Source organism: Bos javanicus, chromosome 10, assembly GCF_032452875.1.
Source record: "Bos javanicus breed banteng chromosome 10, ARS-OSU_banteng_1.0, whole genome shotgun sequence".
In the NCBI taxonomy this organism is placed as follows: domain Eukaryota; kingdom Metazoa; phylum Chordata; class Mammalia; order Artiodactyla; family Bovidae; genus Bos; species Bos javanicus.
Window position 1 is genome coordinate 61,966,389 of NC_083877.1, and position 72,089 is coordinate 62,038,477.

The 72,089-nt window shown below is 40.6% G+C and overlaps 1 long non-coding RNA gene across 5 annotated transcripts; it reads left to right on the top strand.

Annotated features, from left to right (window-relative positions):
- The first annotated feature begins 17,290 nt into the window (after positions 1 to 17,290).
- On the top strand, positions 17,291 to 55,285 carry LOC133254694 (uncharacterized). Of its 5 annotated transcripts, XR_009738742.1 has the most exons (5): positions 17,291 to 17,567; positions 25,696 to 25,842; positions 26,508 to 26,672; positions 26,806 to 26,932; positions 45,552 to 55,285. It is a non-coding gene; the product is annotated as an uncharacterized LOC133254694 (long non-coding RNA). The 5 variants fall into 5 exon arrangements; XR_009738744.1 differs by lacking the exon at positions 45,552 to 55,285 and having other exon boundaries at positions 17,307 to 17,567; positions 26,813 to 33,856; XR_009738743.1 differs by lacking the exon at positions 26,806 to 26,932 and having other exon boundaries at positions 17,308 to 17,567.
- The last annotated feature ends 16,804 nt before the right edge of the window (positions 55,286 to 72,089 follow it).

The window sequence follows — 72,089 nt, forward strand, 5'->3', positions numbered from 1 at the left end:
TATATGTATTTATATTTAAAGTGGGTTTCCTGTAGATAACATACAGTTGGGTCTTTCTTTTTTGATACACTGTACAAAAAAGATCTTCATGACCCAGATAATCATGATGGTATGATAACTCACCTAAAGTCAGACATCCTGGAATGCAAAGTCAAATGGGCCTTAGGAAGCATCACTATGAACAAAGGTGGTGGGGGTGATGAAATTCCAGTTGAGCTATTTCAAATCCTAAGAGATGATGCTGTGAAAGTGCTGCACTCAATATGCCAGCAAATTTGGAAAACTCAGCAGTGGCCACAGGACTGGAAAAGGTCAGTTTTCATTCCAATCCCAAAGAAAGGCAATGCCAAAGAATGCTCCAGCTACTGCACAATTGCACTCATCTCACATGCTAGTAAAGTAATGCTCAAAATTCTCCAAGCCAGGCTTCAGCAATACATGGACCGTGAACTTCCTAATGTTCAAGCTGGTTTTAGAAAAGGCAGAGGAACCAGAGATCAAATTGCCAACATCTGCTGGATCATGGAAAAAGCAAGAGAGTTCCAGAAAAACATCTATTTCTGCTTTATTGACTATGCCAAGGCCTTTGACTGTGTGGATCACAATAAACTGTGGAAAATTATGAAAGAGATGGGAATACCAGACCACCTTACCTGTCTCCTGAGAAACCTATATACAGGTCAGGAAGCAACAGTTAGAACTGCACATGGAACAACAGACTGGTTCCAAATAGGAGAAGGAGTTCATCAAGGCTGTATATTGTCACCCTGTTTATTTAACTTCTATGCAGAGTACATCATGAGAAATGCTGGGCTGGAGGAAGCACAAACTGGAATCAATATTGCCGGGAGAAATACCAATAACCTCAGATATGCAGATGACACCACCCTTATGGCAGAAAGTGAAGAGGCACTAAAAAGCCTCTTGTTGAAAGTGAAAGTGAAGAGTGAAAAAGTTGGCTTAAAGCTCAATATTCAGAAAACGAAGATCATGGCATCCAGTCCCATCACTTCATGGGAAATAGATGGGGAAATAGTGGAAACAGTAAGAGACTTTATTTTGGGGGGCTCCAAAATCACTGCAGATGGTGATTGTAGCCATGAAATTCAAAGACGCTTACTCCTTGGAAGGAAAGTTATGACTAACCTGGATAGCATATTAAAAAGCAGAGATATTACTATGTCAACAAAAGTCCGTCTAGTCAAGGCTATGGTTTTTCCAGTGGTCATGTATGGATGTGAGAGTTGGACTATAAAGAAAGCTGAGCAATGAAGAATTGATGCTTTTGAACTGTGGTTTTGGAGAAGACTCTTGAGAGTCCCTTGGATGGCAAGGAGATCCAACTAGTCCATCCTAAAGGAGATCAGTTCTGGGTTTTCATTTGAAGGACTGATATTGAAGCTGAAACTCCAATACTTTGGCCACCTGATGTGAAGAACTGACTCATTTGAAAAGACCCTGATGCTGGGAAAGATTGAGGGCAGGAGGAGAAGGGGATGACAGAGGAGGAGATGGTTGGATGGCATCACTGACTCAATGGACAAGAGTTTGGGTAAAACTCTGGGAGTTGGTGATGAACAGGGAAGCCTGACATGCTGTGGTCCATGGGGTCGCAAAGAGCTGGACACGACTGAGCAACTGAAGTGAACTGAACTCATGACAATATCTGTCTTTTAACTGGTGCATTTCAATGGCACCCCACTCCAGTACTCTTGCCTGGCAAATCCCATGGATGGAGGAGCTTGGTAGGCTGCAGTCCATGGGGTCGCTAGGAGTCGGACACGACTGAGCAACTTCACTTTCACTTTTCACTTTCATGCATTGGAGAAGGTAATGGCAACCCACTCCAGTATTCTTGCCTGGAGAATCCCAGGGACGGGGGAGCCTGGTGGGCTGCCGTCTCTGGGGTCTCACGGAGTTGGACTCGACTGAAGCGACTTGGCAGCAGACCATTAACATTCACGATGATTATTGATATAGTTGGATTATGGCTACCATATTTGTTAGTGTTTGCTACTTGTTGCCATTGTTCTTTATTGCTATTTTTTCCATTATTTTTCTGCCATTTGTGGCTTTAATTGTGGCTTGTTTTAATTTAATGTTATATGATTCCACTTTCTCTCTTAGTGTAGACTTTTTTTTAAGTAATTTTCCTAGAATTTGCAATATCCTTTTACAGCTAGTCCAAGTCCACTTTCAAATAATACTATACCTCTTCACATGTGGTATACTTTATAATAACCAAATAATCCTAATTCCTTCCATTTCTTGTATCACTGCTGTCATTCATTTCACCTGTGTATAAGCATACATAATGATGTACATATATATCAACTGCTGCTGCTGCTGCTAAGTCGCTTCAGTCGTGTCCGACTCTGTGTGACCTCATAGACGGCAGCCCACCAGGCTCCCCCGTCCCTGGGATTCTCCAGGCAAGAACACTGGAGTGGGTTGCCATTTCCTTCTCCAATGCATGAAAGTGAAAAGTGAAAGTCAAGCGGCTCAGTCGTGTCCGACTCTTAGCGACCCTATGGACTGTACCCCACCAGGCTCCTCCATCCATGGGATTTTCCAGGCAAGAGTACTGGAGTGGGGTGCCATTGCCTTCTCCGACATATCAACTACATTGTTGCTATTGTTATTTTAACCAACTCTTATGTATTATATTAATTAAGAATAAGAAAAATAAATGTTTCTATTTTACCTTCACTTATTCGTTCTTGGTACTTCTCCTTTCTTTATGTAGATCCAAGTTTCTGACTTATACAATATTTTCCCCTTCTCTATAAATGTTAAACTTCTTTTAACATTTCTTTCAAGACCAGTCTACTGACAGAATTTTCTTCAAGTTTTGTTTGTTTGAGAAATTCCTTATTTCTCCTTCACTTGTAAAGAATAATTTAATAGGGTACAAAATTCTGTGTTAGTGGGTTTTTTTCTCTAACACCTTAAATATTTTACTTCTCTATCTTCCTGCTTGCGTGTTTTCTGAGGAAAAGTCATTTTCCGTAGTTTGAAAATGATATGCTAATGTGTAATTTGGAGGGGGGTATTTTTTCTGCTTGGTGTTCTTTGAGCTTTCTGATGTCTGGTGGTTCGTGTCTGACATTATTGGTGGATATTCTTAGTCATTATTGTTTCAAATATTGTCCCTTTCTCTGTTTCTTCTTCTTGTGTTCCCATTAAATATGTAGTTTTCCCACAATCCTTGGGTGTTCTGTCATAATTTTTTTTTCAGTCCTTGTTCTCTTTGCTTTTCAGTTTTGGAGGTTTCTGTTGCTATACCCTCACAAGCAGCGATTCTTTCCTCAGCTGTTTCTTGTCTACTAACAAGCTCATCAAAGGCATTCTTCATTTGTGCTATACTGTTTTTGATCTCTCTAGCATTCCTTTTTGATTCTTTCTAAGATTTCCACCTCTCCACTTATATTGCTCATCTGTTTTTGCATGCTGTCTACTTTAGCCATTTACAGCCCTTAGCATATTAATCATACTTGTTTTAAATTCACAGTCTGACAATTCTAGTATCCATGCCATGTCTGGTTCTGATGTTTCCTCTGTCTCTTCAAATTGTGTATACGACTTTTTAGTATGCCTTGTAATTTCGTAGCCAGACATGATGAACCCATAAAAGAACCTGCCGTACACAGACCTTCAATATTGTGCTGGTCAGTGGGAGAATAGTGGAGAAAAGTTTTATTGTCTATGATTAGGTCTAATTCTTTGAGTGAGCCTTTGGACTATGAACTTCATAAGCACTACTCAGTTGCTCTTTTTAAATTCTCCTCCTTAGGTGGGACAGGATGGTTAGAGTGGACCACGGTTGATTATTTCACTTCACTCACATGGTAGACTAGCTGACTAGAGCTAGGTGCTTTCCTTCCCTCAGGTCAGTTAAGCTCCCAAAGCACCCCAGCAGGTTAGGCTCTAGTTAACAAGTGTCTCCTGAGGGCAGATCTCCCTAAGATCAGTGTGCTCTAGCGTATTTCAAAATCCTTCCTTTTCCTCTTGCCCTTCCTAAAACAGGAGGGAGTGTTTCTCCAATATTTATTGCAACAAACCGCTTGGGCTCCTGGACATAAAACCCACAAGAGACTGGGTCTCTTTGGAGCTTTGAATTCTCAGAGTTGTTCATGCTGGGTCTCCAGCCATCAGTCAATTACTGATACAGTTCAGGCTTTCCCACCCAGGCCTGGTTCCTGTGGCGGTTTCTGTTCCTGAGTCTCTGCTCTGGTAAACGTGGACTCCTAGTATTTGCCTGCCTGTCAGTCCAGTCTTGGGGATGATGGTTTGCTCTGTGTCCTCCTCTCTGTTACAGATTCAGGAAGAGTTGTTAAATTTTCAGGCTGTCTAGGCTGTTATTTATTGTTAGAATGGATTGGTGACTTCTAAACTCCTTACATGTGGAACTGGATACTAGAAATTCCTGGAGATATTTTTTTAGATGCTTTGCATCCTTTCAGCAAGTCATTGTAGGCCCTGATAAAGTACTGGCTCCAGTGTAAGATAATGACACCAGATATATGAGCATAGTGACCACATGGATATTCAGAGACATCTCAAATATACAGTATTCCTTCCTATTATTTTCAGACATGAACTTGTACTTGTAGACCCATATGATTTGAATTTTAATTTGGAAACAAGATCTTCATCAGGTTTTGTGACTTACAGGGTTATTTGTCCTGCCTTTGCAGAGTTACTGATCCAGAGAAATGAGATGATCACATGTGAAACAAAGGACAATATGAAACATTAAGTAATACCCTGAATTATTCCCCCAAAGGATTTGAGATGATGAATAAGGCCATTTTTTTATTGTTTATTCGTGAGTAATGTATTATGAGTGTTGACATGGCTTAGAAAAATGAACGATCAGGACAGAGTAGAGACCATGGAACTGGAGGCTGTGCTTGAGTGGAGGTGAGAAGAAGGCTGGTTTTGGCTTTCGGAATTGCTGGGACAATGGTAGTTGTCAATGAAGAAGCTGGAGGTTTGAAAAGAAGGGTTTCTTATCTCTTCCCAGAAGTGCTGGCACCTGGGAGCAGAGAGGCTTGGAGTCAGTAGGTTCCTACATGTGGTCTGTTACAAGTTCAAGGTGGCTCAAGCAATAAAGAATCCGCCTGCAATGCAGGAGACTTCCCTGAGTTGGGAAGATTCCCTGGAGAAGGGAGTGGCAACCCACCCCAGTATTCTTGCCTGGGAAATCCCATGGACAGAGGAGCCTGGCGAGCTACAGTCCATAAGGTCGCAAAGAGTCAGACATGACTGAGTGACTAACACTTCAAGGGTTCCTTGAATGGGCAATTCACTAAAGAAAGGAGGCCATCCAATTCCACCTCCATTTAGTCTCACAAAGGTCTCTTCCTACACTGTTAGCACCCTTTTGACTTTTAGCTCTTATTCTGGAGAATACATTCAAGGGCTCCATCCCGCTCAGTTGTCCTTCATCTCTTTTATAGGCTGGTTTTGTGAGGTGCCAGGGCAGTTTTGTTAGTCACTAACCTTTCTTTAGGGAGAAAGTCACTTTATGGGAGTGGAGTCACTCTCAAGTAATAATTGGCTACTTAGATGAGTGTGAAGAAAGGAGCAGTCAGTAACAAAATGGAATATCTGCAGTAATAGTAGACAAACACATTTTCTACCTCTTAGCAGGCTGTTTCCAAACAAAATAGGGAAATAGGTGGCATATGTTCTAGGAGGTCTCATCTCTGGGCTTTCCCCTGACTAAAGGACTTCCTTCCCCCTGCCACTTAAGTACCGCTTGCCTTTGTGTCTCTGGAACAGAAGAAGTATTTTTAGTAGAAAATTCATATGTATTGGTGAATTATTATCACAACTTCAAGAGTAAGTTTCTTAGGGTACCTTGTGTTTTAATAGAAATCAAAATCTTACAGAAGGAAGGGAAGTATGAGACTACCGTCTTCATTGTGTTGGCCTGGCCATGATTTCAGGCAAGGAAAGAGTCAAGGTCAGAAGTCCTAATTAGATTCGGTACCTGGCATAAGCACAGAGAGGAGGAGGGGGTTCCTCCTTTCAGTACATGGATTTCTTGGTCATGCTTACTTGGGCAGCCCTGCCAGTGAACATATATTTCTCCTTTTTAATCCCTTCCTCAGTAACTAGGCTCTTGGCAGAGGACACCGCTGCTCCCAGCATTTGGATAATAGAATAAACCTAATGGAAGCAGAATGGCCTCCCTCTGAGTATGAGTGTGGTCTGGAATCACGCTTGTGCCCGTTGTTCACTGCTGTTCATAGCCATGGGGAGAAGGCTTTGTCAAATGTCAGACTGATGGGAGACTTGAAGTGACACAAGAACCCCCAACCTATCTCTACTTGATCATCCTCTTTGAGGAACCCTAAAAATGACTCTGACTGCTTGCGTGTTCAGATAAACCAGTTTAAAAAAAATACTACATTGAGGGGAGGGTGACTCCTCTCCACATCTTGTCTGCATCAGAATGCCCTAGTTGTGATATGTATTTTTGTTTTGTGTATTTGTTCCCTGTCCTCACAGCTGTTAAGTCTTTCAGAGAAGGAGCAGAGTAGACTCTGTCTTATTCATAATGCCTAAACATCTTGTCTGTACATAAAAGGAGCATTAGTAACTGAAGGACAGATGGATGAATTGATAGAGCATCTTGTTTAATCAGGCTTCCCTGATAGCTCAGTTGGTAAAGAATTTGTCTGCAATGCAGGAGACCCTGGTTTGATCCCTGGGTTGGGAAGATCCCCTGGAGAAGGGAAAGGCTACCCACTTCCCTATTCTGGCTTGAAGAACTCCATGGACTGTAGAGTCCATGGGGTTGCAAAGAGTCGGACATGACTGAGAGACTTTCACTTTCCCTTGTTTTAGAGCCATTATATTTTCATGAAAGAGCAATATTTTTAAAATGCAATTCTTCTACAAAATAACACAATTTCTGAAAAAGTTATGGATGGAACTTTTGAAGTTTGTGAAAGAAAGTTCTGGGTAGGATTACGTAAGATTTGCTTGCCTTATGAAATACTGCGGATTTTCTTGTTTCTGAGAAAAGAATTACTCCCCACATTATCTTTAGACAGCCTACTGATATTAACATCTTTGACTCAAAGTGACGGTGCTGTCTCTGAGAACATTTCTGTGGGTTGGTTTCTTGGGTGGAACTAAGTGGTATTGACAATAATGTGGGATCCTGTTTTGAAAGATACACTGTGAGGGAGAAAGAACAGAGGGATGGAGAGGGCTCTCAAGTAGCCCACAAGTCATTCAAATGCCTCAACAGTCATGGACCACAATTCCTGTGGACCCCACTCTCCACTACACATACATAAGTACACAGATAGGCCTGGTCCCTCATCTCTACTTGCTACTTATTGGAGCATGACAGAAAAGAATGATGCAATGACAGAAAAGTGAAAAAAAAAAAAGAACAAAACAAAGATTATAATGTATGGAATTTGAGGTGCCAATGTAATGACCCCTTAAGGGACACTTACTGAATTAAGAAAGAGAATAGAGGGTCACAGCTAGCTGAGACTTGACCAGGAAAGGTGGGATGCAAGGCAACAGATGAAAAGGTGATGTAGGAGAGAGAGGAGTGGCAGAGGGGGCTGGACATGGGTGCAGCTGAGCACGAAGCAGAGCACACCTGGGAAACGTGGGCGTGAAGGGGGCCGTCCAGACAGCGGAGAGGCAGAACTGACGATGCTACTATGATAGACGGGGACCACTAAAAAGTGTAGAGGGGCATCCCTGTCCCCCAGTAATGAAAGTGCACGTCTCTTCAGCACAGAGCAACGCTATGAAGTGAGGACACTGAGTTGAGAATTCCAAGACAAAGACAAATCTCATGGAGCACGTCCTAAGTAGCCATTCTAACGGCAAAAAGACTATAGATAGCACAAAGCAAGGAATTACCCAAAGTACGTTTTTAAAATAATTTTACAAATTTTACCCCATAAATACATTTTTCCATTCCATTATAAACAAAAATCCCCATTATAATCTTTTTTGTTCTCCTTTTTTCCAATTTAGAATAGTAAATGTATCTTTAAGGGTTAGAAAAAACAGTAAGAATTTGGGCTTCGGGAATTATGGAGCTCTAAAAAATTGTTTCTATCTCTGCCACTTTTTAGTGGTATGACTTCGGGCAAATTAATGTCTATCTCTAAGCTCTAGTTTTCTTATCTATGAAATGGGAACAACAAAAGCCCCCCATGATTGTGAAGAATAAAGTGGAAATGTACTCAGTGCATCACAGAGGGTTTGATCTTCAGGAAGGACTCAAGCTCAATCAGTGGTAGCTTTCACTACCCACAATCAGTGCACTGCCAGGAGCAGGTTGATGCTGGGGAACGTACTTGTCAGAGACTGAGGAAGGAGGTTGAAAGACGATGTAGCTTCCTATTAACTTTGTCACTGATTGTTGGATAACTTTGGACCAAATGCTATTCTTTAATGAACTGGGGCGCAAAACATATTATGATTAATGACCGTCACAACTGGTGGCCAGATGTTTACATAATTCCCTCTGTTTTAGAGCAAACATATTAGATGAAAGGGGTTGAATGATAGAATTAGGCAAATAAGAACAGTATTTTGGGAATGTATTTTGATTAGGCTAATATTAAAAATTAGCATCCTTAAACCAGTAATCTAAATGAGTCAGTTTTTGGACACAGTGACTGGTGGAGGGAGTCCAGCATAGGAGTGCATGTTTCCAGCAAAACCTCCATCAATTAAATCTTCCCCTTAGAACAGAAAGTTAAATCTGTCCTTAATAGTCTCTAGGATAAAAGGGCAAATCGTTTCTTTTAATTGAGAAAGGATAAAATGTGTTTGTTCTACACATGCACTTATGTTCTATTTTAGCATCATAATAATTTTTGCAGCTGTCAGAATTTCACACAACCTAATAGGAAAATAAATCTGAGTCCAGATGGGCTCAATACTTTTCAGAGGAGTCCAGTAAAGAAAAACTCCACAGTGACTGACTGACCTCATTCAAGTCAGAACTCCTAAGCCCAAACCCTGGAGTGAATGGGAAAGGGGTTGATTAGTTAGAAAAAATTCATGGGATTTTTTTTTTTTTTTAAATCATCCTGAACTGAGGTGATTAAAAAAAAAATCAAACAGATAAAGGGTATTGCTGTAAAAGAGCAAAGTTTGCATAATTGAGTATCTTGATTATGTGGGGGAAGATGGGAAAAAAAACCTTGCCTCTTCTGGTCTCAAATGACTAAATCCTGAAAAGGCCAAGAGACAGAGTCACCAAAGTCAGAAGTGAAGCTGGAAGCTTGGCTAAGCTGCCCACAGATGGAGCGCATGGTCCCTGAAGGGTTTTTATTAGTTGCGAGGGTGAAAGATTCTATTAATTACATTTATTTTTAGAATTTATAGTTAAGTCAGGAAGCTGAATTCATTCATTTGACATATATATATATATATATATATATATTTCCATTTATCTTTTCCCTTTATTTTTTAATCGAAGGATCATTGATTCACAATGTTGCTTGTTTCAGGTGTACAGAAAAGTGACTCAGTTACATATATATATTTAAATCTATTCTTTTTCAGGTTCTTTTCCATTTTAGGTTATCACAAGATACTGAATATAGTTCCCCAGGCTGTACAGTAGGCCCTCATTGTTTATCTGTTTTGTATATAGCAGTGTGTATATGTTAATCCCAAACTTCTGATTTATCCCTACCCCATGCCCCATTTCTATTTTGTTTACACAAGCATATAAGTAATATTTGTTTCTCTTGGAGGGAGTTTAAGCAACATAGCTAAGAGATATACAAATGAGCATGAATTCAATCCTGATGGCAAGTATATATATAATATTTGTGGACACTTGTTGGCACTACATGTGCCCTCCATGAGCTGCTAACCCAGAGCCACAAAGGTGATCAGATAGAGAAGCTGTGGTAGAGTCATGGCTCCTCCAAACACGTCTACATCTTAATCCTCAGAAGCTACGTGGATACATTATGTTGCATGGCAAGGGGGAGGTTAAGATCTACATATGGAAGTTAGGTGGCTGATCAGGTGCCCTTAAAATAGGCATATTATCCTAGATTGTCTGTGTGGGCTCAATGTACTCACAGTGGTTCCTAAAAGATGGAATAGGTAGGCAGAAGAGCCAATGTCAGAGTGATGCCAAATGAGAAAGGCTCAACAGGCCACTGCTGGCTTTGAAGATAAAAGGGAGCTTGAACCCAAGAAAACAAGTGTCCTCTGGAACGGGGAAAAGGCAAAAAACCAGATTCTTCCATAGATCTTCTAGAAGGAATATAGCACTTTCGACACTGTGATTTCAGCCCAGTGAGATCCATGCTGGACTTCTGAACTCCAGAACCACAAAATAATAGATCTGTGTTATTTTGAGCCACTTAGCTTGTAGCAGTATGTTATGGAAGCCATGGGAAACTAATACAGACAGCAAGGCAGTGGGATAGGAAGGCACCCAGAGTCACAGCAATAGAGGAACAGAAAATATCCTAGGAAAAGTCAATGCTTCTTTTGAAAAGGAAAGTTCACTGGCAACTTCCATTTGAATTTCATAAGAAATTCTTTATTTGTAGTCATCAGTCCTAAGGTGGCAGATTCTAGAGCTGATAGCTTATATAACCTTTCCTTTTTAAAAGGAGGCTAGGGTCATTTTCTTGACCCTGATTTAAGGGGTAAGATTATGCATAGGAAACAATGTGAAGTGTAGAAGAACAAATGTTCCCCTATGTAACCCTGTCAGAATGTCTCCAAACTTGCTCACCTTTCTGCTCTTTCCAAACCAGTGCTTTCATACCTACAGGGTTCATGGGGGTTAGACTGGACGAAGAGTTGTGTTACAGACCACTGTTTCCATGATTGCTGTGCCCCGAAGAGTCCTCCCTACTTCCCCATTGTCCAGAATCACCCGCTGGGCAGATTCTCCACATCCAGACAGGAAATTCCCCATGCCGGTCTTCCGGGTGAAGTGCTGCCAATACTGACCGTGGGAATGCCATTTCTTCCCGGCCTTTTCAATATTCTTATTCCACTCCTGCTATCACTGCCAATCTGTAGAAAATTACAGGATAAATGTTGGTGAAAGACTGAATTTACAGAACTTGCTTTTTGTTGCTTGCTGTTGCAGGGGAGGCGGGAGGAGGGATTCTGCTTTTTGTATACAAAAAATTTGTGTGCATTTTATTGGAGGTTATTGGGTTAGAGTCATCCCAATCATTCACTATCCTGGCATTGCTATGCATGTGCTGTCGGGGCTTAGCATTCAACGATTTTCTTTGTTCAGATTTGGATTGCTGTCTCTGCTTGCAAATTATTTTTCGCAACAACGCCTCTCCTCCCCTCTCCTCCCCTCCCCTTCCTTCCCCTCCTCTTCTCTCTCTCTCTCTCTCTCATACACACACACACACACACACAGATGCACACGCACACATATGAGAGGAAACACATTATTCCATTGCCAAATTCAGGACCCATTAATACCTTTCTCAAGTTCAAGGCCTGGAAAGTTCAGGGATAAGTCATCTTCTCTGTGGTTCCTGATCATCACCCAGCCACTGTGTTCTGCTAAACAAAGCAAAGCAAATTTGCTAGAGGTGGAGCCCAGGTCTGTGTTTTAATAGAGCATGATTTCTCCAATTTAGTTCTATTGACACTTTGGACTGAGTAATTATTTGTTATGCAGGGGGCTGTCTTGAGCAGTATAGGATGTTTAGTAGCATCCCTAGCCTCTACCCTCTAGGTGCCAATAGCAACACCTCCACAAGTCATGGCAATAAAAAATGTCTTCACACATCCCCTAAGAGGCAAAAATCACTCCAGGGTGAGAACCATGTACAGTAGAGAGATCAGCACACCCAACTTCAAGCAACTTGTTAAGACAGCCTCATAAATAGTGAACAGGCTCAGCTGTTCACCCAGCTGTGTGGACCACCTGTGGCCAATTACTTTGACAAGATTATTGAGTTACAGGCTTGGGCGTGTGGCCTCAGCTCCGGGCAACTGTATGCGCTCTGTGGGTTGGTGCCAGTGGTGGCATTGGGTTACACACAGTCCCCATTCGCTCTGCTCTTCAGCTGCTGCAAGGCAGCTTAGTGACTTACTAACTGATGGTGATGCCAATTCAAACCAATCACATGATCCCTACGCAGTTGAATGTGTAAGGTACAAATAATCATAGTCACTTTTTTGTGCAAACTATTATTGTTGGTGGTGAAGTTATCGTTCATATTTACAAAAGAAAAAAGTTCCCAAACTTGGGGAATGACATAGATTTCATTAACGTTTCCCTTAGCAACTATAGATCTGCATTTTCCCTGACTGCTACGTGTCCCAACAGCACATTCAATAGAACACGTTCAAATCCAAGTTCGTCATCATTCACCTCCCACACAACATTTTTAAAATCTTTCCAATGTTTATCGTTCTTTCTGTTACCTCACCTTGCAACAGCACACACAGAAGATACCTAATTCACTTATCTTATCTTCCAACATGCAATTACCAAATTGCTTTTCCTAAATAAAGATTGGATTAAGAAATCTATTAAAAAACATAAAATGGCTTCATTAACTGTTAATTTCAAGTTTTGTAGCCCAACATTTAGGGTTGTCCGGCATTCATCTTCATAGCCTGTATTTTTTTCCTCTTTCTTTGTCTTTCCTTCCACTTATTTGTCCAATGTTATTGCCCAACCAAACGTTTCTCAAAATGTGGTCCATGGTCAACCTGAAAAATAATCAACAAATATAGTTTTTAAAATGCAGATTTCTAGGCCTAGTCTCAGAATTTCTAGGGATAGGAACTGATTACCTCAAAAAACTCAAATATCTTAAAACCCAGATAAGAATTTCTCTTTTTAAAATACTTAGTGCTTTGCTTCTGGTATGTATTCTAAATTGGAAAATAAGAAAGAGGAGGGGAGGGAGATGAGGATAGAGGGTGGGTATAATTTTTATGCCAGGGATTGTGTTAAACACTTTACACTGATTATTTCATTAAATATTTTCAATATTATTATTCAGTTTATAGGTGCAAAAACTGCAGCTTGGAAAGGTTTATTTACTTGCCCATTATTACACTTACTACGTAGGAGAGATTTTCACTCCGAAGTTCATGGAATCAATACTGACCTTGCTCAGACTTCATTCTGTTCTTTACACACGTGTCTTATGTCTTTTACTGAGTAAACTTTTGTGAATAAGGCCTTGAAAAAATGGCTCAGTGGAAAGAGCATGGACTTAGAGTCAAACCAGTTATCTGCCTGAATCCTGGCCTGGGTATTTTGGGGTTTCTTCTAGCTGGCCTTAAAGTACAGCCATCTGCCTCTTGTTCAGAACATGGCCAGACAATGAAGGAGGGGTGGACCTGCGAGGTGCACAGAGCAAGCCTCTGCTGTCTTTTAAGGAAGACACCTGGGAGCTTCTATATATATTCTCTGACCACACTTTCTTGTAGGAGTCACACATGTGAAAAAAATAGGCCAGATGGCCTGAGATGTTTTTTAGAGCTCTTCTCAAGACCTTGACAAGAAACCAAATAGGCTAGATCTTTCCAGTTCCAGTCAGGCTGCATCCATATGTGAGAGTTGAACCATTCCCAAATAATTCCCAACTAAAATTTTATTTTCACTAATCATCTGTTGTCTGTCTTGCTGGAGATGAAATGCAGGCAGGGCACCATTTCATTGTCACCAGATGGTGTCATCATGTAGATGGACAGTTCCTGCTCAGGGCCACTGGAAGGGGACAGGGGAAACATTTCTGCAACAGGTCCTTCAGTGGAGCAAAATCTGAAATTAATTCAAGCATTTGTTACTTATACCCATTTTGGTTCCAAAACAGATTTGAGTAAGCTTTCATTAAAAGACACAAGTACAATAGATCTGTTAGAACCAAGAGAAAGGAACAAGCGCCATACAGTGAAGGGTGATTGTATCTATTCATTACAAACATTTAAAATAATACCTACATTTATGGATGCATATCATGCATGTTTTAAGTGCCCTGTTAAGTACTTGTGTCATTTCATTTAATTCTCACAACTCTGTGATGATAGCTCCTATTATTATTTGCAGTTTATGGTAAGAAACTGAGTAAAAAAAGGTTTAGTGATCCACTCATAGTCATATACCAATATATACACACAGCATCCCTGAGTCAGGATTTGAACAGTCTAATCCAGGACATGGGTTAGGCAGAGAAGTCTATCAGGCAGGGTTTGAATCTCTGTTCTTCCACTTACTAGCCCATAACCTTGGCAAGTCACTTCACTTTGTTAAGCTTCAGTCTATTCATCTGTAAAATGGGGATAGTGATATTTGCCTGTTGGGTTAGTGGTGAAGACTTAGAGACAATGTGTAAAGATGTATAGTAATGTGACTGGTACAATAAGTGTGAGAGCCACTCAGGCTACCTTATGCTCTACCTGTGAACTTTTGTTATCTCATTTGCATAACACTCTAATAATGTTCCAGTAATCTTATAATAAAAAATTGAATAGTGCTTCCTTGGTGGCTCAGACAGTAAAGAATCCGCCTGCAATGCAGGAGACTCAGGTTCTGTCTCTGGGTCGGGAAGACCCCCTGGAGAAGGGAATGGCTACCCACTCTAATATTCTTGCCTGCAGAATTCCACGGACAGAGCTGCCTAATGGGTTACAGTCCATGGGGTCACAAAGAGTCGGATACGACAGAGTGACTAAAATTTTCACTTCACTTTTTTCAAGCAAATATTTAGGTTACTAGCTATGTAACATTTATGGATTTATCCTTCTTTTCAGATATCATTTGCGAAGGACTTCATGTTTCTCCCCATTTCATCCTGGCAACATAATACTAAGATTGTATCCTTGCAGGAAAGACAAAACTTTACAAACTAAGAGGAATATTCCAGGGGTTCAAACTGGACAAAAGAGAGGCACTGATAGGGTGTGAAATAATAACATGGAGCCGACTGAGTGACTGTCAATTTTCCTTACTGAGTATGCAAATCCTCAATAAAGCTCATCAAACACAAAAGTAGGATTTAGCTGGTATGGCCCATCGCCTCTTCACTGTGTGCTTTTGAAATGAGCTCTTCTTTTTGTTAAACAAATAAATGACAGACTCCCTGAGTGTCCTCAGGACCGTAAGAAAGAGTGACATTGTCATTCAGGGCTGCTGACACGGAGAAAGAATGGGGCACCAAAGCCAGCCAGCTAGTGATTGTGTGGTGGGCTGGTCTTGTTACAGAAATCCTTGAGCAGATGTCACCACTGGCTTGAAAACACTGGTATCTTATTGTGCTACAGAAAGACACAATGATGGGTAACATGTCCCTGCTTAATTATCTGAAAAGCCTTAAATCCAAGCATTTTGTTTACATATATGTATGTGCCTATACACATGTGTGTGTGTTTACATCAAATAGACAAAACTCAGTGGGCAAAATATACTCTACTCCTTCCAGGTTAAATTCTGTTTCTGTAAACCTCAGTTGTGAGCTGTCCACTCGGTGCTGTTCTGAGAGTTGCTGAACGGGCCAAGGGTCACGCAGGAGCAGATGGGCTTAGGATACAGAGCACCCTTCCCCTTACTTGTTGGGAACTAGATCTTAATTAGACCAGTACAGGCAGGCTCCACGCTCAAATGGCTAGTTAATCTAATAGAGTACTTTCTCTTAGGAAAAAAAAAAAAGTAAAAATAATTTGCAATGAAACCCTTAATTTGGTGCTTCCACCAAAGGGACATTGCAATATCACTGGGAACCTCCTTGAGCCTTGTGGGAACCTGCTCAGTTCAGAGTGTTAAATGGGTATTTCACCTCCCTTTTTTCATCTCCTGCTACTCTCATCTACTTTTTTGCCCTCTTTCATACTTCTCTTTCTTCATTTCATCTTTCCTTCTCTTTCTTCCTTCTCATCTTTATCCTTCCTTCCTGTCTATATTCCATTTTTCTTTCTCCTTTTCCTGACTTTTGAAAGATTCTCTTTTTTGTACCATGCATCCAGGGGAAGCAGTTAAGAAGTTGGGGAAGTAACCTAAGTGCTATGATCTGATTGCTTGTGTGCCGCCACGCCAAAATCCGTATGTTAAAAACCTAATGCCCAAAATGATGGTGTTAGGAGGTGGCACCTTTGGGGAGGTGACAAGATCACGAGAGTAGACCCCTCGTGAATGGGATTAGGGTTCTTACAAAAGAGACTCCAGAAAGTTAACCCATGCCTCTTCCCTGATGCGAAGATACAAAGAATAAGACGTCTGCAACCCTGAACAGGGCCCTCACCCAACTATGCTGGCACCCTGACCTTGAACTTCCGGCCTTCAAAACTATGAGAAATAAACTTACGTTGTTTGTAAGCTGTCCTGTTTGTAATATTTTTTAATAGTACCCTGAATAGACTAGGACATCAAGCCAATTTGAGATCCAGGCCATTCTAACAATTTACTGGGTTTGCATTAAAAAAAAAGTAGACTCTCTTCAAGTTAATTCCATTACTTAGGCACATCATGCCATATCCCTCAAGGTCAGCATTCTTCATGACAAAATAAAAACACAATTTGGTATGATTTTATTACGTCCGGTGACACACTTGAATGACTGGGAGAAAACCAAACATCTTTCTTTAAAAGCTTCCCATTTCCTAGAATTAATACAAATTTCTTACAGCTGGTGGGTGGGACCCCTTGGTTTTACAGTTGCTATAATTCAAAACATCTAAAGTTAAGTGTATTTGTTAGCAGAGGTAGACTTAACAGCGAGCCAAAGGCAGAAAAATCATGTCAAAAATTATGTTTGACTGAAGGCCCAGATGGAACTTGCTCCATTGTCACGTGATCTCAATTCACAAGAAAACAAAACTTATAGAAAGAACACGGTGTTTTCACTAGCTGCAATCACTCTGAAAATCTCCCCAAGTCTCCTGGATATCATCGGCCTCTGCTTCAGGCCTGACATGGCTCTGTTAGGCCGAGGTAGTCCCCTGGGACTGCCTACAGCTGAGTGAGTGATATTTCCCCCACCATGGCAGTTTACTAGAAAGGGCTGCTTAGCCACTGTCAGGGTGTGGAGAGTATTTTGGGAGAACGCAAAGGTTTTTTTCTCTTTTCTTTAAGGGTTGAATAGTCTTCTGAAATAGCATTGGCTACTCTGAAAGCTGCACCATTTCATCTGTCAGGGGAAAGTCTTCAAGAATAGGTGACTGCCTGCTGGCTTGAACTGAAAGCTGGACCTGGGCATTTGAAGGCTCCTCACCCTTCCCCCTGTTTTTGGAGTGTGTGCTTGTTTACCTTCCCAGCTCCTTGCTGCCAGAACTTCCCAAGGATACAACCTTGGGTTAATAATGTGGTGATGAGACTATCTGGACTGTGGACGTGACTGAACTCAGGCAAATCTTCCTAATAGATTTGTAAACTCCTGAGGAAGCTTGAGAAATAACATCATCTTAAAAATAATATTTTGACCCCAGACCATACCATGTTTCTGGCTACCCAAATTGACAAGCTTTACCCAAATTACCATACACAGTCACATACTGTTTGCAACTGACTCCATTTTTAGCAATGTCAAAGGGAAGAAGGAATTCTCAGGACGGTGAGTACATTTGATATGCCTAATACTGCTCTCAGAAGGTCAACTCCATGCATGTCCTTCCCACAGGCCAGCATTCCCCAGCACTCTTCATACAGCTCCCTCCCGCATGAAAACCCCCTAGGCTCTGCCAAGTTCCCCACCAGTGCCTCAGCCCTCTTCTCCTTCAGGTGTAGAAGGAAATCTAGATGGTCGGCATTTTGACTGGCTTTGGTCTCCGTGATGCCCGCTTCCATCCAAGATAAGGGCCTGCTAATTTGCCAGTCTCAGCAATGGAGCTCGAAAGGGGAAAGAGGGTGACAACTGTGGTTGCCATCTGTGTGTGTGAGTGTCTTTCAGACTTGTGTCAGAGTGTTTGTTCCCAGCCACAGGCTTTGTGGAATTACTTTTGCATAAAGCCACAAGATATGGAAATTCTAGGCTTGGGAAAGTTATGGAGCCTGAGCATCAGCTTATACTGGAAACCTTTTATATGCCAACTGGAAGTTTCACTTTTTTCTTTCATTGTTTGCAGTTTTACCATGAAATAATACACACAAAAGAATGTGAATACAAATATGATAATGAACATAACATATGTATATATACATTCTGTGTGTCTATATATGTATATACTACAGAGCAAAAAGAAAAATAAAACCCATGTACATAGCACATAGCTTAAGAAATAAAAGTTTTTTTAAAAGTTCTATATTAATATGTCCCTAGTTGAATTCTTCCTGCTTCTATCTACTGTTTATAATTCTCTTTCATTTTGGGCTTCGTTACATATGTAACTATCCCTAAACAAGCATTGTTACGTTTATGGTTTCAGAATTTGCATGAATAGGATATGTAATGTGGTTGTCTGCTACTGCTACTGCTAAGTCACTTCAGTCGTGTCCGACTCTGTGTGACCCCATAGACGGCAGCCCACCAGGCTCCCCCGTCCCTGGGATTCTCCAGGCAAGAACACTGGAGTGGGTTGCCATTTCCTTCTCCAATGCATGAAAATGAAAAGTGAAAGTGAAGTCGCTCAGTCGTGTCCGACCCTCAGCAACCCCATGGACTGAAGCCTTCCAGGCTCCTCCATCCATGGGATTTTCCAGGCAAGAGTACTGGAGTGGGGTGCCATTGCCTTCTCCGAATGTGGTTGTCTACAACTTGCTTTTTCCACTCAATCTGATTTTTGAGATTCATCCGTGTTAATCTATGTAGTGTATATTATGAATGTAGTTGAATGCAGTATGAATGAATGAATGAATGAATGTGGTTCAAGACACTGTAGGGGATTTTATGTTATGCCTACCTCCCAGTGTATTACCTATTTTGCTTCACTATGGGCATTGTGCTCTTTCTGGTTCATTTGCTAATGAGAGCAGTGCTTCTGGGAACATTCTCTTGCCTGACTCCTGGTGTACACATGCAAACTTTTCTCTAGGGCACAAAATATGCGCAAAAGAGCAGGACCATGGGGTAGGTTCACCATTAGTTTGCTCCCTAATGCCAAATTGCTTTGGTGTTTTACAAATGTACACCCCCACCAGCCAAATATGAAAGCTAGGGTGTCTTAGCTCCTCAGCAACATTCAGTGTTATCAGACTTTAGAAAATGTACCACTCTGATGTGTATGAAATAGTACATCCTTAGGATTTTAATTTATGCCTCTCTGAATACTAACAAGCCTGAGTACCTTTTCAAATGTTTATCTGCCATTCATACCTCCTATTTTGAATTCATGTCTTTTGGCTATTTTTCTTCTGTTTTTTTTCTTTTTAGTTTTGTTGATATATAATACTTTGTAAAAAACCTATACTCCAGATATTTCAATTTTACATGTGATAAATGCCCTTTTACTTTCTTTATGAAGCCCGTTGATGAACAGGAGTTCTAAATTTTAACTGTCAAAATTTACCAATATTTTATTATAGCTACATCTTTAATCTTGTTTAAGGAGTCATGTCTGACATCAAGATCATAAAGATATTCTATTTTGTCTCCTAAATAGACTATCTTCAAGTTTTGTTTTCACACTATACATGTAACTGGTTTATATACATGGAATAGGAATGAATCCATTTTCTTTCTTCACATGTATAACCAAGTACCTCGCCATGTTACTATTTATTGCATAGTCTATATACTAGCCCCCTATCATGTATCAGGTTTCCATGAATGTGGGTTCTATATTATATTCATGGGTCTGTCTGCTACACATTACAAGATCATATTCTTAACTGTGAAAGCTTTGCAGTAAGTCTTGATTTTTGCAGTCTCCTTGTCTTGTTATTCTTCCTGAAGAGTACAGTAACCATTCTAACCTTTTGTTCTTCTACATAAATTTTAGAATCAACTTGTCAGGTTTCACTTAGAATCGTATAGGAATTTATGTTAGGATTTTATTGAGTTTATAAATCAATTTGGAGAGAATTGATGTATTTACAATATTCAGTGTTTAGATCCTTGAACATTCTTCCTTCATTCTTCAGCCCTTCCTTCCATCCTCCTTCCCTTCCTCCCTCCCTTCTTGCTCCATCCCTCTTTCCCAGCCTTCCTCCCCCTTGCCCATCATTGGCAAAATTCTAATTAATTTGATGTGAATCTTTTAGTCAGTGTTTTTGTAACATATGCTTTTGTGTGCATTTTAATTTCTGTAAATGCTTTTCTATAATATCATTTATTACTCTTCTCAGTCCTGTTTTTCAGATACATTTAAGTGCTTGTATGTCTATCTAGATGGTTCTTGCTAATGGCTGCATAGAATGCCAACATGTGAAGCTGCTTTATTTCATTTATTCATTCCCCCAGTTAACTTCAACTCACCCTGCCGTGCTCACATACACACAAATAATAGTTCCACGAAGAACCTGGTTCAGTTGCATGGAGGTAAATTTCTTTGGGGTTTATTCACTTAGAGAAGGGCTTTGTCATAGGTGATGAATATGGATAGAGCACCACATTTTGACAGCTTTCTCTCAGAATGGTTTCAGTGTGTAGTTTCCACTCCCTGTATTCCTGTTGCATTATCCAACTTTCTAATCTTATAGGTATAAGAGAATATAACTTTATTTAACATTTATTTTCTTGATTACTAATGACTTTAGAATCTCTTGACATGATTTTTTCCCTTTTTGATTTCCTTTGCTGTCGTTTTCCTGTGATGTGATGAGATGAATATTTTTCCATTAGGACTGCTGGATAAGGCATTCTTATATATTCTAGGTATTAATCCCTTATCTATTTTAGGCAATACCGTCTTTTAAATTTTATACCCATTAACTTTTTCTACAATATTTTTTGCTGAAGAGAAGTTCTTTATTTTTAAAATTTAATCCCTTGGATGGCAAGGATATGAAAGCAGTCAATCTTAAGGGAGATCAACCCCAAATATTCACTGGAAGGACTGATATTGAAGCTGAAGCTCCAATACTTTGGCCACCTTATGTGAAGAGCCGACTCATTGGAAAAGACCCTGATGCTGGGAAAGATTGAGGGCAGAAGGAGAAGAGGGTGTCAGAGGATGAGTTGTCTGGATATAATAAATATGAACCTAGGCAAACTCCAGGAGATGGTGAGGGATAGCGAGGCCTGGTGTGCTGCAGTCCATGGGGTTGCAAGGAGTTGGACAAGACTGGGCGACTGAACAAAAACAACAATAGAAATATAATTGACATAAAACATTCTATTAGCTTAAGATATACAACAAAATGATTTAACATACGTATATATTGTGAAATAATGACAAGTTTAGTTAACATTCATCACCTCATATAATTACAATTTTTATTCTTATAATGAGAACTTTTAAGATCTACTCTCCTGTAGTTGTTCAGTTGCCAAGTCCTATCTGACTGTGAACCCATGGACTTCGGCACGTCAGGCTCTTCTATCCTCCATTATCTCTGGAATTGCTCAAATTCATGTCCGTTGAGTCACGGATGCTATTTAACCATCTCATCCTCTGACCCCCCTTCCTCTCCTTTTGCTTTCAATCTTTCCCAGCATCATAGTCTTTTACAACAAGTCAGCATGTCACATCAGGTGGCCAAAGTATCGGAGCTTCAGCTTCAGCATCAGCATCAGTCCTTCCAATGAATATTCAGGCTGATTTCCTTTAGGATGGACTGGTTGGATCTCCTTGCAACCCAAGGGACTCTCAAGAGTCTTCTCCAGCACCACAATTCAAAAACATCAATTCTCTGATGCTCAGCCTTTCTTAAGTTCCAACTCTCATATCTGTACACATGACTACTGGAAAAACCATAGCTTTGACTTTATGGACCTTTGTTGGCAAAATGATGTCTCTGCTTTTTAATACACTGTCTGGGCTTGGCATAGCTTTCCATCCAAGAAACAAGCATCTTTTAATTTCATGGCTGTAGTCACCAGCCACAGTGATTTTGGAGCCCAAGAAAATAGAATCTACTTTCCTAGCAACTTCCAAATATGCACTACAGTATTGTCAACTGTAATCATGCTGTACATGTTACCCCAGAGCCTATTAATTTTATAACTGTAAGTTTGTACCCTTTGACCAACTTCACCCTTTTCCCCTCATCTCTGGCAACCACCAATCTATTCTCTGTTTCTATGAGTTCAGGTTTCTCAAATTCCACATTATAAGTGAGATCACACAGTATTTTTCTTTCTTTTTGACTTATTTCACTTAACATAATGTCCTCAAGATCCATCTATGTTGTTGCAAATGGCAAGATTTTTTTTTAATACCTGAATAGTATTACCTTAAAGAACAGTATATTTTCTTTACCCATTTATCTATCAATGGATAGTTAACTTGTTTACATGTTTTGGCTATTGCGAATAATGCTACATTGAACACAGGGGTAGAGATACCTCTTTGAGATAATGCTTTTGCTTGTTTCAAATATATGTATTCAGAAGCAGAATTGCCGGATCATATGACAGTTCTATTTTTTATTTTTTGAGGATCTCCATATTGTTTTCCATTGTGGCTGCACCAAATCACATTTCTGCCAACGGTGTACTAGTTTCCCTTTTCTCCACATTCTCACCAACACTTGTTATTTGCTGTGTTTTTGATGATAACTGTCCTAAGGTGTGAAATGATATCTTTTGTTTTAACCTCCATTTACCTGATTAGTGAGTTAGCACCTTTTTATGTACCTGTTGGCCATTTGTATTCCTTTTTGGAAAAATGTCTATTTAGTTCCTCTGCCTAGTTCTAATTGATCTTTTTTTTTTTTTATTGTGTGAATTCTTTGTATATTTTAGATGTGAACCCTGTTAAAAATTAAAAAGAAAAAATTGGAGACCAACCTTGAAAATTTCCTGAGTAGACAAAACCAGTTTAATCATATTGGCAAAGCTTAATTTAGCTCACTTTGCAAGACTAAGTTGATCTGGGTCATTTCTTGTTTATGCTTCTGGAGATCAGGAGCAATACTTACACTGTTTACCAAGGCTGATATGAGGTAATCCCTAACCAATTTCCTATCACTGAAGGAAATTCTAATGAAGTGACCAACCACTGTAAAGAATAAAGATCTGTGCTTTCTCACTATATAACTGTTTTATAACAATATCCCCTTGCACCTCAGTGATCCTGGTTTGCAGACTGTTTTGGTGTGTGCACAATAAACTTTTACTAATTATTACTTCAGTGATTAATTGGTTTGACTTCTTTCATTTCTGAACTTCTGACATCTCACCAGACACAGAACTTGGAAATATTTGTTCCTATTACATAGACTGTCTTTGAATTTTGCGGCTGGTTTCCTTTGCTGTACAGAAGTTTCTAGGTCGAGGTAGTCACACTTGTTTATCTTTGCTTTTGTTGCCTTTGTATTTGGTATCAAGTCCAAACAAGCCTCACAGGAGCTTAACTCCCTGTGTTTTCTTTCAGGAGTTTTATGGTTTCAGGTCTTAAGCTCAGGTTTTTAATTCATTTTGAGTTGATTTTTGTGTATGATGTAAGATAGTGGTTACGTTTCATTCTTATACATGTAGAATGATTTTCCCGACAACATTTATTAAATAGACTATCCTTTCTCCATTGTATATTCTTGGCTCCTTTGTTCAGAAACTAACTGACCATATAGATATGTGGGTTTATTCTATTACATTGGTCTAAGTGTCTATTTTATAAGACTATCATACTATTTTGATTATTTTACTTTTGTAATATAGCTTGACATCAGGAAGTGTGACCTCTGGTTCATCGTTCTCAGGATTTCTGTATCTATTTGAGATCATCTGTGGTGTGTTCCATATGTATTTTAGGATTATTTGTTCTTTTGCTGTGAAAAATGACATTGAAAATTCGGTAGGGATTTTACTGAATCTGTAGATCACATTGGAGAGTATGGACATTTAATTCTTCTAACCCATGAACATGAAATATCTTTCCATTTATTTGTGTCTTCTGCAGTTACTTTCAGAAGTTCTTCATTTTGATGCAATCAGTTTCCCACCCACCCCCCCCTTATGATTTAACTTTCTGAAATATTCCCCAAGAGTCCTTTTCCTGCTTCTAAGTGTGGTAGACAGAATATGGCCCCCAAAGACATCTGAATCCTAATCCTTGGAACGTATGAATACATAACCTTATGTGGAAAAAGAAACTCTACAGGTATGATTAAGTTAAAGATCTTGAGATGGGAAGATTTCCTTCATTATCTGGGTGGGCCCAGTGTAATCACGAGGGTCCTTATAAGGAAACAGGGAAACAAGAGAGTGAGAATTAAAGAAATAGGTATAATGGCAGAAGCAGAGGTCAGAAGAGATAGACGTATTTAAAACTTTTTATTTTATATTGGTGTATAGTTGATGAAAAATAATGTGCTAGTTTCAGGTATACAGCAAAGTTATAAACAAACATGTATCTATTACTTTTCCAATTCTTTTCCCATTTAAGTTATTATGTAATTTTTTTTTACCAAAATAGTATCAGATTTATTGGGCAACAAAATGCAAAAAGTTGTGAGTTCTCTGTGCTATACAGTAGTCCTTGGTTATCCATTTAAAATATATCAGTGTGTACATGTCAATCCCAAACTCCCTAACTATCCCCACTAACCTTTCCCCCATAGTAACCATAAGTTTGTTCTCTAAGTTTGTGAGTTTGGAATTCTCTTTTGTAAATAAGTTCATCTGTATCATTTTTTTTTTAATATTCCTCACATAAATGATACATGATACTTGTCTTTCTCTGACTTACTTCACTTAATATGATAGTCTCTAGGTCCATCCATATTGCTGCAAATGGCATTATTTCATTCTTTTTAATGGCTGAATATATGAGTTGGACACGACTGAGCGACTTCACTTTCAATTTTCACTTTGATCCATTGGAGAAGGAAATGGCAACCCACGCCAGTGTTCTTGCCTGGAGAATCCCAGGGACAGGGGAGACTGGTAGGCTGCCCTCTATGGGGTCGCACAGAGTCGGACATGACTGAAGCGATTTGGCAGTAACAGCAGCATATTCCATTTTATACATGTGCCACACCTTCTCTGCCTGTTCATCTGCTGATGGACATATAGGTTGTTCCCATGTCTTGGCTATTGTAAATAATGCTGCAGTGAACACTGGTGTACATGTATCCTTTCAAACCATGGTTGTTGTTTTTTTTTTTCTGGATATATGCCCAGGAGTGGGTTCGCTGGATCATATGGTAACTGAGTTTTTAGTTTTATAAGAAACTTCCATACTATTCTCCATAGTGATTGTGCCAATTTTCATTACCTCCAACAGTGTAAGAGGGTTCCCTTTGCTCCACACCCTCTCCAGAATTTGTTTGTAGACGTTTTGATGATGGCCAATTATGACTGCTATCTTATTGTAGTTTTGATCTGCATTTCTTTAATAATTAGCACTGTTGAGCATCTTTTCATGTGCCTTTTGGCCATCTGTATGTCTTCTTTGGAGAAACATCTGTTTAGATTTTCTGCCCATTTTTTTTTGACTGGGTTGTTTATTTTTTTGATATTGAACTGTATGAGCTGTTTATAAATTTTGGAGATTAATTCCTTGTCAGTTGCATGGTTTGCAACTATTTTTTCCCATTCTGTGGGTTGTCTTTTCATTTTGTTTATGGTTTCTTTTGCTGTGCAAAAGCTTTTGAGTTTAATTAGGTCCCATTTATTTTTGTTTTTATTTCTATTACTCTAGGAGATGAATCAAAAAAGATATTGCTGTGATTTATGTCAAAGAGTGTTCTTGTCCTTCCTGATTTGAAGATGCTATGATGCTGGCTTTGATGACTGAAGAAGGGACCACAAGCCAAGGAATGCAGATGGCCTCTAGAAGCAGGAAAAGGTAAGAAAAGGGTTCTTTTTTAGAGGACCCAGAAGAAACACAACTTATAGACACCTTATCTTTAAAACTTCTGACAATAAATTTCTGTTGTTTAAGCCACAAAGTTTATGGTATTTTTTTAACACCAATAGAAAACCAATATTCTAAGTTACAAAGTTATTTTCCTGTGTCTCTTTTTAAGAATTTTAAAATGTAATTCTTACAGTTAGATTTTTAATTCATCCCTATAGTTCACTTTTGTAAACAGTGTTATAGAGATGTCTACATTTTTTTTCCTAAAGTAAGTCAATTTTCCCAACACCATCTACTAAGTTATACATTCTCTCCCCATTTATTTATGGTTTCACTTTGTCATATATGTAAAGTTCTCTTATATACTGAGCTTTCTATTCTGTGTAGTTGGTCCACTTTTCTTTCTATTTATTTAGATCTTCCTTAACGTTGTTTAATGAAGTTTTCTAATTTTCTCTATGAATACTTACCCACACTTTCTAAGATTTATTCTTAGGTATTTTATGGTTTTTTAATTGCTACTATAAATTTTATATTTCAAAAGATTTATTGTCTATTTGTTTCTGGTAGAAAAAAAATGTGACTGATTTTTATATATTAATCCCATTTCGGCCATTTTGCTAATCACAGTTATCAACAATATTTTTCTGTAGATCCATTTGAATTCCTATGCAGAAAATCAATCATTTAGATGTTTTGATATCTTCTTGCTATAGACTGAATTGTTGCCTCAAGTTATTGCCTCCCTCACCTCCAAATTCTTATGTTGAAGTCCTAACTCTCAATGTGATGGCATTTGAAGAAGGGGCCTTTGGGAGGTAAGTAATTTACATTAGGTTATGAGGATGCGGTCCTCATGATGGGTTTAGTAACCTTATAAGAAGACATCAGGCGCTTACTTTCACGCTTGCTTGCTCTCTCTCTCTCCCTCTCCCTTTCCTGCCATACGAGGACACAGCAAGAAGCTAGCTGTTTGCAAGCCAGGAAGCAAGATCATAACAGGAACCAAATTGGCTAGAACCTTGGTCTGTTGTTTAAACCCCCAGTTTATCATATGTTGTTATAGCAACCCAAGCAGGTAGGCACACTTCCTTTCCATATATTTGTATCTTCTTTTATCTTGCCTTACTGCTCCAGCTAGATCTCTAATACATTGTTGAATCAAAGTAATAATAGTAGTATCCTCACTATGTTCCTAAGATTAAATGGAATGATTCTAATTTTTGACCATTATCACAATGCTTATTGTAGATTTGTGGCAGACACACTTTATCAAGTTAAAGAAAATTTCTTCAATTTTTTTTTTGCTAAGGTTGTTGAATTTCATCAATTGCCTTATTTGCATCTATTAAGATGACTACATGATTTTTCTTCTTTAAATATTAATTTTGAAAAATGTATCAGTAGATTTATAATGTTGCAACCTTTTATTTCTTAGATAAATATTTATTTCATACTTATTTCTCTATGTATTATTTTTTGTTTGTTTTGATGGACTTCATTCTATAAATTTTGGTTTAGGTAGGTCACTGAATCTATGTTTATGAGTCAGATTAAACTGCAATTTTAGTTTCTCATATTCTTGTAGTTCTGACATCTAAGCTTTACTCATCTTGCAAAGTGAGTTTGAGGAGCTTTACTTCTTTCTCTGTTCTCTAGATTGAATAAGATGGAGGTTATCTGCTTCCTAAAGCTTTGGTATAACTCACTTGTAAAATTATCTTGACCTGTTATTAGAAGGTTTGATACTACTAATTCAATTTCTTTAAGGATTAGAGGAATATGGTGGCTTACATGATAAAAAATCTACCTGCAAAGCAGGAGACCCAGTTTGATCCATGGGTTGGGAAGATCCCCTGGAGAAAGGAATGGCTACCCACCCAGTATTCTTGCCTGGAGAATTCCATGGACAGAGGAGCCTGGTGGGCTACAGTCCATGGGGTTGCAAAGAGTTGGATATGACAGAACGACTAACACTTTCATTTTCTTTCTTTGTAGGAATATTTTAACTTTCTGTTTCTTCCTAAGCTTGGTAAGTTATAATTCTCTTCTAGAAATGTATCTCTTTTGTCTAACTTTTTGAACTTATTGGCGTTAACAATATTGTCTTATTAAATTTTAACCTATGCTGTATCTGCAATTATATCCCCCTTTCATCTCTAGCATTTCTTGTGTGTTCTTGCTCTACTTTTCTTGATCAATTTCCCCATAGGTTTGGTTATTTTATTTATCTTTTTCCAAGAACAGTCTTTCAGATTTGTTGATTCTCTGTACTAGCTCTTTGTTTTCCATTTCATTTATCATCCTTCATATGTTACTAGATATTTTATGATGATTTTAAAAATGCCCAACATTTTTTGAGATATTGTCATTGGCCAGGTAGCACATCAAAATGCTCACATACATATTTTAAATATTATCATATTTTGTCCTCAGAATAGCTTTACGAGGAAGATAATATCATTTCTATTTTATAAGTTAGGCTGCTAAGTCGCTTCAGTGGTGTCTGACTCTGTGCGACCGTATAGGCAGCAGCCCATTAGGCTCCCCCATCCCTGGGATTCTCCAGGCAATAACACTAGAGTGGGTTGCCATTAGGAAACCCTGTTAAAGTTTTAAATTCACTAAGCCACAAAACTGGGATTCAAATTCAAGCCACTGTACTATACTTTTCCTCTACATTCTTTGAAATAGAATTCAAGAATAAAGATAGTATTTAACTCTAGGGAATAAGCAATGTTGGGATTTTGGTGTGGTATGAAGAAATAGCATGTTTTTGTTGAGTTTAGAGTTGAATGTCAGTTCATGGCCACTACCTTCAGTAGTACTTCCATGCTAAAGTATGTAAAGTATTTTAAAGTCAAGTATTTCATTCATGGTGGAATGAAAGGGCCTAATTACCATCTGTGTCCTAGCCAGGTTTTTCATTTTGGGACATATTTGAGCCAAAAAATAATTGTTGGACATATAATAGAGTGCTTCTTGCAAATTATCAAATTGTCTTGTAATGAATGATAATATTTTTTCAAATGTCATTTTCAAATCACTTCCTTGAATGAGTTTTCAAAGCATGCTCCAGTACTGTATTTAATTTCCACACTTTTTACTTCAGCAGCTGTAAGTAGAGAAGACCATTATTATTCCCATCCTACAGATACAAGTATGAGAAGTTAAATAACTTGTTCAAGGTCACGTACCTAGTAAGAGGCAGAATGATTCTCAAATGCAGACTTTTGGATTCCCAGCTTGTTCATTGCTTTTTTATTCAAACATTCCTCATATATTTATTTCAGAACCACTATATTTAAGGTACAGTTTGGGAGCACTGCAGTGTAATAGAAAGTTGTATATGTCATATATATAAGACATTCATAAAAAATAATTGTGATAAAATGTTATAAGAGAGATCTAAGTAAAGGGTTATGAGAAATTCAGAGGAGGGAGAAAATTTATTTCTGAGTGGAAGGAAGAGGAGGATCCTGATATTTTTCTACTAACCTTCAAATCAATCTTAAGAATGAATCATCAAAAATCCAGAGGAATTTTTTTCAAAGTTTGCAATGTAATTACATTACATGGGATTCCCAGGTGGCTCAGTGGTAAAGAATCCACCTGCCAATGCAAGAGATGCAGGTTCAATCCCTGGGTGGGGAAGAGTCCCTGAGGAGGAAATGGCATCCCATTCCAGTTGTCTTGCCTGGAGAATCCCATGAACAGAGGAGCCTGGAGGGCTGTAGTCCACGGGGTCATAAAGAGTTGGACACGACTGAGTGACTGAACATGCATGCACATTACATTACATTACATAGAATAAACAGACCAGACACTTAGAAAATTCTGGACAGAAAGAGCAAAGTGAATAGCTCAGTATACCATAATGTTTCCCTCAGCTGGATTTAAGGAACTTCCCAGATTTCTATAAGTCCATGGTAAGACCACCATTCTCATAATCAGATGCTCCACTTCTCCCCTATTATAACCAAGAAAAAGGCTGTAAATGGAATCAAGGACCTGCCTTCTCCAAGGCGATCATCAGGACTAATGCCAGTACGCCTCACTTACCTCTATCTCTTCCAGACTCCTCTCTAGTCCAGGAACCCAGGTCAGCAAAGAACACACAGGAACATCTCCACATATACAGATCTACGTCCCCTAATCATCTAAATCCTTTCACTCAGCTTTCTATCACTTATGTTCTTTCTTTGGCATCATCTTCCACAACCGTGGTCTCTCCCAGGAACATTCATCTCTTTATCTTATGATCTATCTAAAAAAGTCAAAGAAAGTAGTTGAGGCCCTCTCAAGTGGTACCTGCTTTTTCTCACCCAGTCCCCACACTGTGGACCCAAGATAACTGGTGCCCTCCTTATTTGCCATTGTTTTCTCAGATATTTTTTCTCTTCTATCTTCTTCCAGAACCCCAAAGTAGACAAAGCAACTTTCCACTCTTCCTCCCTGAAATCATTCTCTAATCTTTCAGTTTTACAACTCATTGAAGCTTTTAGCACTTGGCCCAGTGTTTCTGGCATCATCTTCAGCAGTTATGTAGATGGTCCATCCCGCAAACTGTCCTCTCAGAATCTTGACCTCTTTACTTGGAATGATGTCTTCAGCCCATCCCCCTTGGCTACTGACTCTCAGAGCTAAACTCTGAACCCTATCATTTCCTTTTACATATATCTCAATTTCAAGCACTTTATTCTGTAACAGTTACACCTAACTTATCAACATATTTATCCCAGTACTCATAAATCAACATTTCTTTGACCCCGTTAGGAACTTCAGTTCATTGCCCTTGCCTGTTTCTTTTTATTGTACCTCTCATCCTTTCTGTTCTCTTTAACTAAACCAAGTTCCATGCTTCATCACCCCCTTGCATACAACCGAAACACCCTTTCTTTCTCTCTCTCTCTCTGTCTCTAAGAGTCACCTAGCAAAAGCACAGCCTTGGTTAAATAAAGCTCTCTGCCTCGTCTTTTCCTGCGTTTGAGCAGTGTGGCCAGGGGAGAAAAAAATCTATTACTACACTGCATGAACTCTCTCTAAATTTATAACCACAAAACTGAAGTGGACCCTCAGCACTGCTCAGCCAGTCTTCATCTCTCTAGTCAATTTCCTTTCCCACTCTTGGAGGAGATTATTTCACACCATCTGTCTCTTTGAAACTGTTCTCCTCTTTTCACTCATAACTGATGATCTCGCTTCCTATTTCACAGAGAAATAAGAACAATCAGAAGAGAGAAATGCATTTTCCAACACCAGATTTGTCAATTGCACTTTATCTGTACCCTTACCTTCTGTCTCCTCTCCTAGTAAATGGGATAAATTTCCCTAGTTCCTATCAAATGCTTGTGTACCAGATCTCATCTACTGTAACCTACTCAAGAACTCTGGTCTTCTCCCCTGAAACTTCAGTTTTTCCTGTTTCAATCAGTAAGCAGACATGGTGAGATATCTTTTGTTAGGAAAGAACTCATTCATCCTCCAGGGAATGGGGAAATGATCTGATTGGTGAATAGAGAAGCTCAACTCAGCTTCTTCTCTCTTTCTCCTTGGGCTTCTACCTGCCTAAAGAAAATCCACCTATTATTCATTTCCTTAAAATTATGTATTACAAGAGCAGACCCCAGTGGGGAAACTCCACAATTGTTCAGGGCTGCCAGGTACTGGGCAGGTAAGTCTACTTAATTCTCTGTAAAATATTGGCTCTGTAAAAAATCAGTCCATATGGCTGATGGACTTAATCCATCTACCTTAACAGTTTTCTCAGTAAGTAATATTCTGGTCTTCGACTGCCTGTTTCCTATGTGTCATAGATTCAGAATTTGGGCAGATATGAAAGGGATGTTTTCTATTGGTTCTCTCAAACCCCAGCATCTCCCATCTTAAAAAATATGGGTAAGTTTTTGTCTTTACCCATCTCTTACCTCCTTGTTAGAAATGTCCTCCATTAAAGCCAAACAGCCCAAGAAATCTGCTGTAACTCACTGTCAACTCGTCCTTACCACCACTTACGTCTTCAGACTTTCCTCTCCAGCATGCCATGGAAACTGTTATGTTAAGACCACTAGCAACTTACATTTTTCCAAATCCAATGGTCGGTTCTCAGCAGTGAATTGATTATTCTACCTCATTTGCCACAGCTGATTATTCTTTCTTTAAATGCTTTTTCCCTGACTCTTGGCTTCACGAATACCAGACTTTGTTCTTGGAAATCATAGTAGTCTTAATTTTAATTTGAAACAATTCTAAATATTTATTATTTGGAGGGTATATAAAAACTATATATATATTCAAAAACATGATCAGATAAGTAGTTACTGACTTGGAAAAGCGTGTTATTACAAGAAAGGTGGAAAACCAAGGTTATAAAATAGTAGGTATGTTTTTATCACATTTTTATTGTCTATAGAATAATACATATTAAATAGCACAGACATATAAATCAATCTATTGGGCTTCCCGAGTGGTTCAGATGGTAAAGAATCTGCCCGCAATGCTGAAGACTCAGGTTCGACTCTTAGGTCGGGAACATCCCCTGGAGAATGAAATGACAACCCACTCCAGTATTCTTGCCTGAAGAATCCCATGGACAGAGGAGCCTGGTGAACAGAGGAGCAGTTTGTGGGGTCGCAAAGAGTCAGATACGAATGAATGATTAACACATAGAGAAGTAGGGATCTCAAAACATGGTATTGTTTTCTTCCTTCTTTCCTACTGGACTCAGGTTGGGGGAAGGAGAAGAAGTAGGAGTTCTGGGAGAGATTTTCTAAGTTCAGAAATAAAAACACAGATCAGAAAGAAAAAGACTGATCAGGTTGATAAAAAATAATTTCTTTATGTTCATATAGATAAAATTTTCATATAAATGTATATGAAGCTGGGAAACACTTTCAGTAAATATGACATGATTATATAAATACATCATTCAAACTAGAAGAAAATCTCTGAGCCACAACTAAGTAACACATGTCATAGCCAATTTTTTTAAGGAGAAATATAACTGGCAAAAATCATAAAACATTATTTAAGCTTTATAGAAATCAAATGCCAGTTAGAATTGAAATGAAGTAATCTCTCCATTAAAACACATTAGTAGAATATAGGTAAAATTCCATATATATGTGTGTGTGTGTATATATATATATATATATATATATATATATATATATACCTGTATAAATACAGGCATGTATATATACATGTGTGACCTCTTTCTCTCTCGCTGCTCTGCTAGGTTATAAAAGTTCCATGAGGGATAAAACTATTTTGTGTAATTGACTGCATTTATCCCAAGCACTCAGCTCAATGATTTTAACTATGAATTTAATATCTGTTGGCTGTATAAATGCCAATGAAATCGTGGTGAAAAAGGTGTACCTTTTCTATAATTGTGTCTTTCTAGTTTACAAAGCCATTTAAGAATTATTAGTATTTTATATCTTTTTAAGTTTTCCAGTTTCTGAAGTGGAAATCAGGTATGTAGATTGATGCAGTCTTTAAAAAAAATTAATTATTCTGGTAATTTTCTGGTGGAGTCTTTAGGGTTTTCTATGTAGAGGATCATGTCATCTGCAAATAGTGAGAATTTTACTTCTTCTTTTCCAATTTGGATTCCTTTTATTTCTTTTTCTGCTCTGATTGCTGTGGCCAAAACTTCCAAAACTATGTTGAATAGTAATGGTGAAAGTGGGTACCCTTGTCTTGTTCCTGACTTTAGAGGAAATGCTTTCAATTTTTCACCATTGAGGATAATGTTTGCTGTGGGTTTGTCATATATAGCTTTTATTATGTTGAGGTATGTTCCTTCTATTCCTGCTTTCTGGAGAGTTCTTATCATAAATGGATGTTGAATTTTGTCAAAGGCTTTCTCTGCATCTATTGAGATAATCATATGGTTTTTATTTTTCAATTTGTTAATGTGGTGTATTACATTGATTGATTTGCGGATATTGAAGAATCCTTGCATCCCTGGGATAAAGACCACTTGGTCATGGTGTATGATCTTTTTAATGTGTTGTTGGATTCTGATTGCTAGAATTTTGTTAAGAATTTTTGCATCTATGTTCATCAGTGATATTGGCCTGTAGTTTTCTTTTTTTGTGGGATCTTTGTCAGGTTTTGGTATTAGGGTGATGGCCTAGAATGAGTTTGGAAGTTTACCTTCCTCTGCAATTTTCTCGAAGTGTTTGAGCAGGATAGGTGTTAGCTCTTCTCTAAATTTTTGGTAGAATTCAGCTGTGAAGCTGTCTGGACCTGGGCTTTTGTTTGCTGGAAGATTTTTGATTACAGTTTCAATTTCCGTGCTTGTGATGGGTCTGTTAAGATTTTCTATTTCTTCCTGGTCCAATTTTGGAAAGTTGTACTTTTCTAAGAATTTGTCCATTTCTTCCACGTTGTCCATTTTATTGGCATATAATTGTTGATAGTAGTCTCTTATGATCCTTTGTATTTCTGTGTTGTCTGTTGTGATCTCTCCATTTTCATTTCTAATTTTATTGATTTGATTTTTCTCCCTTTGTTTCTTGATGAGTCTGGCTAATGGTTTGCCAATTTTACTTATCCTTTCAAAGAACCAGCTTTTGGCTTTGTTGATTTTGCTATGGTCTCTTTTGTTTCTTTTGCATTTATTTCTGCCCTAATTTTTAAGATTTCTTTCCTTCTACTAACCCTGGGGTTCTTCATTTCTTCCTTTTCTAGCTGCTTTAGTTGTAGGGTTAGGTTATTTATTTGACTTTTTTCTTGTTTCTTGAGGTATGCCTGTATTGCTATGAACTTTCTCCTTAGGATTGCTTTTAAAGTATCCCACAGGTTTTGGGTTGTTGTGTTTTCATTTTCATTAGTTTCTATGCAAATTTTGATTTCTTTTTTGATTTCTTCTGTGATTTGTTGGTTATTCAGCAGCATGTTGTTCAGCCTCCACATGTTGGAATTTTTAATAGTTTTTCTCCTGTAATTGAGATCTAATCTTACTGCATTGTGGTCAGAAAAGATGCTTGGAATGATTTCTATTTTTTTGAATTTACCAAGGCTAGATTTATGGCCCAGGATGTGATCTATCCTGGAGAAGGTTCCATGTGTGCTTGAGAAAAAGGTGAAATTCATTGTTTTGGGACTAGAACTAATCAATGATTATAGTAAAGTTGCAGGATATAAAATCAACACACAGAAATCCCTTGCATTCCTATACACTAATAATGAGAAAACAGAAAGAGAAATTAAGGAAACAATTCCATTCACCATTGCAACGGAAAGAATAAAATACTTAGGAACATATCTACCTAAAGAAACTAAAGACCTATATATAGAAAACTATAAAACACTGGTGAAAGAAATCAAAGAGGACACTAATAGATGGAGAAATATACCATGTTCATGGGTTGGAAGAATCAATATAGTGAAAATGAGTATACTACCCAAAGCAATTTATAGATTCAATGCAATCCCTATCAAGCTACCAACGGTATTCTTCACAGAGCTAGAACAAATAACTTCACAATTTGTATGGAAATACAAAAAACCTCGAATAGCCAAAGCTATCTTGAGAAAGAAGAATGGAACTGGAGGAATCAACCTACCTGACTTCAGGCTCTATTACAAAGCCACAGTTATCAAGACAGTATGGTACTGGCACAAAGACAGAAATATTGATCAATGGAACAAAATAGAAAGCCCAGAGATTAATCCACACACATATGGACACCTTATCTTTGACAAAGGAGGCGAGAATATACAATGGATTAAAGACAATCTCTTTAACAAGTGGTGCTGGGAAAACTGGTCAACCACCTGTAAAAAAATGAAACTAGAACACTTTCTAACACCATACTCAAAAATAAACTCAAAATGGATTAAAGATCTCAACGTAAGACCAGAAACTATAAAACTCCTAGAGGAGAACATAGGCAAAACACTCTCCGACATACATCACAGCAGGATCCTCTATGACCCACCTCCCAGAATATTGGAAATAAAAGCAAAAATAAACAAATGGGACCTAATTAAACTTAAAAGCTTCTGCACAACAAAGGAAACTATTAGCAAGGTGAAAAGGCAGCCTTCAGAATGGGAGAAAATAATAGCAAATGATGTAATTGACAAACAACTAATCTCAAAAATATACAAGCAACTCCTACAGCTCAACTCCAGAAAAATAAATGACCCAATCAAAAAATGGGCCAAAGAACTAAATAGACATTTCTCCAAAGAAGACATACAGATGGCTAACAAACACATGAAAAGATGCTCAACATCACTCATTATCAGAGAAATGCAAATCAAAACCACTATGAGGTACCATTTCACGCCAGTCAGAATGGCTGTGATCCAAAAGTCTACAAGCAATAAATGCTGGAGAGGGTGTGGAGAAAAGGGAACCCTCTTACACTGTTGGTGGGAATGCAAACTAGACAGCCACTATGGAGAACAGTGTGGAGATTCCTTAAAAAACTGGAAATAGAACTGCCTTACGATCCAGCAACCCCACTGCTGGGCATACACACTGAGGAAACCAGAAGGGAAAGAGACACGTGTATCCCAATGTTCATTGCAGCACTGTTTATAATAGCCAGGACATGGAAGCAACCTAGATGCCCATCAGCAGATGAATAGATAAGAAAGCAGTGGTACATATACATAATGGAGTATTACTCAGCCATTAAAAAGAATACATTTGAATCAGTTCTAATGAGATGGATGAAACTGGAACCTATTATACAGAGTGAAGTAAGCCAGAAAGAAAAACACCAATACAGTATACTAACGCATATATATGGAATTTAGAAAGATGGTAACAATAACCCTGTGTACGAGACAGCAAAAGAGACACTGATGTATAGAACAGTCTTATGGACTCTGTGGGAGAGGGAGAGGGTGGGAAGATTTGGGAGAATGGCATTGAAACATGTATAATATCATGTATGAAATGAGTCACCAGTCCAGGTTCGATGCACGATACTGGATGCTTGGAGCTGGTGCACTGGGACGACCCAGAGGGAGGGTATGGGGAGGGAGGAGGGAGGAGGGTTCAAGATGGGGAACACAGGTATACCTGTGGCGGATTCATTTTGATATTTGGCAAAACTAATACAATATTGTAAAGTTTAAAAAGAAAATAAAATTAAAAAAAATAAAAATAAAAAATTAATTATTCTGAATCTAGTTTTTTTAAATATGTTTTTTCTGTTCTTTGTTTAGCAATGTAATCTACTTATTTACCTCATGTTTTGGTGCAACTTACAAGAAAAGTAACATGCCAGAGAAAATTGCACTATAAATGTAAATCAAATAAAAATTCCATTTCAGGTCTCTGGTGAAGATGCCTCTAACATGAATTACAGGGCAAAATATAGCCTAAACAACCACTGGCTTGTTATACAGACTATAAAATGCACTTAAAATAAAAAAAACTGCAAAAGGTCAAGGTCATTCTCTTTGTCTTTTTCCAGTCATATTGGGTAAATAACAGGGCATTAGAAAGAAAAACTATTAAGATTATGCTCTTTACTCTGGGATTGAAAGCTATGAAATATTGACAACACACATAACTCTAAAAGTGCTAGTCTTTCATATCAGCATTGATATTTGAGTGATTTTGGTAGAAAAAATATATAGATATATTGCAGTTCATTTGAGAATTGAAAGACAACACAGATTTTAGAGGGAAAGCTGCAAAATGGGCCTCTGGTATTATGACCTGAGGGGCCCCACCCAAGCCAAAAATTGAAACGCATGCCTTTGGGGAAATAAGCCTCCAACTTTGAAATCCTGTAAGAAAGCAAATCTGGAGAAAGACTCCCAAAATGTGGCTTCTTGGACAATTTCTGCTGCCATAAACTTTCCACCGCCCTCCCTCTTCCTGCTTCACACTAAGGAAGAGAGGTGCTTCTTCGTTGCCGACAGCAGTCAAGAATACTGGCCTTAATAGAATATTGCTCAGCCATAAAAGGGAATGAAACTGGGGCCTTTATAGTGATATGGATGAACCTAGTCTGTCATATGGAGTGAAGTAAGTTAGAAAGAGAAAAACAAATATGGTATATTAACACATATACATGGAATCTAGAAAGATGGCATTGATGAATCTATTTGCAGGGGAGCAACAGAGACACACATATAGAGAATGGACTTGTGGGCATGGGAAGAAGGGGACGGTGGGACAAACTGAGAGAGTAGCATTGACATGTACACATACTACCATGTATAAAACAGATAGCTAGTGGGAAGCTACTGTATAGCCCAGGGAACTCAGCTTGGTGCTTGGTGATGACCTAGAGGGGTGGGATGGGGTGGTGGGAGAGAGGCTCAAGAGGGAGGGGATGTATGTATACTTATGACTGATTCATACTGTCGTACAGCAGAAACTAACACAACATTGTAAAGCAATTATACTCCAATTAAAAATAAAAAGAATACTGGCCTTTCTACATATTGTCTTTGAAAAGCAGACTTGTTGTTATTCAATTACTAAGTCATGTATGACTCTTTATAACCTCATGGACCATAGCATGCCAGGCTCCTCTGTCCTCCACTATCTCCTGGAGTTTGCTCAAATTTATGTTCATTGAGTCAGTGATGCTATCTAACCAGCTCATCCTCTGCTGCCCCCTTCTCCTTTTGCCTTCAGTCTTTCCCAGCTTCAGGGTCTTTTCCAATAAGTCGTCTCTTCTCATCTGGTGGTCAAAGTATTGGAGCATCAGCTTCAGCAGCAGTCCTTCCAATGTATATTCAGGCTGACTTCCTTTAGGATAGACTGGTTGAACTCAGTACAGTCCAAGGGACTCGCAAGAGTCTTCTCCCACACCACAGTTCAAAAGCATCAATTCTTCAGCGCTCAGCCTTCTTTATGGTCCAACTCACACACCTGTACATGACTACTGGAAAAACCATAGCTTTGACTATACAAACCTTTGTTGGCAAGGTGATGTCTCTGCTTTTTAATATGCTCTCTAGGTTTTCATAGCTTTTCTTATATACTGAGAACCCCATGGACAGTATGAAAAGCAAAGTAGAATAAGGCAAAAAGAAAACTACTGAACTGGGCTTTAAGAACATGCATGCATGCTAAGTTGATTCAGTCATGTCTGACTCTTTGTGACCCCATGGATTGTAGCCCATCAGACTCTTCTGTCCATGAGATTCTCCAGGAAAAAATATGGGAGTGGGTTGCCATGCCCTCCTCCAGGGGATTTTCCCAACCCAGGGATGGAATGCATGTCTCTTACATCTCCTGCATTGGTATGTGCGTTCTTTACCATTAGCACCACCTGGGATTTAGGAAAATAGTGTTCAAACCCCAAATCTATCATGTATTAATTCATACCAGCCATTAAACTATTCTAAACCTTAGATTATTATTGAATTATTCAGCCTCAGGTTACTCACCTATGTAACAAAACTAATAATATCAGTTCCATCTGACCCCCATGGTGGTGATGTCAGTTCTGGTAGTATGCACATTGCTCTTCTTTCTGCACCTTTCTTCACCCTTATCCATGGGATTTTAGATTTGACCTCAAAGGCAAGTTCTTCTCATCAAAATAACAATCCATCATTTACCCTTTAGTTAAAAATAACGTTGTTGTTGTTCAGTCACTCAGTCATGTCTGACTCTTTGCAACCCCATGGCCTGCAGCATGCCAGACATCCCTGTCCTTCACCATCTCCCAGAGCTTGCTCAAACTCATATCCATTGAAGCCATCCAGCCATCTCATCCTCTGTCATCCCCTTCTTCTCCTCCTTCAGTCTTTCCCAGAATCAGGGTCTTTTCTAATGAGTCAGCCCTGCGCATCGGGAGACCAAAATATTGGAGCTTCAGCTTCAGCGTCAGTCCTTTCAATGTATATTCAGGATTGATTTCCCTTAGGATTGACTGGTTTGATCTCCTTGCTGTCTAAGAGACTCCCAAGAGTCTTTTCCAACATCACAGTTCAAAAGCATCATTTCTCCTGTGCTCAGCCTTCTTTATGGTCCAACTCTCACATCCATATATGACTACTGGAAAAACCATAGCTTTGGCTAGATGGACCTTTGTCGGCAAAGAAACATCTCTGCTTTTTAATATGCTGTCTAGGTTTGACATACCCTTTCTTCCAAGGAGCAAGTGTCTTTTAAATTCATGGCTGCAGTCACCATCTACAGTGATTTTGGAACCCAAGAAAATAAAAAGTCTATCACTGTTTCCATTGTTTCCCTCCATTTGACATGAAGTGATGGGACCGGATGCCATAATATTTGTTTTTGAATGTAAAGTTTTAACCTAGCCTTTTCATTCTCCTCTTTCACTTTCATCAAGAGGCTCTTTAGTTCTTCTTCCCTTTCTTCCATAAGGGTGGTGTCATCTGCATATCTGAGGTTATTGATATTTCTCCTGGCAATCTTGATTCCTGCTTGTGCTTCATCCAGCCCAGCATTTTGTGTGGATCACAGCCTTGTCTAACTCAATGAAACTATAAGCCATGCTGTATAGGGCCACTCAAGATGATGGGTCATGGTGGAGAGTTCTGACAAAATGTGGTTCACTGGAGAAGTGAATGGCAAACCACTGCAACATTCTTGCCTTGAGAACTCCATGAACAGTATGAAAAAATAACATAGACATGTGCTTTCTCCTTAAAAGTATGAGATTGTGGCATGGAAGGATTGAAAGTGATTGAAATTTTAATTCATAGGAAAGATATAAATAATTTTGAAATATAAGGTATTATCCAAAGTAAGACTTAAGACCCTCTCTGGTTGATTTTCTCTTGTTTCCTTCATGCATGTACTCATGATTCTCTAACTGATGCCTGCAAGGCTGGCCCTCTCCTCAGCTTTGAACTTCAACTCCTCTGGCCATCTTGTAGGCTCCTCTATAGTCCTGAGGAGCTCATGAGTTCCTGCAAGCATTTCTCCCAAACCCATGTCAGTCCATGGACATATCACTCAGTCTAGCCTCTGCACAAGTCAGAAGACTCAGTTATTGTGTATTCCAGTCTCTCTCAACACTCATATTTCATGATCGACCAATTCTGTTAATTCTTTCTGACTTGTCTCTCTAAACAGCCCCTTTACTTTCTTCTCTTTACTACTACTTCCCTACTTCAGATTCTCATCATCCTATGCCCCATCTATTGAATTAGCCACCTACCCAGATTTCTCCTCTTACTATTCATTTTCCATCCTGCAGTTGCACTGCTCTTTCTTAAAAAAAAAACAACAGTCACCTGCTTTAAAGTATTCAGAGACTTGCCACTATCTAGAAAGTCCAAACTTCTTAATATGGCCTTCAAACTCTCAAACCTCCTAGTTCAGCTTCCTCCTGGCCGCTCTGCCCTCCTCTCCTTTATCCCACACTTCGCCTTCTTGGCTGACTTCTGTCTTCCTGGAATGCCTGTACACGGTCCAACCCTAGACCTTGCTCATGCTGTTCCCTGGATCTGTTCCTTCCCTGATGGAAATGCCATCTCTTTTGAAAAAACCCAGCTGGACGCTCTACCCCCCAACCCCAAGTTTTATCTCTTAAACTTTGGTTCCCCTTCCTTTTGGTCCCCATAGCATACCTATACCTTTATTCTTGAATTTACAGCCTACCACACCTAGACAGCATATTAAAAAGCAGAGACATTACTTTGCCAACAAAGGTCCGTCTAGTCAAGGCTATGGTTTTTCCAGTGGTCATGTATGGATGTGAGAGTTGGACTATAAAGAAAGCTGAGCACTGAAGAATTGATGCTTTTGAACTGTGGTGTTGGAGAAGACTCTTGAGAGTCCCTTGGACTGCAAGGAGATCCAACCAGTCCATCCTAAAGGAGATAGGTCCTGGGTGTTCATTGGAAGGACCGATGTTGAAGCTGAAACTCCAATACTTTGGCCACCTGATGCGAAGAGCTGACTCATTTGAAAAGACCCTGATGCTGGGAAAGATTGAGGGCAGGAGGAGAAGGGGACGACAGAGGATGAGATGGTTGGATGGCATCCCCGACTCAATGGACATGGGTTTGGGTGGACTCCGGGAGTTGGTGATGGACAGTGGAGGCCTGGTGTGCTGTGGTTCATGGGGTCACAAAGAGTCAGACACGACTGAACGACTGAACTGAACACATTTTTCCCCCTCTCTATCTCTATACAAGACTCTGCTCCTAAATGGCATGGGTTGCTTCTTATTCAGCTCCATATATCTAGTGATTGGCCAGAGTGCTTGGATTCTATTAAGTATTCAACCCATGTGTGAATGACAAATAAGGAGACAATGCATAAAGAGGTCCTGGGCAGCCAAGCCAGCATGGGAGTTCCGGGTGACATAGACACAGCACTGGGTGGAGAGACGGAAAGGAGAAATTAAGAAAATACTGATGGCAAACGTGCCTTGAAATTTGTGTAAGAAGTCAAGTGCAGATTCCGAGAGAAAAATGTTAAAACAACCCTCTCCCTTTCGTGACTCACCATGCAAAGTTAATCCCACAGCAGGTCTTCTCAGCAAGGCACCCTCAGTGTTTGCCTCTCTAACAGATAATGATCCCAGGAAGCTACAAACAGGATTCCTGGGGAGACTTGGCCCTCTCCCTGCCTGGGAGCTTGCCCTAGGATGAACCACCTGATTGCCAGGTAAAAATAGAAGACTCTCAGCTTCTGTGTTTTCTCACTCTTTTCACAGATCTCCCAGGGCCTATTTCTTTTCATCTTTGCACAGCTTGACACCTCCATTTGGCAAACCACTGCTAGGCACGGGTGTCAAGCCCCACTGGAGTCACACCTTAGTTGCAGAGGTTTGAATGAGTTTCTTTGCACTCCCTGTCTCTCGGGCAAATATTCTAATTCCCTTTGATTGATGGAGAAAGCAGGGAGATTATGGAGGGGCCTGATCAAGGAGATAGAGGACCAGCTATAAATTCTCATCTAAATATGCTGCGTATGCCAACACTTAGCATATGCCAGGTGAGAGTTGAAGGTGGGTACATTTCTGCTCATAGCTTTTAAGATCTGCTTCTTTCTTTTGGGTGGGGGGGCCCTAGATTCTGTGCAAGGAGAGTTGGTAAGACCCTCTCAAACAGGAATCACTTAAAAGGGCATAGAGCATTTTCTTCTTTTGTCATTATACACAGCAGAATAAAAAGTCTTGGCTTCAGTGCTCCCATCAGGAAAAAATTGCTTCCAGCTTGTAGACAAGGCCCCTTGAGTGGCCTGGGAAAGGCAGCCCATGCAACTCTGAGCATCCTCCCACACGCGGTTTGCTCAAGGCCCCTTCCTGCCTCGCTAACACACCACTGGCTGACAGCAGCCATTAATACAGCTTCTGGGCACCATCCCAGAGTGTTGCACAGGAAAGCTCATAGCTCTCTCTGTGATGTTAGGTTTCAGAGTTTCAGAAAACATCACCATCTCTTCTACTTTTCATTGTGCATTGCCTATTGTTCACAGATGCCCCAATCCAAAGAGGCCAAAGAAATATTGATATTGGCCACCAAAGTCTCCTAGAGAAAAGGAAAACCACATGGACAGCCTTTAGACTATTCAGGTTAAACTCACGAGCAGCCTCTATCCTCTCTCTCGTTTTCCCCCGTCTCTCTTCTGGGTCAGACAATTGAGTGTTAGCACTGCCTTCACTGAGATTATTTGTTCTTTTCTATAGGGTTCCAAGCTCAACCTTCCACTGCGGCCAAATTGGAGCTCTTAGCAACCACTGGGGCCTTGTTAAACTGGTGTACGGTTCCTTGGATTACTTCCCAGGACCTTTGAACACACTGCTCTCCCTGGGCTCCCTCAATCTCTCAAGTCCCTCTTCAGTACTTTCTCTCTTCTCCTCTCTCTTGGCCACACTTAAACACCAGCTGCTGACTTCCTGGCCACCCACTGCAGCTCATTTTCCTGCATTTATCTCATCCTTTTCCCTGATCCTTTCTTTTAAACCTTTCTCCCACTTCAGGGGCTCACTACCCAAGTGTATTCGCTTGCTATTTCCTCATTTATTGTTCTCTTGTCTCAGTCACCGATGACACATTATATCTATTATCACTTCTAAAACCTTTATAGTCAATCTACCCAGAGAATCAGAGTATATCTGCAATGAATATAGAATTGGAAAGGATGGCAATTTTCATTCTAATCTTTTATTTTTTTAAAGATTTATATGGTACTGTTTGATCCTTTTCTGAGATGGCTTAGGATAACGTGGGACTAGGAGGCTTATTTAGACTAGAAGCCTGGGAATTATAATACAGAAAAAAATCTGTTTTACATTATATACAGATATCATTTAATTGATTATTAAGTGTTACATAGGAATAAAACATAGATTTCCTTATAATGTTCATACTCCTTAAGAAAATTGGATAAACCCCATAATGGAATAGTGTTCTGATTATATTTTGCATGTACTTTTTTACCATACTGTTTAATTACCTTTTTTTTTCACTCAAGTTTTACGTTTGCAGGTTCACTGATTCATTGTCTTTCCATCCCTTGTTTTCTTCTTGGCAAATGTGAAGGCTGAAAGAACATTATGAGTGCATTATATGACTTATATAACATCTCCTATGGTTTTTTGACAGGATAGACACTCAGGATGGAGGAATACTTTAAAAATTCCACAAGTTTTCTTTCCGTATAAATGTATAATGACGGAATAGCAGTAGAGAGACTCAGATACAAAGAGAACTGTGTACCCAGAGTGCGTTTAAGACATTTTCATAGAGCTTAATATAGAATATCACCTGCCTTTCAATGAATTGTTTACAAGAAAGTTTCCTCTTGAAGTAAATCCTAAAACTGGTATTATGAGGATAAAGTAAAAAAACAAGCATGGTTTGAAAGTGTGGGTCCTGGAAACATTAAAGGGATAGACAACTTGTGTGATGATTTAAAGCATATGTTTTTTCATGAGAAAACTAATACATGCTTATTGCCAAAAATGTTGAGGTGAAAGAAAGAGGGTGTCTTTGTGCATAAATCTTTACCCAAAATTTCAAAGTATTTTTCTCAGGATAGGTTTCTAAATGTGTACGAATTGAGCCCAAGTGCTGGAACATCTCTGAGACTCTTGACATATTTTGACAAATTGCTTTTCTTGGGGGTGGTATCAATTTACACTCCCACCAGGAGTGTATGACTGTGTCTCACCTTACCTTTGCCAGAATGGAATAAAATCTTTGTTAATTGGATAAGAAACAGCATTCCTTCTTGGCTGTACTTTGTATTACTTTATTTCTAGAAAAGTTGAAGCTTTTTCATTTCTATCAGCTCATTAAAGAATAAGATTTAAAAAAAAAGAAAATCATGTGCAAATTTAGACTCTTATTAGCCTCTCTGATTGTTTTGTGTTAATAATAGTTTCAGTGGGTAATACAAAGTTCCTCCAAATAGAAATGGAAACTGTTAAACAAGCCCATGCTGATGGAAGTAGAGGCATTAGGAGTATGCACCCTGACACACTGCCCTGTTTGGAAGGGGACTGAAAGAGTGGATGCAGTCTCTCCAAATGTCTTAGGTTAGAGTCTTCAGAGTAGGTCCCAGAGGGTTCATGTGAAAGCGATTTATTAGGAAGTATTTCCAATAAAAGACAGAAAGGCAACAGTAAAGTGGGCCAACCAGATGTGAGACATCAAGCAAGTCAAATGGCAGGTAACGTGGTGTAGCTGGGCTTGCTCTGGAGTCGTGCCTCACAGCAACCCTACCAGGTGCCTGAAGAGCTGAAGTATTTCTTTATTCCTCCCTTCCTTAGTCGTTGTTTATGATGCTCAGGGAAAGAACATGGACTTTTCCAGGCACTGCTGACTCTCCACCTTCCACAAAAGGCAATGTGGATACCAGCAGCCTGAGGGCAGCCCTCCAGCAAAGAGATGCAGCAAAGAGATGCCAGTTACCGGAAGTGAAAACACTCTGGAAGACGGTGGTGCAGGACATGGTCGAGGGATATGAGGGTATCAGGGAGGAGCATCTGCAGGCATCCTGGGACTAAACACTCTTATGGATAATAACTCACTTGACTGCCTTAGGTAAAGTCAATTATGGTTTGTTAAATCTGAATGGACCTATGTTCTCCTGCCAATGGTGAGTCATAAAAGGTGGAGAAGAAGCCATAAAATAAAATCTTGTTCATGTTCATGTGTGCTGAGAATGAGAGGGTAGTAGCTTGAAAATGTAAAAGGAAACAAATGGAAGAAGAGTCTAAGAGGATGGAGGGGAAATTGGAAAGAAAAGGAAAAGTGATGGTTAAAAAAAGAAATGGGACAAACCAATATTGTAAACCAATCATCAATCAATTACAAATAAATAAACATTAAAAAAAAAAAAGAAAAGAAATGGGGTTTGAAGGCTGCTGATTAGGAGATGAATGAGGAGGCTAGGACGCCAGAAGCAAACCTGGGATGGACATAAGGCTATATCCCAGTGTCCATGTCAGGACTTGGAGTTCCTTGGTAATATTTTCTGTTTGACTTTAGAAATTAAATAATGTATATATTTGGAACTTAGAAATTATATATTGACTTAGAAATTAAATATTGGATATATTTGGAACACTCACAAAAAGATCTGAATATTTTGTGTACTAAGATGCCAATATTTCATTGGGTTTATACAAAGCATAGATCCCCTAACATGATAAATAACTGGATATAATAATAGAGAGGGAAGTTTCTGGGATTGGCCACTGATCTCCATTTCATCTTCCTTCTGTTCGAATAGGTTGGACATCTAAAAATAAAATGAACCCTAAGGAACAAAACAAAACAAATTTATGTGAACCAAAAACATCTACTGAAACTTTTCAAGCCCCAGATGAATTAGTATCCTCCAATGAGATGCACTTGTGTGACTTAGAAAACAGAAGTAAGAAGCACAGGATCAGTTTCAGGTTGCTGCCATAGGTTAGCAAGATTGTAGCTTATCTGTGGCAATTTCTGGAATTTATTCTTCAGTTCCTGGGTGTGGAGTAACCTGGTGGTAGCAGCAACTCTCTTTCTTTGACTCCCTGATACATGGATAACATTTTTGGGTGTCCTTTCAAGGTTTTAAGGTGGTGTGGAAGGGGCTGCCTTTCCTGATGGCTCAGTTGGTAAAGAATCCACCCACAATGCAGGAGACCCGGGTCTGATCCCTGGGTCAGGAAGAACCCCTGGAGAAGGAAATGGCAACCCACTCCAGTATTCTTGCCTGGGAAGTCCAATGGACAGAGGAGCCTGGTGGGCTACAGTCCATGGGGTTGCAAAGAATCGGACAGGACTTAGAGACTAAACCACCACTGGACACTGCTGTGGAAGGGATGGCAACCAGCATGATCCAACACCAGCCTCAGTCCTGCATGTTTTCAAAAATCATTCCCAAAGGCTCAGCCTAGAATCTGCTGCTGCATCCCTCATGGAGCCTGTAAGCATCCAGTTACCTAAAGCAAATATCCCCTGCTTAAAATACCTGGAGGGGTTTGCTTTTTACACTGAGCACTGACTGACCTAGGAGTGCACACAACACACTACCCCAGGAGCAGTGGTTCTCTTCCTCTTTCCCTTTCTTTCCTTTCCTCTTTCCTCTCTGCCATATCACGTCACATCCCTTCTCTTTCTAAACACTTCAGTTCAAAAGTCATTAGGTGGGTGGACTATAAGCACCCACATGGTAAGAGGGGTCCTGGTGTAGCATCGTAGCCCATGTAGGGTGAGGAGGTTATCCAACAGGTGGGTTGTGGTCTGGTGTAGACCCCCAAAATCACAGCAAGATAGGCAGATGCTGTACAGAGGTATTCTTACTGCAGGCAAGAATCCCTTAGAAGAAATGGCGTAGCCATCATAGTCAACAAGAGTCCAAAATGCAGTACTTGGATGCAAGCTCATAAATGACAGAATGATCTCTGTTCGTTTCCAAGGCAAACCATTCAGTATCACAATAATTGATGTCTATGTCCCGACCAGTAATGCTGAAGAAGCTGAACGGTTCTATGAAGACCTACAAGACCTTCTAGAACTAACACCCCCAAAAGATGTCCTTTTCATTATAGGGGACTGGAAGCAAAAGTAGGAAGTCAAGAAACACCTGGAGTAACAGGCAAATTTGGTCTTGGAGTACAGAATGAAGCAGGGCAAGGCTAATAGAGTTTTGCCAAGAGAACGCACTGGTCGTAGCAAACACCCTCTTCCAAAAACACAAGAGAAGACTCTACACATGGACATCACCAGATGGTCAACACCAAAATCAGATTGATTATATTCTTTGCAGCCAAAGATGAAGCCCTATACAGTCAGCAAAAACAAGACTGGGAGCTGACTGTAGCTCAGATCATGAACTCCTTATTGTCAAATTCAGACTTAAATTGAAGAAAGTAGGGAAAACCACTAGACCATTCAAGTATGACCTAAATCAAATCCCTAATGATTATACAGTAGAAGTGAGAAATAGATTTAAGGGACTAGATCTGATAGACAGAGTGCCTGATGAACTATGGACGGAGGTTCATGACATTGTTCAGGAGACAGGGAGCAAGACCATCTCCAAGAAAAAGAAATGCAAAAAGGCAAAATGGCTATCTGAGGAGGCCTTACAAATAGCTGTGACAAGAAGTGAAAACAAAGGAGAAAAGGGAAGATATAAGCATCTGAATGCAGAGTTCCAAAGAATAGCAAGGAGAGATAAGAAAGCCTTCTTCAGTGCAAAGAAATAGAGGAAAACAATAGAATGGGAAAGACTAGAGATCTCTTCAAGAAAATTAGAGATATCAAGGGAACATTTCATGCAAAGATGTGCTCAATAAAGGACAGAAATGGTGTGGACCTAAAAGATGCATAAGATATTGAGAAGAGGTGGCAAGAATACACAGAAGAACTGTACCAAAAATATCTTCACAACCCAGATAATCACAAAGATGTGATCACTCACCTAGAGCCAGACATCCTGGAATGTGAAGTTAAATGGGCTTCAAATGGGAAGCATCACTATGAACAAAGCTAATGGAGGTGATGGAATTCCAGTGGAGCTATTTCAAATCCTAAGAGATGATGCTGTGAAAGTGCTGCACTTAATATGCCAGCAAATTTGGAAAAACTCAGCAGTGACTACAGGACTGGAAAAGGTCAGTTTTCATTCCAATCCCAAAGTAAGGCAATACCAAAGAATGCTCAAACTACTGCACAATTGCACTCATCTCACATGCTAGTAAAGTAATGCTCAAAATTCTCCAAGCCAGGCTTCAACAATACATGAACTGTGAACTCCAAGATGTTCAAGCTGGTTTTAGAAAAGGCATAAAAACCAGAGGTCAAATTGCCAACATCTGCTGGATCATCAAAAAAGCAAGAGAGTTCCAGAAAAATGTCTATTTCTGCTTCGTTGACTATGCTTAAGCCTTTGATTGTGTGGATCACAATAAACTGTGGAAAATTCTGAAAGAGGAGGGAATACCAGACCACCTGACCTGCCTCTTGAGAAATCTGTATGCAGGTCAGGAAGCAATAGTTAGAACTGACGTGGAACAACAGACTGGTTCCAAATAGGAAAAGGAGTATGTCAAAGCTGTATATTGTCACCCTGCTTATTTAACTTATATGCAGAGTACATCATGAGAAGTGCTGGGCTGGATGAAGCACAAGCTGGAATCAAGATTGTGGGGAGAAATATCAATAACCTCAGATATGCAGATGACACCACCCTTATGGCAGAAATTGAAGAGGCACTACTGCTACTGCTACTGCTAAGTCGATTCAGTCGTGTCCGACTCTGTGAGACCCCATAGACGGCAGCCCACCAGGCTCCACCGTCCCTTGGATGCTCCAGACAAGAACACTGGAGTGGGTTGCCATTTCCTTCTCCAATGCAGGAAAGTGAAAAGTGAAAGGGAAGTCGCTCAGTCGTGTCTGACTCTTTGCGACCCCATGGAATGCAGCCCACCAGGCTCCTCCATCCATGGGATTTTCCAGGCAAGAGTGCTGGAGTGGGGTGCCATTGCCTTCTCCGGAAGAGGCACTAAAAAGCCTCTTGATGAAAGTGAAAGAGGAGAGTGAAAATGTTGGCTTAAAGCTCAACATCCAGAAAACAAAGATCATGGCGTCTGGTCCCATCAATTCATGGCAAATGCGGAAACAGTGGAAACAGTGGCAGACTTAATTTTTCTGGGCTCCAAAAGCACTGCAGATGGTGATTGCAGCCATGAAATTAAAAGATGCTTACTCCTTGAAAGAAAAGTTATGACCAACCTAGACAGCGTATTAAAAAGCAAGACATTACTTTGCCAACAAAGGTCTGTCTAGTCAAGGCTATGGTTTTTCCAGTAGTCATGTATGGATGTGAGAGTTGGACTATAAAGAAAGCTGAGGGCTGAGGAATTGATGTTTTTGAATTATGGTGTTGGAGAAGACTCTTGAGAGTCCCTTGGACTGCAAGAAGTTCCAACCAGTCAATCATAAAGGAAATCAGCCCTGAATTTTCACTGGAAGGACTGATTTCGAAGCTGAAACTCCAATATTTTGGCCACCTGATGCAAAGAACTGACTCATTTGAAAAGACCCTGATGCTGGGAGAGATTGAAGGTGGAAGGAGAAGGAGATGACAGAAGATGAGATGATTGGATGGGATCACTGACTTGATGGACATGAGTTTGAGTTAACTCCAGGAGTTGGTGATGGATAGGGAGGCCTGGCGTGCTGCAGTTCATGGGGTCGCAGAGTCGGACACGACTGAGCTACTGAACTGTACTGTACTGTACAGAGGTATCAGAGGCTCAGTGAGGTGAGGAAGTTATGCGTGTGGATGTGTGTGGTGTAGGATGTCAGAACCTGAGAAGAATGAGGATGCTGTCCCTGTGTGTACATAGGAAGAGCCAGTGCTGGTGGTGGGACAGAGTGAGAAGAGCCTCGGCAGAGCGGCAGCATCAGCGGTGGCCTGATGTGGGATTGTTGGAGCCTGAGACAGCTGAGGAGGACATCCATGTGAGGGAGGGGCATGTGAGGGAGACACAGACCAGCATGTGGTGTCAGAGTCTGAATGGGATAAAGAGCAGAGGGCGATTAATCTAGTAGCAACAGGGTGTTGGATACAGACAGGAGGTTTGAGCAAATAGCTAAGTATTTTAAAAATAATAGGAACAAGGTTTCTCATTGGCAGGGAAGGTAGTTATAAATATGAAAAGAGAAAAAAAAATAGCGTGAACCGTATGGTGTTAGATTGAAATTGGAGATATTGATGTGAAATCAGAGTTCTTGATATATAATTGGGTGTAAATGTATGACATGCATATATTCTCTAGCTCTGCTCACAAAGAGAATCTGGGAGCAGTGACAACCCAGTAGCAATAAACATATCAAACGTCTAGATCTTGGAAACTAAATGTCATTCTCCATTCAAAAGGACCTCTGAAGAAGCCCCGGCAATGGGGCAGAGAAATTATAAGTAATCCCAGAACACCACATTGTGCCAGAAAGTAATGATATACCCGATGAATGATGGGACATGTCAAAGGACACAGAATGTAGCCTGAGGGGTTCCTATTGAACAAAACTGGGACAGTTCGAGCATCAAAATAAATCATGATTGTAATTGAATATAAGCCACTGAATGTGAGGTGTCTGTGAGTCCATACGGATATCAATAAGCAAATGAATATGTTGAAAGTGAGAAGGCAATGGCACCCCACTCCAGTACTCTTGCCTGGAAAATCCTATGGACGGAGGAGCCTGGTAGGCTGCAGTCCATGGGGTCGCTAAGAGTCGGACATAACTGAGCAACTTCACTTTCACCTTTCACTTGCATGCATTGAAGAAGGAAATGGCAACCCACTCCAGTGTTCTTGCCTGGAGAATCCCAGGGATGGGGGAGCCTGGTGGGCTGTCGTCTATGGGGTCACACAGAGTCGGACACGACTGAAGTGACTTAGCAGCAGCAGCAGCAGACTCTAAAAGCTCAAAGTACCTTCCTACAAAATACTTATTAAACACGAAGGAAATAAGGTAAATCTGCAGTGAGCAGACAGACAACTGATCAGCTGATTATTACTTGACAATCAGTAATGTGATGTTGAATCACATTTCCACCTAATTGAAATCACATGCCACCTAATAGGACACAGTGAAAAGAACACAACATCACTTTGGGGTCGTTCCCACCAAAACCAAAGATGCGTAATCAGAATCTAATTGTGCAAAGTCATCGACAACCCCAAATTGAGGACCAATCTACAAAATAGCTTTTCTGTAATTTTTAAATTATCAGGATCTGAAAGATTCAACAGTCTTCAAATTGAAGAACACTAAAGAGACATGGTAACTAAATGCAACTTGTGATTTCAGACTGGTTTATTTTGCTATAAATGATATTATTGTGACAACAGGTGATACTGCAATGGATCTGAAAATAAGATGGTACTGGTGTGTCAATGTTACAATCCTGGTTTTGGTGGTTGTATTGAGTCATGTGGGGCTTTCCAGGTGGCTCAGGGGTAAAGAATCCACCTGCCAATGAAGGAGATGCCAGAGACATGGGTTTGATCCTTGGGTTGGGAAGATCCCCTGGAGGAGGAAATGGCAACCCACTCCAGTATTCTTGCCTGGAGAATCTCATGGACAGAGGAGCCTGCAGGGTTCTCTGAGCCTGTGGGGACACAACTGAGCACGCAGGAGCACATACACATTGGATCCTATAGTAGAAGGTCCTCGTTTGTAAGGATTGTATACTGAAGCATTCAAGAGTGATGGGGCATCATGTTAACAAGTCACTCTTCAATGGTTCAGGAAAAAAAAAAAAAACATTCTTGTACTGTTCTTGCAATTTTTCTGAACATTTGAGATTGTTTTACACACACACACACATACACATACACACAAACTCCAGTTGTTTAGAGTATTATTATCTAGTCTCTCAAAGAAGGAAAAGTACCAAGGAGGCTCAGGGACAGAGATAAAAAAAAGAATTTCTTCATCCTAGGGAAGTGGCCAGAAGCCAACATGGAGGCCTCTTTTCAGGGGGTCTTATTAGGGGTCTCTGAAAGGAGAAGACCGCATGAAACTGGATAGTAGGTGGAGCCAGGGCTTACTGCTGATTAGACTCATGGAGTCTAAATCTGGTGAGTGTTTTGATTACTAAACTGAGGTCCTGTCATCATCACTCTTCACATCCCATTTCTTCTGAGAACAGCTCCCCCTCCCCATTCTGGTCACCTTGGGCAGTGCCACATGAAATGCAGACCCCGCAGAGTCCACTTTCAATCTTGACTTATAGCAAGCAATGCCAATCTAACACAGGCTGAGAAGGAGCCTCCGAATTCCTACTTGACTCCTCCTGTCTTTGTTCATGACCTTCACTGCAAAATTTTTTGTCTTGTCGTAGCTCACATTCTACCTCTTTCCTGTGACTCTGGACCTCTTTTCACCCTTCCTGTCTGCAGTCTTGGTCTCTGTCCTCACAGTTCGTCTGTTCCTGGTTCTTCTAGGAACAAACCTGATTATCAGTCAGGTGCCAGGCAGAGACCAGCCTTTCTCTGGGGCTGTCTCCTCCTGCCAAGGGGAACCAGAGCAAGTGTCCCTGCTAGAAGGGGTCCAAGAGACATTTTAGCCCAATTTCATCATTTAACAGATGAGGAGACTGAGTTCTAGAGAGGCTACCTAATGCGCCAGTGGTGACAGAGCCAGAAGCAAAGCCCACATTTGCAGTCTCTAGGGTCAGTGTACAGGCAACAGGCTATATAGGGATGGAGATGGTGGTGGCATAACTGAAAAACTGTAAGTGGAGAAATAGAAAAGGGCATCTTATGGGAGGCAGAGAATTCAAGTCCAAAGCTTATATATTTGATCTGGAAAGGAATAAGGAGGAGTCGCGCGATAGGGGGATGATGTGTTTGAAACGGATTATTGATACTAAATAACATAGCATTTCTCAACAGTGGTGCCGTTGACATCTGGAACTGGATAACTCTCTGTTGTGGGGCTGCCGGTGCACTGTGGGATGTTTAGCAGCATTTCTGGCCTCTGTCCACTAGATGCAATTGCACCTCCCCGATCCTGACTATCACGACTGTCTCCATCCTTGCCAGATATCTGCTGGGATAAAAGATAGTCCCTGGTTGAGAAGCACTGGTTTAATGCATGAACTGGAACCAAGATACATTGGAGAAGGGAGGCCAGCAGGAGGTTACGAGAGCTTCAGCTCACTGAGGCGGTGCAACCAATGGTGTAAGATGTCAGACTCCGAGGCAGATTGCCTGTTTTAAATCAAGACTAAACCGCTTACTAGCTTTGTGGCTGCCCCTGGGTTCTCCAACATGAGAATGATATTCATACCTATCTTTTAGGGTTGTCATGAAAATATATCTAAAAAAGACTGATAGCAGGGCTGGCAAAAATGTAGACATTTGATATGTGAACAGAAATGGAGGGAGAATTAATAAGCCTGGACTGAGCATGTGGCCAAGGAGCCCTGTAGTAATGTTAGAGTTGATGCACCGTCACCCCCAGGGTATTGCACCAGTTTCTGAGACCAAAATGTCTAAACTTTTCTAAGAGGTCTATTGACTAATGAACAGCAAGTCCACGACATAGTAAAGAATTCTACCCTGAGAGCTCATTCATAAGTCCCATTTGTTTATAAGTCCAACAAAGTGGTGGTGGTGGTTTTGTCACTAAGTCGTGTCCGACTCTTGCTACCCCATGGACTATAGCCCGCCAGGCTCCTCTGTCCATGAGATTCTCCAGGCAAGAATACTGGAGTGGGTTGCCATTTCCTTCTCCAGGGGATCTTCCTGACCCAGGAATTGAATCCGGGTCTCCTGCGTTGCAGGCAGATTTTTTCCCAACTGAGCCCAACAAAGTGTAGATACCCAACTAACACAATTGGCTATATAGTACTGCACTGTAATAGGTTTATTGTACCTTTTATACAAATAATACATAAAAGCAAACACAAAAATAAAAACATTTTTAATCTTACAGTACAATACCTTGAAAAGGACAGTGGGTGCTGTGTGTGTTCGCTTAGTCACTCAGTCGTGTTCGACTCTTTGTGACCCAATGGACTGTAGCCCACCAGGCTCCTCTGTCCATGGGATTCTCCAGGCAAGAATACTGGAGAAGGTAGCTGTTCCCTTCTCCTGGGGATCTCCCCGACCCAGGGATGGACCCCAGGTCTCCTGCCTTGGCGTGGATTCTTTAGTACAGTACAACAGCTGGCATACAGGGGCTTGCACCCACATTCACATCTTTGAAAGTTCACAAGTTGAAGATTCGTATGTAGGGGACTTACTGTATTTTCTCTAATAGGGCTTGAAGACTGATTGGTAAATTCAACTTGTGAGCATTTTAGAATTTCTACTGAATAGCTGAGACAGATCAACTTTTAGTAAACTTCATGTTATATGGAAACAGATGAATCAAAAGAAAGAAGTCAGATGCCTTATCCTTGTTTCAAACACGGAAACAGGTATGGATATACCTATTTATTTCGAGTGAGAAGAGAAATCACAACCAATGCCTGGAGCCCTGGCAATTCAGGACCCATTCTTCTGTGATCTCTTCAGGCAATTTGCCCAAAACACTTAAACAGAAATGGTTCCTCTTGCCACCTGCTTTCTACTCGCCACCTGGATACTCTGCAACTCCCTGCATTCCCGGGGCCTTGAAGCTCCAGCTTTACTAACCCTGTACTAAATCTACCACTAATTACAGTATGCAAATCCCAGATGCCTGTGCAATAATAATGTTATGATAGCACTCTGAGCCCTTGTTCTGGGTCTTCTGGAAATATTCTGTGGGAACGAAAAAAATCCCCTGGTGATAACCACAGCGTGGCTGAGCTCCAATGGCCTGTAACATCCAACTGGTGCACGTGAAAACACTTCGGCGACGGATATTTGAAAGGGTTTTACTTGGCTGCTGTTTGCTTTCCACACTTGTATTATTTCCTCTGCCAGAGGTATGCACTTATTTTATTTTCCCAGCCCGAAGATTTATGATTCTCCCACCAAGAGGCCTCTTTCCCTCTTGCAGCATTCTTTTAAATAATAATAGTAATAATCCCCTACATTTATAATGCTCTATATTTCCAATGCAGTTTCATGTACTCTAACCCACTTGTAGTATTATTTTTGCCTCAGAAATGGCTATCAGCCCTATATAGAATTTCTAATTTCACTCTAAAACACTGCAATCCTTTCATTTTGTTCTTTTAACAATGTTATGTGTTGTTCAATTCACAAGGTTCAATCTTAATTAAACCAAGTTCAGGATCCAAGCGGAAATGACTAGCAGTGAGGGGCAGATTACTAACACCCTATGGCACATTCACTCTAAATTTAGATGCTACTCTTAGAGTCTTCCAAATCGAATCACAACCTTATAATTAATATTTCCTGTCCTTCCTCCCTGCATGAGATTGTCAGTCCCAGTGATATTTCACAGTATTTGCAAGTATTTATTCTTTGCAGAGTGCATGTTACCAAATGTGAACTGAGAATAGCAAAACCACACTTTTCATTTTTCCTGAAGAGACAATTAAAAACTAAAATCCAGATGACTGCCACATAATTAGATGTAAATATATGTATTCTTCCCCCAGAGTACCTAGTTTAAAAAATCTTATTTTTAAAGTTAAAGTATGTTGGTGTGTGTGAATCCAAGTTCTACTATAGCAATACATGCAGAAACACATGCGTATGTATAGAATGAAGAAGTTTTAAGGCACCATTCAAATGTATAGAAGACACAAGGTAATGTCCATTTTATTTGGCAGCAATATATCAATAGACACAGAGACTTAATATCACATTAAAATCTAAAAGCTAACAATCTGTAGCTTTTCCAAGTTTTCTCCAATGACATTTACAGACAGAAGAAAGAAAACTAAATTTCAAAATAATGGGGGTTCAATGTCAGGTACTAGGGATTCCATATACTGCTGTGACAAACGTCTAGTGGATGCGGGGGCAGAGGGAGGAGAGGGGAAATAAAGGAGGGGGAGAGAAGAAGACATCAACTGTCTAGGCTGAAAATGGGCAGTGCTGCTTAAGGCTGGTGTGCATGTCCTCATGTGTAACCCTAATAGAGCTGTCTTTTATAGCTGACTTCAATGGGATAATTAAGCGTTCAGATGCGCTCATCCAATTTCGCCATTTGAAGGTATATTTGATCATTGGTTTTACTAATAAGGTTCCTAATTATAACCTAGAGAAGAATTTGGCTAGCTGTGGAGTTTTTCCTGTGGAAACCACGTTTTGGATGGACTAACAACAGCTGAAACTGTGATGACTCTAGAGCTCCTGCAGAAGCCAAAAGCTGACTCAATCCATTTGTAGTTAAATTATCTAATTCCTGGTCAATAGCAGGTGACACGAAGCAATCGTTACACTAACTACATACCCGAACATCATTCTTGGAGAGGTTTATGGTCATTTGAGATGAGATAGCCATCTCTGTGACTGGCGTGTCTCCAACTGTCTATGCATCAAAGACCTATGCATGTCTATCCTGGTTATTGGCTATCAGAGCATGGTTTTGCCTTACAGAATTATGAACATCTGTAGCCCTCTTGTATTAGGGTAGCACACATCACCTGCTGGTTAATAGCTTGCCAAAGAGATTCTTGATGTCCCCGGAGACTAGCAGTGCTCTCATCATCAAGAGGCTTGTTGGAAATACAGTTGTGAGCCCCATCTCAGACCTCCTGCTCCAAAATGTGCATTTTAGCAAGATGCCCAGGTGATTCAGATCCACTTTAACATTTGAGAACCATTGCTTTACACAGTCTTTCACAACTTCTTTTGCTTGTTATCTTTTAAATTCATATCAGGGCAAAGCCTCTGAACTGATCCTCCTGTCACCACTCTTACCCCATTTCATTAATGTCTTCATGCAGCGGCCAAGTACATTTCTAAAGCACAACTCGGATGCTACAGGACGTGCACTTCCAATCTCCCAAAGCCTTCCTGTGGCTCTCAGAATTAAGCTTTGAAACTCAGCCCTTTCTGGTCTATTCCCCATAGACTTTCCAGTTGCACTTCTAAACATTTCCACGGGATGTTAGAGTGACTTGAGCAGGGATAGCAGTGGCTACTCTAAATTAGAAGGTCTGAGAAGTCTTCTGGAGGAGGCAATGTTGGAAATGAGACCCAAATGACAAAAACTCACTATGCCCAGAACCTGCTTCCTTGTTTTTGCACAATTCATTTCCTGCATCTGATTATGTTATGCTGCTTGCTGCCTCAATTTTCTATTCATTCTCCAGATTCAATTCCAATGCCATTCCTTCCTAGAGAATCTTTTCTGAGCAGCCCCGGTTCACATGTGTGTTAGTTCTGTTGCTTTGAACTTATGTTCCCCGTATGTCTTAGTCTGACATACATTTTAATCTATTGGCACTGTGAGATTTTGAGTTGCTGGAAGCAGGCACTGACACAGAGTTTGGGTCACCAGATGTTTATTTAGGGTCTCCATTTGTGGGTGGAAGATGGAGGAAGCAAGACTGGTCTGTGGACACAATTCAAGAAGCCTGGAGTTATGTAATAGAGGAAATAAGGACTGAAGTCATGTAAATTTGGAGCCAAGCAAAATTTCATGCAAGCTGAAAGCTTGGGGAAGCAGAGAAGTGTCTCAGTCTACAGAGAGAAGAGTACGGGTTCACTTAGGGTCAGACAAGCAGCCTCAGTTCTTGATCTTCACCTTTCATCCCTAGGAGCAGTTGCTGCCAATGGAATTGCCTGGTTGCCTTAGCCTATTTTGAATGGAGTTCTGTTTGGTGAAATGCAAGGATTCCTGGCTAAGATGTTAGATGACATGAATATATTTCCACAAGAAAGTCGATCTAGAGTGAATTTTTAAGCCTCTTTCATTCACAGATGGCCTCCCAGGTTTATCTACAAGTGATCCAGATGTGGAATGCCTCCAGAAGACAAGGGTCAAGGTACTGTTAGCCTGGAAATTCACTTGGGTCTGTTTCTTTTTATTATTTATTATTTTATTATAATATAAAGCTACCAGGGGATTGTGAAGCTCTAAGCCTCCTTGGTGGCTCAGTGGTAAGGAACCGCCTGCCAATGCAGGAGATATGGGTTCAGTCCCTGGATTGGGAAGACTCCTGGAAGAAGAAATGATAACTCACTCCAGGATTCTTGCCTGAAAAATCCCATGGACAGCGGAGCCCAGCAGGCTACAGTTCATGGGGTCACAAAAAGTTGGAGACACAACTGAGCACACAGTCACATGTTCAAAAGCTTTCACGTACACTCGCATATGGGAACATCCTGATTCATTTCAAACGGTTTGGAGAGAGAATCAAGATTATAAGGCTGGAGGGTAACAAGAGAATAGTAGTCCTGTGGTCTTCTTCAAATCATGTTACAAGGCTTATGAGTGCTTGCTGTGTATTGTATAAAAGAGAGATTTCTGTGCCAGGAGATCTGGCCAAGCCTGATGTCATTGACCAACAAGCATGACCAATGCTGCAGCCAAAAAAAAAAAAAAAAAAAAAAGATGATGAAAATGAGACTGCTGGGGTTAGCTGGGATTTTCCCAGCAAAAGGCAAGATGAATCCACCTAGAACATGGATCAGGGAAATTAGGCTATTCTTTGGCGTATCTACTCAACTTCTACTGTTTTTAGAGACTTTTTTTGTTGTTGACATTTTTGTTTACTGATATAACTCTATTCACCTTGCCTTCACATATGTGGGTGTTTGGTGTTTACTGATGAGCATTTAAGATGATGTTTATATATTCTGGTTTTGTGTCCAGGGATTTAAAATATGGGGATTTCATTATGCCACTCTTAATGACTAGATATTTATTGACTAGATTAATCAACACATTGTATATTCTTAGGCACAAACGTCTCTATTGTCAATGATTTAGTAGTTTCATGGGAGACATTGGAGTCATTCATTAGGGGACATCATTACCTTCTGGAACACAGAAATGATTCTAAACAATTATCCCTGGAAAATCGCACTAAATTAGAGCATATATATAAAAAGACTTAAGACAAACCACAAATAGTTCATTTCTATGTAATTCCTAAAATCGTAGCAGCATGCATGGAGGGTGATGATATTGTCAATTCAAAGCCCTCACCTCTGACAGTAATGGAACACGTCAATAAATGTGTACTTTAGGAGGTGAAAAGAAAACAGGAACCATTAGGACCATCATTATGGGCATCAGCAAAAGAGAGATCCAGCTGGACTTTAATAACAGATTTCAACTCATATCCCATTTAATTTCCATCTGAATTCATTATACATCAAATAGAGTCTCCTCCGCATCTCATAAAATTCTCAAATCTTTCCCTTGGAGAGCCAGAGCGAATATCATTTCTGACCAATTGACTGACAGATATCCACCCCAGGCTGACCATAGTTCATTAAAAACAATATGTGTGTTTTTCTTTATGTCATCACTTTATTGAACCCCACATGTTCATTGCTAGATTTAAGGCTAAAAGGTTAAATTGCTGATATTGCAAAAGTTACTTAACTTTCCTGAAAGTTATTCTTCATGACCTCAGGTCTGGCTCTTTGAGGTAAACCTCAGGCCTGGGCATTTTTAGCACATTCCGCTTCTGAGAAGCAGGCTGCTAAAACTGTTGCTCGCAAAACATCACACCCAGAGTGCTTACTGCCACCCTCTGCTTCAGCTGTTGCCAATAGGCAGGTTTTAATGTGTCAGCTCACAAAGCTCTCAGGAAGCTGCTGGCACTTCTCATCTTTGTCCCTGTGAAATTAGTGGATGTGCTCGGCATCGTCTGCCCTTTGTGGTGTGGGCTGTGAACTTCACATAAGCTAGCATGATACGTGTGGGCAAAACGTCTGAGCAATAGGGGGAACTAAAACTGTACGTTTATGTACCACAGCTGGGCCATCCCCAGGGGCTCCCATTCTCCTGATTCCATCCTAGATCAGGGCCTTGAATCTTCTCCCCTCTGCCTCTTCCTTTAGACTCAGGTTGACACCTGGGCACGGTGACACAGAATCCAAGATGAAGGTGATGATTTCTGCTCAAAGACACACTAAACATTTTTAGAAACCTCATTATGTAAATATATTATCCTAATATACTGATTCTTCTCATTCAACAGAACCCTTAGACAATAGCCCACGACAAGCTCAGAATATTAATAAAAATTCTTTTATCTGTCTACACATTAACAAGCATTTTGGAGTTCCTACTATGTGACTGATGTGCAAATATCTAGCTAAGGCCAGTTCAGAGATTTAGGTCCAAGACAAATTATATTCTGGTTTCTTCCAATATTTTTATTTAAACAGTATTTGGGTAAAATTAACTTCAGTCTTGAAATGTAAAAAGAGTAGCATAAAGACAACCTATAGACTCAAGGCAAATGTGAAGATGGGGAGGACAGACTCACATTACTTAAAACATGTTGCTTGGACTTCCCTGGTGGTCCTGTGCAGGGAATCTGCCTGCCAATGCAGGGGACATGGGTTTGATCTCTGATCTGGGAAAATTCCACATGCCCCAAGGCAACGAGGCCCATGCGCTACAATTATGGAAGCCCGAGCTCTAGAGCCCATGCTCTGCAACAAGAGGAGCCTGTACACTGTAAAGAAGAGTAGCCCTAGCTCACTGCAACTAGAGAAAGCAACGTGTGCAGCAACCAAGACCCGACACAGCCAAAACAAGTTTTAAAAGCTAAACAGATAAAAACATAAACAAACAAAAAATATGTTCCTTTAGGTTTTTAAGGCAACAAAGGAAGGGAGGTTCTAAGAGGGCCAATAAAACTCCAGTGTTTGGCATCAGCTCTGGAGCCTTCCAGGTGGCATGGTGGTAAAGAACCGCCTGCTGATTCAGGAGACGCAAGAGACGCAGGTTTGATCCCTGGGCTGGGAAGATTCCCCTAGAATAGGAAGTGGCAACCAGTATTCTTGCCGGGAAAATTCCATGGACAGAGGAGCCTGGTGGGCTACAGTTAATGGGGTCACAAAGAGTCAAGCATGACTGAGCGACTGAGCATGCACACACATGGAGCTTTCACCTCTTCCCTCACCTGCACCCTCTCTAAGTCACTGCCAGGTGCCCAGCAAACTCCCCCAAAGAAGGGGCAGACCAAGGTCAGCATATAATGTACGTGGAATCTGAGGTCGGCCTTGAAAGCAAGTGCACTTCACCTAAGTGGAAACAGAGAGGTCATTCTTGACCAGAGGGGTCACAACACACAGGGTTCACAGGGTTACCAGGGTCTGAGTGGTGACTAGGGGTCAGGTGGGCACAGGAGGCAAGGGAGGCTGGGCTGGTGAGGCTGCCGCCATCTTGCTCCTCAGCCTTTGGGTCCCTATTTCCTCACTGCTGGACCAGTGATTTCCTCCCTGGAGACTTCACCTTGATTCTGTTCTTTTCCAGCGCTGATGGAGGCTGACCGTGTGTCCACAGCCATGCCGTCTTTCTCTACCAGGAGGTGCACACTCCAATTTGTGCTACCATTACAGACCTGGCCCAGTCACACCTGCAGGACTGCTGACATCGCTCTTCACCCACAAATGAGATGCAGACTAATCGGTGCCCTTGGAGGGACACGTGAAATCAGAGTCTCCCAAACGACAGCTTACTTTCTGCCCAGCTCCTGGCCCTTCTAGGACTTGAAGTCCTGCTGTTTCCAGGCCCTAGGAGTTGGGGCTTTATGGCTCTGCCTCAGTATTTAAAAAAAAAATGTTTGTATTTATTTGGCTACACTGGGTCTCAGTTGCGGCATGCAGAATCCTTGATCCGTGGGGACTCACGTGATCTCTCATTTGTGGCATGTGGGATCAGTTCCCTGACCAGGGATCAAACCTTGGCCCCCTGTGTTGGGAGCATGGAGTCTTAGCCACTGGACCACCAGAAAGTCCCAGTTCTGCCTTATTCTTGATGACTTTCTCCTCCTATGTGGAATGGGAAGTTTTACCCCTGACCCCAACCCAGTTATGGCATTTTACTCCCCAGAAAGAGGTTTTCATGATGATTATCTGGTTCCCTAGTACCCTGCAGTTGGAAGCCAACTATGGCTAGAATCATGACTAAGATTGATGTTGATTTAAGCACTGTTTAAAAGAGCTTAGCACTGTGCTTACCTATTTTTTCTGGTCCAGGAGTCAGCCTCCATAGCCCCATCATTTCCCACTATTCATTCTGCCCTGGTGGCTTGTTATCTTGCTTCTTAGAGAAACACCATGCATTGTACTTAAATATAACTTAGTATGTTATCAAGACATGCTGCATACATAGAAACAACACTGGTGGACAGTCTCCATAACCCCTGATGTTAAGGTCAGATGTTTTACGTAATAACAGTAACAATGCTTCTCCTGCTGCTGCTAAGTCGCTTCAGTCGTGTCCGACTCTGTGCGACCCCATAGATGGCAGCCCACCAGGCTCCCCCATCCCTGGGATTCTCCAGGCAAGAACACTGGAGTGGGTTGCCATTTCCTCCTCCAATGCATGAAAGTAAAAAGTCAAAGTGAAGTCGCTCAGTTGTGTCCGACTCCTAGGGACCCCATGGACTGCAGCCTACCAGGCTCCTCCAACCATGGGATTTGCCAGGCAAGAGTGCTGGAGTGGGGTGCCATTGCCTTCTCCAAACAGTAACGATGCTGCTGCTGCTGATGCTGCTAAGTCACTTCAGTCATGACCCACTCTGTGCGACCCCAGAGACGGCCTCCTACCACGCTCCTCTGTCCCTGGGGTTCTCCAGGCAAGAACCCTGGAGTGGGTTGCCATTTCCTTCTCCAATGCATGAAAGTGAAAGGTGAAAGTGAAGTCGCTCAGTCGTGTCCGACTCTTAGCGACCTCATGGACTGCAGCCTACCAGGCTCCTCCGTCCATGGGATTTTCCAGGCAAGAGTACTAGAGTGGGGTGCCATTGCCTTCTCCAAACAGTAACAATAGCAACAGTTAATGCTACTATAATACAATACGTTAGATTTGCAGTCCCCAACCTATTGGCAACCAGGAACCAGTTTCATGGATGATAAAATTTCTTTGATGGGGCAGCAGGGTGATTAAGGTGGTAACTCGAGGATGGGGAGTAATGGGAACAGAGGCTTCGATGACTCGCCCAGCCTGCCGCTCACCTCCTGCTGTACAGCCCATTTCCTAGCCGAGGACCAGTACTGGTTTGCGGCCCAGGGGTTGGGGACCTTTGCTTCAGATATATACTCATTTGGTCCTCACAATAACTCCGTGGTGAGTACTACTGTCATCTCCATTTTATAAAAAGGGAAGCCACGTCATAAAGAGGATAATTGATCAGCTCAAGGTTGCACAGCTGGTGAGCAGTTATGACCGAGATTGAATCCCAGATATCCTGACCCTTGTGCCTGAATTCTTCACCATCACACCATGCTGCCTGTCTGAAGCAGGAGGCCATTTTAGGTTCACAGTATGACCAGTGGTCAACTTTGGGATAATTGTGCAACTGCTAACATAAAATATTTCTGTTAAAAGAGAATTACTGTTTATGAAAGCTAATTTAGACTCGCACTGTGCCAACACACAAGCACACAATCTGACACAGGTAAGTACTTACCTCTGAGTGAACAAGCAAGCAATTCAGGCAAGAGTTTTGGAGTAAAAATCAAACATAAAATATGCAAAGGGATTATCACAGTACCTGGTGCATTGTAAACATTTGATAACATGTCATTTGGTAATTGTTATTACTATTGTTATTGCACATATCAATATTATGAACTGATGTGCAGTCTTTCCAGACTACTCTCATATTTATCATGCTGCTGCTGCTGCTGAGTTGCTTCAGTCATGTCCGACTCTGTGCGACCCCATAGATGGCAGCCCACCAGGCTCCTCTGTATCTGGGATTCTCCAGGCAAGAATAGCTTGCTCTAAGAAGAAACAGGAGAAGTGTAAAATGCTCTCTCTCCCACTATGCTTCCCTGCCTTTGGGTATTCTCTCTAAAAGGCTTTACTTGACAATTTTTCTGTAAGTAAAATGGATGCTAAATTTTTGTCTTTCAACATTACAGTAATGTTGGGAGGTAAAATAATTGGCAAAGTAAAGCCCTTGAAATGGACTATGTTAATGAAACACTTGAAGAGTTCCTAAAAAGAATCAAATTACACTTTATACTATTACTTCTATGCACTCCTTAGAAATATACCATCTTGAAGTAGCTTTTATTAACAAGAAATAGCATGTTCAATAAAGGACATGGAATTATCTTCAAGTATATAAGAATGAGCAGAGAAGGCAGTGACACCGCACTCCAGTACTCTTGCCTGGAAACTCCCATGGACGGAGGAGCCTGGTGGGCTACAGTCCATGGGGTTGCTACGAGTTGGACACGACTGAGCGACTTCACTTTCACTTTTCACTTTCGTGCATTGGAGAAGGAATGGGAACCCACTCCAGTGTTCTTGCCTGGAGAATCCCAGGGATGGGGGAGCCTGGTGGGCTGCCATCTATGGGGTCGCACAGAGTTGGACACAACTGAAGCGACTGAGCAGCAGCAGCAGCAGCAGCAGCATGTAAGAATGAGAGCTTCTCCATCTCTCCCTCTCTCCTCTATTTATCCACCCAGGGTTATACTGCACAGAGTGGCACACTTGGAAGATCCCGGTGCCTGCTCTACAGTCACTGTTTTGAAATTCTTATGAACCAGTGTCCGTGCATTTTTTACTATGCACTAGAAATCTGCACTGCAGATGACAATGCCTGTCGTTAGTCTGCAATGGGACTTCCTTACAAGGTAGAGTTGATTCACTTGAGCAGCTCTCAGGGTCTAGTAACTCCCCACAAGGAGCTTAAGCTCAACTTAGAACCAAGGACAATTAACAGCATATTTCCAATAGATATTATTTCCTTTACTATTACCACAGTAGAGAGATATCTGGCCAAGTGACTTAGTATAAAACTAAGTGAGGCTCATTTTGTGGGGGGAAAGAAGTGATTAGTGTCAGAAATAACCTGCCCCAATCAGGGGATTATGCTGAAGTCACCTTCATTCTGGGATCTTGGGTATGAAGAAGCATATCTCATGCTCAGCTGAAGCCTCTAAGACAGAAGTTGATTGCCATGGAACTGTACCTCTCCTTGTCTCTTGTCCTGGGCAGGGCTGCATACCCCCTTCAGCTGACTTTCATCTCAAACATAAAGCTTCTCTTGTCTCAGAGTCAGTCATTTCCTAAAACAACTTTATTATGATATAATTCATACACTGTACAATTGAATGTCTACAGTGCAGCGTTTTTTGTTTTTTAGTGTTTTACGGGGTTATGCAGTCATCACCATCATCACTTTTTCAACACCCTGAAAAAAAAAATCCATACCCATTAGCAGTCTTTCTCCAGTCCTCCTCCACCCCTCATTCAGCCCCTGGCAACCACTGATCTACTTTCTGTTTCTATGGACTTGTCTGTAATAGACAATTCATGTAAATGGAATCCTACAATATTTGTCCTTTCGGGTCTGGCTTATTTAACTTAGCATAATATTTTTAAGGGTCACCCATTTCATAGAATGCATCAGGACTTCATTTCTTTTTATGGCTAAATAACATTCTATTGTATGGACATACCTCATTTATTTATCCATTCGTCAGTTGATAGACACTTGGGTTGTGTTCATTTGGGGGCTATTGTGAATAACACCACTATGAACATTCAAGCCCAAGGTTTTGTATGACTCTATGTTTTCATTTCTCTTGGATGTATACCTAGGAGCGGAGTTGCCAGGTTACGTGATAAAGCCAGTCATTTTTCTACATATCTACAAAAAGAAGATCCTGCTCTCAGTAACACTAAGACCAAACTAGTTATTGAATACGAAAATCCCTCAGGCTCCAAATTATATGGTAGTGAAATCTTTTATATTTGGGTTCAAACCTGGGAGTCAGATTTGGGGAAACACCTATGGCGTAAATGGCTCTATAATTGAGTAAACAAGACCCAGAAAAGGTTAACATCCCTCTGCCCTCTAGCACAGAGTAGATAATCCAGGATTTTTGCTCTGCCTCTGCCAAAAATTGCATTTGGCATCTCTTCAGCATCACACTGTCTCCTGAGGCACTTTGGGAGGTCTGGCCTGGGAGATATTTGTAGAAAAATATGCCGAATTTTAACCCTGTCTCTCTGTATCGTGCTAAGGATAGATTTGAAAGGTCCTGTGATCTTGGTGTATTTCTCACCGCCCTCATTCATGTGTTGAAATTACCACAAGGTGGCGATATTAGAAGGTAGGCCTTGAGGAGGTGATTAGGTCATGAAGAGGGAGCCCTCATGAATTGAGTTGGTGTTCCTATAGAAGATGCTCTGGAAAGCTGGGCTGGCCCTTCCTTCACCATGTGGGTATACAAGGAGGTCTGTGACCTAGAACAGGGTCCTCAGCCTTCAGCTCCTGACTTAGATTTTCGGCCGCCAGAATTGTGAGAAATAAATGCCTTTTTTTTTTTTTAATGAGTCACCCAGTCAATGGTATTTCGTTATAGCAGCCTGAGCAGACTCAGAAGAGGGATCAGTTTGAGGGAAGAAGTTATAAAAAATAATGTGAATACTGTCACGGCAGTGTTGTCAGCCTTTGAAGTACACATGAATCACTCACATCTGATTCCGATTCAGTAGGTCTAAGAGAGAGGTGTCCAGGCTGCGTTCTAACAGGCTCCTCCGTGCTGCTAGTGCTGCCTGCCTATTGACTCACACACTGAGTAACAAGGCTCTATGGGACCCCACGGTGGCTGCAGAACATGCACAGTGGCCCCCTAGACTCTGAGCATCTCATGGAGCCCAATTTGCTGCCCCAAATTTGACTGCTGTATGCTTTTCTAGGTGAAAGCAGGTTGTCAGGACTGAGTGAAGTGAAAGTTGCTCAATCATGTCCAACTTTTTGAGACCCTATGGACTGTAGCTCTCCAGGCTCCTCTGTCCATGGAATTCTCCAGGCAAGGATACTGAAGTGGGTTGCCATTCCCTTCCCCAGAGGATTTTCTGGGGATCAAACCTGGGTCTCCTGCATTGCAGGCAGATCCTTTGCCATCTGAGCCACTAGGGAAGCCCCTTTAGGGCCAGGTATCCCACACTAATAACCTGATGGGCGAGGTTGAAGACACTAGCGCCGGAAGCCTGGTTCTCTTCACACAGAATCAGGAATCACATCGGGTCTTTCAATTTAGTGAAGCTCAACAGGTTTGATAAAGTAGCAACTTATGTGGGAGCCTGGAATCTTCATGGTGCAGAGAAAGGTCAGGATCAGACCTGAAATGAAGAATAATTGAAAATGAAATTCAAAGTTGTACTGTATTCACCTAAAAAACATTAAAAGGGGAAATAATTTAAAAGCCACAGGGAAATATAAACAAACTAAAAACACTAAACTGCTACTTCCCCAACCGGCCTCTCTATCTGCCAGACACAGCCCAATGTCTAAAGATTTTTGTTTTCACATGTCTCACAGCTTTGTCTTTCCCATAGAGATTTTCTTTTCCTCTCTTTCCTTCCTACTGGATCGGGTTTTAATTGGGTACATACTGCCTCTCAGACTTTAAACTACACGTGGATCACCTGGGATCTTGTTTCATACAGTCTGACGCAAGTAGATCAGAAGCTGCCCAGGAACCTGCATTTCTAATGAATCTGCTGCTGCTGCTGCTAAGTCGCTTCAGCTGTCTCCGACTCTGTGCGACCCCATAGACAGCAGCCCACCAGGCTCCGCTGTCCCTGGGATTTCTCCAGGCCGGAACACTGAATCTAGGTGATGCCAATGTGAGGATCAAGGGCTTAGATTAGCTTAGTCTCTCTGCTTCTTTATTTCCCCTCTTATTTCTCCTCCTCCTTAAAATTAATAGGTAGTAAATGCTGACTGAATAGACTAAGTGATCCTATATGATTCTTAGTTTTATAGTGTATAATAGGGATGACAATGAAGGTTATTTTTCCAAGGTCAGGCTGAAAATTAAGTTTAATAGTAATATATGGAAGCCCTAGCACAGTGCTTGACACACGGTAGATGCAAAAAATAGTTTAGTTTATTCCATCTTCCTAGGTTCCATATGGAGTTCTAGGCAGGCAACTTTTGTAAGTGCAAGGGGTAAACAAGGATTAATAATTGGTATCAACAGATACCAATTGTAGATACAAACGAGGCATTTCCTCATTAAAAAATGCTCTGCTTATTGAAATGGAGGATGAGATAGTTGGATGGCATCACTGATTCAATGCACATGAGTTTGAGCAAACTCCGGGAGATAGTGAAGGACAGGGAAGCCTGGTGTGCTGCATGCAGTCCATGGGGTTGCAGAGTCAGACATGACTGAGTGACTGAACAATGACAACATTGAAACAGAAGTGAACTATATACAATTAATTGCTGTGAAAAAGTGTATTCATACTGACTTAGAAACTATCAATATATGAATTGCAGGGTGACATTCTTTTGAGTACAGGCCACCTAAAGTAAGATCAAGATTTCAGAGAAACCCAAAGGCAAGGGCCTCATCCTTATTCCCCATCAAAGACTACACTATCAAAGACTAAGGTAAGACTAGCCAGGGACTTTGCTCGTGGTTCACTGGCTAGGACTCTGAGCTCCCAATGCAGGGAGCTTGGGTTCGACCCCTGGTGAGGAAACTAGATTCCACCTGCCACAATTGAGAGTTTGTTTGCTGCAATTAAGACCTGGTGCAACCAAATATTAAAAAAAAAAAAAAAAAAAAAGGAATAGCAAGATATCCCCACCCAGAGGCTTCTAGCCTCTGCCTGAAGGTGAATCCTTCAATCATTAGAATGTCTGAGCCCTGGATGACTTGGCTTTCTCTGTGGTGGGTTGGACTGATGACAGATGAGTGCCTGGTTCTCTGGTGCAGGGGTGGGGGTGGTCTGCAGGCCTGAAGAATTTTCCTTTCCAAAGGAGGAGACGTTCTGACCCCTGCCTTATGCTTAAGGCAGAAAACGGAGAGACCCTGATGACACCCAATCATGAATCTAATTTCATCAGGGACACTGAGGATCAAGATTCTTATACTAACCAGTAGAACACAGAAAGTCAAGCTAGCGCATGACTTCCAAACAAAGAGGGACTTTTCACCAGAAAGTCGCAGACATTACACATTCTCATTCCTCATTGTGCTCTGCCGTCCATCTTCTGGGAAAAAGGCATACAGATCTTGGCGCAACTTGCTTAGAACAATAGGCAATTGTCATAATCTATTAATTCCATCTGCTTCTGACGGGAAGGACAGATAGTTACATGGTGAAGTCAGAGGGCCTCAGACACAGATGGGGATTTTCCTGAGGGTCTCCCACTAGTACTGATGTATAATTGGAAGCATGATGTAAGGAAGAGACCTCTGGACATTCTTCATCTCTGGGTTATCAAGGTCTCAGTCCAACCACTGTTTCTATGATCTGAGCCCCATGTTTTATTCACAAAAAATTTTTTTCCAATGAGGATCTGGGCATGGAACTGCAGTATTAATGTAGATGGTGAGAAAGGAAGGAAAGTAGAGAGGGACCTTGGAGTGAGATGACATTACCTGCCATGGAGTGGAAGATCTCTGTTCTACCCATTATCCATCTACTTTGAAACCAGAGAGAAAAACAGTGCCTAACTATTCTTAGGTTTCTTGATAATTCCTAATTTACTTTATTTCTTATTATTTTAAAAAATTCTTATAATTTGAAAGTATCATGTGGACAATCTTACCCTTAACTGCATCCTCCCCTTGAAGGAGCCCTGATAGGGAGCCACGATTCCTGATTTTTCAACTAAGTGCTCACGTGATCTTGGGTAAGTAGTTTAAACTTTCTAAGTCGTTATTCATAGGAGATGTTAGTCCCTATGGATGTTTTCCAGTGTGCATAGTGTGGAATAAATGTTGGACAAAAATAGGACTCATTCATCTGCCAACGCAGGAGGCATGGGTTTGGTCCCTGGCCGGGAAGATTCCACATGCCGTGGAGCAACTAAGCTTGCACGCCACAACTACTGAGTCCATGCTGTAGAGTCCGAGGGTTGCAGCTCCCGAAGACCCTGTGCCTAGAGGGCATACTCTGCGGCAAGAGAAGCCTCCATAACGAGAAGCTCAAGCACCGCAACTAGCTGGTAGCCGAGCGCTTGCCACAACTAGAGAAAGCCGGTGAACAGTGATGAAGACTCAGCACGGCCATAACTACAATAGGATTCATTGATCAAATGCTGCGTTAGGGCTAGTTTTCTTTGTTGTAGGACTTCTCAATGTCCTTAAAATGCTAATATACACTGCTGCTGCTGCTGCTGCTAAGTCGCTTCAGTCGTGTCCGACTCTGTGCGACCCCATAGACGGCAGCCCACCAGGCTCCCCCGTCCCTGGGATTCTCCAAGCAAGAACACTGGAGTGGGTTGCCATTTCCTTCTCCAATGCGTGAAAGTGAAGTCGCTCAGTCGTGCCTGACTCTTAGCGACCCCATGGACTGGAGCCTACCAGGCTCCTCCATCCATAGGAATTTCCAGGCAAGAGTACTGGAGTGGGGTGCCAAATATACACTGGGACTCTTCAAAAAGAGGTTAGAATATACAGTTTGCAAAAAAAAAAAAAAACAACTTTGATTAGAGAGCTCTTCTTCAAACCTACCCCCATTTTAGTAACATTTCCTGGGACTTGTATGAGATTGAACACATTTGAAGAAATGGTGGCCCAAATAGTATCTAAATTTTAATTTTAATAGTTATTTTGAAATCCTTTTGAAAGGATATTAGATTCTACTTATCAAGTTGCCAATCTGGACAGCATTGTCAGAAACTTCCTAAAAATTCCATTTATCTCAGCTTTTTCATTGACATAATATGAATTTGATGTTGATCATAAAATCATGAACGAGTCTAATACCTTTATATGCTGCATCTGAAACAAATTACTCAGGCCTTGGGGACTGCTCTATTAATTTGTTGAGCAAGGGAATGTCTATGTGATTTAAACATTAGCTTCAAATACATCCAATGTTTTAAGAACACATCAGATTGATTTTATGACCAAACTGATTGCTCAAAAACTTCTTTTGAAAATGGTCCAGGAAAAAAGAACAGACTTCATACTGTTTGATTCAGGGCTAAAGTTCATTATAAACCACTATTTTGGTGGATTACAGAGGTGTAGAAGTGTCCACCAAGGGTAATTTCCAGTGAAAGAAATTGTAAGTTATCAGTGATTTTTAGAACTTGGGTATTCGTCCTTTGAGGGGATATCATTGTCTATGCAGAAAGAAGTCTTAGTCACAAACAGGCTATTACAGTAATCCAAGCAGTGATGGCTAACCATCTATTCATTTTAATTTCTTGGGTAATTGGTTCCATCTATTAGCAGTCAGCCACATATTTAAAA